The sequence below is a fragment of the Adiantum capillus-veneris genome, chromosome 25, assembly GCF_014529385.1.
Source record: "Adiantum capillus-veneris isolate H3 chromosome 25, ASM1452938v2, whole genome shotgun sequence".
Classification (NCBI taxonomy): Eukaryota; Viridiplantae; Streptophyta; class Polypodiopsida; order Polypodiales; family Pteridaceae; genus Adiantum; species Adiantum capillus-veneris.
The window spans coordinates 53,499,548-53,571,636 of NC_140955.1; the positions used below are offsets into that span (position 1 = coordinate 53,499,548).

Genomic DNA, 72,089 nt, shown 5'->3' on the forward strand with positions numbered 1-72,089 from the left:
TTTCTCTCTCTCTCTCTCTCTCTCACTTGATCTCATTCCCTTTCCTCTTCATCATTACTCCCAAGCATCCATCTCTCTTGGATGAAAACTTTGTTATGGTGGTGTGTTGTTTGCGTCCTAGCCGCTGAAGCTAGGTGGTGCCCCCTGTTTGCTTTACCATGATAGGCTCGAGGCGTGCCATTCGGTCCCCGGTGTTTTAGAGGCCGTCGGGGTTCGGGGTTCGCTTTGCTCCCGTCATTTGGTGCCCCCACTGAGGATCTTTTCATGAAACCCTTCAGTTTACAAGACTGAAACCCCTAAACTATTGTGAATGGATGAATGGCTAGCAGGATTTGCTAATTGGACGACAGAAGAAGAAGAGCTCCAAGCACAACTAGACGAACTCCGCATCTCCATCGAAGCTCGAGTGCCAGGTGTAACGGTAATCGATTTGCAGTGGGAGAGTCAACCAACACGCCAAACCCAGTGGATATACATAGGCCAAGTGCCAAGAAGAAGAAGGAGAAGGTCAAAACCATGTCCGCAACCTACAACCAACCCACAACAACAAAATGGAAGGAGCTCTACACAATAGAGAATCAACACTATTCTACTTTGAGAATCGGGTAACTCAAGTCACCAAGGTAATTATCACAGTCAATTTTCAAGTCGCACCTGATGCTGCAGCACAGATAACGGAATCATTGGCTCACACTCTCACTAGAGAAACTAGGGATCTACTGAGTTTGTTTCAGGAAAGAACACCACCCTCTCCCACAAGCTTGGACAGTGGCTAAGCACCTCTAAGCTTCACATGAATCAGTACAACCTACCTCAAGACAGATCACACATACCAACACGTGTACGCTCAATCAAGGTAATACTGGATTTGAAGGCTCACTACCAGCACGTCATTGACACCATGCTGGGTGGGGAGCAATTTTTTGAGGTTCTGGCATCAGATCAACCATTTGTCCTACCTTTGGTACAAGGCAATGTACCGTTTGAAGTTTTAATCTATGTCCTAGTATAAGAGGGTATACACGCCTCCTTGTAAAGAAGAAAAAAACTTTTGCAAGTTAAGCAGTGTGTCTTTCTAGCTCTCTCAGTAATCATGGCAAGTGTAGCATTTCCAACATTTAAAGGAACGAAGGGGGAGGATTTGGTAACAGACTTCCTAGATGACTTTGAAGTAGCATGTGTAGTGAGCACAAAGATACGGATGAATCCCGGGTTAGAATATTTAAGCATCTCATGAAGCTAGAAGCTAGATCATGGTACAATGCACTTCCACAAGCAACCAAGGATGACTGGGAACCCTTAAAAACCGCTTTTAAGAGGCGCTTTGGGGGAGGTACCACTTCAGAAAAGTTGTGGGACAAGTTGAGAGACTTGAAGCAGGAGGGTCTTTTAGAATATGCCACCTATGAGTCCAAATTTGTGGATTTGTGGGAACGGTGGGTTGAGTCACTGGCAAGGGGGGAAGCTGCACCCAATTTCCTAAAAAAAGATCGGTTCACGCATGGCTTATGGCCGCTTCTCAAGGAGAAGGTGAAAGGTAGATTCCCGGCTACGTACGAGTTAGCCGTTGAGATTGCTCGCCTTAAGGACAAGAAGCTGCGAATGAAAGCCAAAGAAACTGAGTCAACAGAAACAGCAACATCACGTCGACCAGCAACTACGACAACCACCATTCCACCACCACCACCGGCTCTTGGGGTAAGAGATGACCAACAAGATATGTTGGCCCATATTATTGACCAACTGCAAAATTTGTCTGTCCACTTAATACAACAAGGGACGAGTCAAGAAAGAGATCAAGACCCTGGAAGAGCACGATGACAAAATAGGGAGTATCATTGCTACAACTGCGGAGAAGACGGTCACGGTATGTACTATTGTCCCCAACCACGAAAAAACTAGAATAAAGGAGGTAGGAGGAACCAATTGTCACCCCCTAGAGAAAGAACACCCCCACCCCGAGCACCAACCCCACCAACACAAATTCTACGTCCACCCGAGACACCACTACAAGCATCCATTCCACCTCTTCCACCAGCCCCACCACCTGATCGCCCTATAAACATCATAAGGCTAGAAGAGAAAGGAAAAGCCATAGTAGTGGATCCACCCAGAGCAAAGGAGAGAGACAAGGGTAAGGAGAAGGTAACCTTTTTAGAACCACTTGAGGCCATGACTGTGAAAAGAGCTAGGAGGGAGAAGGCTACACAATCAGATGATGAGAGAAGCATGAGAGGAGAAACTAGCAAGAGGCCATCCAGGCCATGACCGAAATTGGGCATCACCGACTTCCATCTAGGGGAAAGTTCTAAGCCCTATGATCTAACATTGGATGTGGCAGAGTAAGGACCGAAGATTACATGGCCACAGCTGCTACATCTTGTACCTAAAGTAAGGCGACAATGGTCTAAAATGGTAAGTACAAGACTCTCCAAAACAAAGGTAGCCGGAGCAATTTGGGGATGCAACATGGATGACATCCTTCCAATTGTCGACGTAAACATAAAAGGAAAGAGGGTTGGAAACACCTACATTGATGGAGGTGCACAAATCTGTGTAATGAGCGAAGCTATGATGCTTCAATTAGGGCTCGAGTTTGACAGGCCTTCTCCATGCAAGGCAAAGATGGCAAACAACGCAAAAGTAAAGTGTGTGGGTGTGGTAAGTGCCGTGAAAATCAAAGCTTTCAACACTGAGGTAGAGGTAGATGTTTTTGTAATGCCTACTAAGGGGGAGGGCTATCCACTAATTTTGGGAAGGCCATGGTTGATGGCCATGAAGGCAAAACAAGACTGGGGTACTGGCCTTCTATGCATGACCGGTAAGAAAGGGGAGACAATCTACTACGACATGAGGATTGGCAAGCAGAAGCAAATGAATCTGGAAACATCGGCAGATGAAACCACTAGCGAATCTTCCAGTTCTGAGGAGGAGACCACATCCACCGACGAAAGTGACAGTTCTAGTGATGTGATGGGTATCATTATGAAGGATCCACAAAGGGTAAGCACAACTGGTGATCCATCACCAAAAGGGCAACCCAATGAAGAGGAGAGCAAATCACCTGGCCTAGGAGGAAGTAGGTTGAAGGGTATGTTGTCTACGGAATTAACACTTGAGGAGAAAGATAGTTTTTTGCAAATGTTGATGGGATTTCCTAACCTGTTCATTGACAACTATGAAAGAATCACAGGCATTACAGTGGTGGAACATCATATTAAGCTGAAGGAAGGGGTAAAACCAGTTGTGCAAAAGCTACGATGACTGGGGGGTCATACAAGAAAAGGCACTCTTGGCCGAGGTAAGGAAACTGCTCGAGGCGGGATTCATCTATCCTGTAGAAAACTCAGAATGGGTGTCACCCGTAGTGGTGACGCCTAAAAATAATGGTAAGTGGAGGGTCTGTGTTGACTACAAACCACTAAATGCAGCTACAAAGAGAGACCACTTTCCTCTCCCATTCTTGGATGAAATTCTGAATGAAGTAGCGGGTTTTGAATGCTATACCGTCTGTGATGGTTATTCTGGATACTTTCAAATACGCATAGCCTTGGAAGATCAACTAAAAACCACTTTTATCACGCCATGGGGTTGTTTTGCATACAGGGTTATGCCATTTGGTCTCACAAATGCACCTGCCACATTCCAAAGATATGTCACATATGTTTTTCAACCGTTCTTTGGAACATCCATAAGAGTGTTCATTGATGATTTTTGTATATATAGCTCCCGTATTTCACATTTAGAAAAGGTAACTGAAGGTTTGGCCAGGTTGCAGAGCCTAGGTGGGCAATTAAATGTGGATAAATGCCACATTGGGGAGAGTAAAGTCATTCTACTAGGCCATGAAATTTCAGCAAAAGGTATCAACGCCGACCCAAGTAAGGTGTCCGCACTCATAGCCCTACCTTCACCAACGACAGCACGTCAACTGGTCTCTTTTCTATAGCAGGTGAGGTACTTAAGTAGATTCATACATCTACTATCACAACTTGTTCTACCACTGCAACAACTCACTCAAAGATCAACTTTCACTTGGGACGAGGAAAGCGAACATCACTATAACAAGGTAAAGGAGGTCTTAGCCACTCTGCCAACTATCTCACCACCTAAGTGGGATGAAAAATTCTATGTCACCTCAAGTGTTTGTGATGACTCATTGGGGGCTGTGCTACTCCAAAAAGATACGACGACATCTTTCATGAGGCCAATCTACTTCTCTAGTCGAATGATGACAGCAGGAGAGAAAGGTTTCACCCATGTGGAACACTTAGTCCTAGCTCTTAGATTTGCAACTACAAAGTTTAGGTCATATTTGCTGCCTAAGCAATTTGTGATTCTAACCACGGATGAAATATTTCCCTATGTTGTACAACACATGGATGTGTCTGCTAGAATTACTAAATGGTTAGTTCGTCTGCAAGATTTTGACTACACGGTACAGGTAGAAAGCACGACAAGGGCAAGTTTGGGGGGACTCATGACCTACCAAGTCTTTGAAAGGAAGGAGAAGCAATCTAAGGAAGGAGAAGTCCGATTACCTCCAGTACCACCGATGGTAGAAGGAGCATACTCTCTCTACTTTGATGGAGCCTACAAGCGAGCGTCCGACAAAGCAGTTGCAGGCATAGTGGTCTTTGATGACAAAGGGACAAAGGTATTTTCGTTGGGCCAATTGTTAGATTCACATTCTAACAATGAAGCTGAGTATGCAGCACTAACCAAGGGTCTACAATGGTGTGTCTCACAAGGTGTACAACGCCTTAATGTATTTGGGGATGCTCTACTTCTGGTAAGGCAAGTAAATGGAGCATGGACATGCAAGAATCCTAGTTTAAGGACTCACTTAAGTGGTGTAAAAACCTTGTTGGGTAAGTTTGAAGAAGTTCAAATACACCATATCCCAAGGGCTCAAAACCAAGAAGCAGATGCCCTAGCAAGTGAAAGACTACAGGAAGTGGTGGTTGGAGCAATAAAACTAAAGCTCCCTCTATTTCAAGGCAGTGATGCCTTGCCTGACATCATGCATTTTTTGGAAACAGGGGAATGCCCATCAGATTTAACAAAGGGACAGAAGCAATGGCTGACGCGGAAGACCACAAGGTATCGACTCATCAATGATGGTTTGTATTGTAAGGGTAAGGACCAAATACTCAGGAAGGTCTCTCTCTCTCACGAAATCACGGGAGTAATTGCTAGCTGTCACGACGGGTTTGTGGTGGTCACTTTGCCCTAGACATAACAAGTAGGAAAATCTTGCAGGCAGGCTTCATATGGCCTAGCCTCAACCGTGATGTACACCATTGGTGCAAAACGTGTAAGTTGTGTCAAAAGGCCGGCACTAGGTCACTTATGCCTGAACCACAGACACCTATTCTCTCATATGGCCCATTTGAAAAATGGGGTATCGATGCCATTGGGCCATTACCTAGGGCCAACTCAGGAAAATTCTACATTATCATGGGGGTCGACTACATGACTAGATGGGCAGAGGCTACAGCCACCACTAGAATCACAGCGGTAGAGGTAGCTAAATTTATCTACGAGCACATATGCTGTAGGTTTGGCACACCTTTAGAGATCATCTCTGATAAAGGGCCAGGTTTCAGAGCAGACTTGGTAGGAGAATTAATGCAAAAACTGGGCATTACAAGAAGGCACTCTTCACCATATTACACTCAATGTAATGGCCTAGTTGAAAAGGTAAATGGAATGGTTTCTAAAATTATTACCAAGCAAGTAAACAATCATCCCGGACACTGGGATAAGTATCTACTACCAGCTTTATGGGCCTACAGAACTTCATTTCGTACATCCTTGGGATTCACACCGTATCATCTAGTATTTGGTAAGGAAGCAATCTTGCCCATTGAAGTGCAACTACAAAGTCTCAGAGTAATGGCAAGCCAACTTCAACAACCGAACATGCATTTGAGAGATCACATCATCAACTTGGAAAGACTGTAGCTGGACAGAGAAGAAGCAATAAATTATTATGCAGCACAAGCAGAGCATAGACGGCTTAGCTTTAACGAGCATCTCCGGAAAAAAGAATTGAAGAAAGGAATGTTGGTGCTCCGCTACGACAATCGCTTCGACACACGCAAGGATAAGAAACTCCTGCTCCGATGGGAAGTCCCTTTCATCATCAGGAAAAAGTATGCCAATGAAAGCTACCAGCTTATGGAGGCTGATGGAAAACTTCATAAAACCAGGGTAAATGGTTGGCGACTTAAACCTTATTTTCTTTGATTTGACCAGGCTCCACCAATTGACATTCCAGATGAGGACACACCATCAGCAGCCACCTCCGACGATAATGATCAAACAGATGAGCTAGAGACATGAATGCCTCTAGCCAAAAGGGGAGGGCTAATGATGGGGGCTTTTCACAAGCCAAGCTCCCATACCCCTCTTCTCTCGTCCCCACCCCATGAAAACCCCCTCTTAGGGAGCGAGTGATAAAAGGCATTGGAAAAAGTAAGAAAAAAATAAAGTATGATTATGTAAATATATAAGAAAGGTAAAATAGGCCACCTCATGCCTGCGGGGTAGCCCATCCCCACCTTGCCTCCTTTTTCTTCACTGTTGCCCCGTCGGGTGTCCCTTTTCCTCTCCTCCACTCAAAAGTTCAACCCCCTCTCTCTTCCCCTTGTCGTTTCTCCTTTCTCTCTCCCCTCAAGCTACCCCACCTCTCACCAATAATGCACCCTAACTCACATGCAAATTACCCTATCTTCCAAAATAGTATACCCCACCACCTCTTTCTCTCTCCTATCATATCCCATGACCCAAATACCCCCCTCTCTCTCTAAAGGGCGCCATGTCTCTTGTCTTGTAGCTAAATAACCTCCCCCACACTCACACACACTCAGTTTCACTGAAAAAGGTGCCCACAGACCCATCCCCACCCGGTGGTTACCTGATTTTTCTTGTGTTCACACACATCTGCACACAGATTCACCTCTGAACACACTCCCCTCTCTCCCCTCTTGTAATTACTTTATTCTCCATGTCACCTCTCACTTTTTTTCATCAACCCATCTCTCTCTCTTAGTCTCTCTCTCATGAGACTACTGTTCTGGCACATATACACACAGCCAGACAAGTGGGGGCCACAGTCACATGGCCTATGTAGATAATGATTTCTTCATTTCTAAATTCTAGAATTTCTCCCCCCTCCCCCCTATATAAAGAGGGGTCACCATCACACTAAGGACACACACCATCACCAAAGAGTACACTATGCACTGTGTGTGCGTAGTGCACACACACACACCCACACCATCACCATCACCGCAATCACCATGCTCGTCTTGAGCATGACCTCTACACCCTTGGGCTATGGAAGATGAAGGGAAACTAAATGAAGGATGATGGCCATAACCCTCGTGCGAGTCTTCGCCATCAACTCCCACCTATCCGCCATGTGCTCTACCACGCTCTCCCTTCTCATTCCCCTACCCTATGCTCCCCATTTCATTGCCTTATTCTCTAAATAAAGCTTGAGGTTTTGTGAGTATGTTTTCTTGCAATGTTTTGCCCATGTGATGTGTGTGGAATCGCCACCTAGTCTTGTGTTTGGAGTGAGCTTGTGTATGTGTGAAGGGTGTGCGGATTCGCCATCCTTTTGTGGTGCCTAAGTACTAAGCCGCTATACCCCCTCCCTCACTCTCTCTCTCTCTCTCTCTCTCTCTCTCACTTGATCTCATTCCCTTTCCTCTTCATCATTACTCCCAAGCATCCATCTCTCTTGGATGAAAACTTTGTTATGGTGGTGTGTTGTTTGCGTCCTAGCCGCTGAAGCTAGGTGGTGCCCTCTGTTTGCTTTACCATGACAGGCTCGAGGCGCGCCATTCGGTCCCCGGTGTTTTAGAGGCCGTCGGGGTTCGGGGTTCGCTTTGCTCCCGTCACTAGATCATTCCAAACGGCAACCTTTGAGCTCAAGAAACTCAAAATCCTCATTATTAGGCTTACCAAGTAAATATAAAATCTGAAAAGGTTGTAACAAAACAGGTGCCTTACCTCTTTTTGCTTGAATAACTTGACACTAAAAACATTATGTGACGTACTTGTGGACCTCTGGCTTGAGATTAAGCCACCAAAATGTCCACTATACTACCAAGATGGCCCATGGAAGGACTATCATGGTAGTCATGCAAAACTTTTTCTCTTAGTTCCCATGCACAAAGAACGTAAATCTTTCCTTTCCTTTCAAGAAATCCATTCTCCACTAAGAAATTTAAAAAAGGACTTGGTTGAGAGCTAGTCACTGAAATAAACAGATGCCACATCATCAAGAGTAAAAGAATTTGGATCGATCCTAGATATTATAGATTGAAAATAATGGTCTTCTTTTTGTGCTTACTTAATTTCTTGAAGCTAAGTATTCTCTAATATAGTAAAAACTCACATAATGCATAATGCGTGAAAGACAACATTATCTTTGCCATTTTTCTACAAAATTTCCACGTTAAAGTTTGCCATCCAATTAGCCCATTTAGCTTGATGGCCTTTCAAATATGGTTGAGTATAAAAGAATCTCAAAGTATGATATTCTAATAACTTGTGTAAACTTTAAATTTTATGCCATAAAGATAATGACGCAAGATCTTGAGTGCATGAATAGTAGCATAAAATTATAATTCATACACAAGCCACTTTAATTGTGCATGAAGAAAGCTTCTTGCTCTTAAAAGCCACTCGCCTTCCCTATTGACTTAGTACACAACAACAATAATACTACTAGCTTCTGTATGTAGATTAAAAGGTTTTTCTATATCTACAACCTTAAACTCTAGGGCTGAAGCTACTACTTATTTCAATTGTTCAAAACTTTCTTGTTGCCTACTAGTCCATTCCAAAGGATTTATCTTGCCACAAATCACTCAAAGGAGCTGCTATGAATGAATAAAATTCAATAAACTTATGATAAAACCTTGAAAGACCAAGAAAATATCTCAAAGTTGTTATGTTTTGTGGCATTGGCCATGCCAAAATCATTGCTACCTCTTGGGATCCACCTTGATTCCTTCGGCGGAAACGATATGGCTTAAATACTCAATCTCAGCCGTACATAGAAAAGTCATATCCACATTAACATGCAAACATGTCTCTCTTAAGATTGAAAGATCACTTTGAAATGTGGTTCATGTTCTTGCAAATTACTATTATAAACAAGGAAATCCTCAATGCAATCAACCACAAAACAACCGACTTTAGAACATCATTCATTAACATCATAATAGTTGTTGGAGCATTGATAAGACCAAATGGGCATTGGTAAGACCAAAAATGCTGGAGCATTGATAAGACCAAAGGGCATCACTAAATACTCATAATGAACATAGAAATTTCATATCCACATTAACATGATATGGCCTAAATACTCAATTTCAGTTGTACATGGAAAAGCCATATCCACATTAACATGCAAACATGTCTCTCTTAGAGATTGAAAGATTGCATTCAAATTTGGTTCATGTTCTTGCAAATTACTGCTATAATGACACCCTCAATCTAATCAACCACAAAACAATCGACCTCAACACATCATAAAAGTTATTGGAGCATTGATAAGACCAAAGGGGCATTGATAAGACAAAGATGTTGGAGCATTGAGAAGACCAAAGGGCATCACTAAATACTCATAATGAACAAACATGGTCATAAAAGTTTTCTTATATACATCCTCTTCTCTTACCCTAATTTGCTGTTAGTCACTTTTCAAATCTATCTTACTAAAGATGGTTCCATCTAAGGCATCTTTTCTTGTGATATTTTGAGAGAGTATTGGTCATATGTGGATCCTTGGCTTCCTTCCCTTGCATCTGACTAGACTAATGTATTGCATACATACTAGGAATTGAATGGGTGTGGAAACTTACTTCATGAGGATCTCTTGTTAGGCTAGACCCTGCTAGACTAGCCCTTTTTTTACACTCTCTAACACAAGAGAAAATTCAATGGTCTCATTCAGTGTACTACATTTTTTTTGCGCACAAGTGGCCTTATAGTCTCCTTCAAACCTAGCACAGATTTGTGCACTTGTAAGAAGTCAAGAACTCATCAAGAATATGCTTTAGCACTTTCAAAAAAACCTCATGATACTTGTTTGTATACTCCTATAGGGTCATGTTCTTATGGAAGAAGAAGAACCATGCATCAAGTGCATGACGATGCTCATCATCAATAGGCACAAAATTTTCATTGAACACCACTTTGACATCCACCCAAGTCTTAGGTACAAGTGGCCTTAAAGTCTCCTTCAAACCTAGCATATAATTTGTGCACTTGTAAGAAGTCAAGAATATGCTTTGGCACTTTCAAAAGACCCTCACGATACTTGTCTGTATACTCCTATAGGGTCATGTTATTATGGAAGAAGAAGAACCATGCATCAAGTGCATGACCATGCTCATCATCAATAGGCACAAAATTTTCAATGAACATCACTTTGACATCCGCCCAAGTCTTAGGCACTAGCTTATCTTGCCCTATCTTACACTATGCAACATCCAAAAAATTATATATAGCATGTTATATCTTGGCCTCGCATTGCTCCATCGCATATGTTGTAAGTTTATGCAGAGACCCATTAAATTTAGGTGGCTTCAAATTCTTAAGCTACCATCTTGGCCCCAAGGCTTGCTCGCCACTAGGACTAGCCTCATGATCATGCGTGCCTGGCTTGGGTGGAAACATTTCTTGACTTTCAATTTGAATGTTCTTGTTTTTCAATTCAAGTAGAGTAGTCATTTGACAAAAGTGCATTTAAAGTGTCATCAGAGGCTGGAGATCCGTTTATTTGGATCATCATTGTCTACATTTTGTGCTCGTTTTGTGGAGCAATGTCCTCATGGATGGTAGCATCATCATTGTATAGCTCATTGGGGTCTTTTTTTTTTATATAATGAATTGCTAGGTATTTACATACCACAACTTCTACATACATCATTCGCCTCACCACAAGCATAAACATAATCACCCGCTGGAGATTATGCATAGTCAAACACTTTCAGAAGCATTACAAGCATAATCACGCATTCCCAATGCAGCTTACAGTGCATAATTTTTTTTCAAGTGCAAAGTACAATCACATGAAAGCATTGAGTAGCATATGTTCCCAAGTATAAAAACAATGCAACTTGCATGCCAAAAGGGTCAAAAAAGAATATCTGGCACACAAAAACGAGCTTGTAAGTTTTACTTAGATTTTCACCCATCGTCGTTAAGTTTGAAACTTTGCTTGATTTGATTCGGCTTGCTAAGAGAAACCCATAAGGACCTATGGCTCATGAATAAGAGGTGTTATGAGCACTTTTTGGTCAAAAACTCGCCCAAAATAGCTCGATTTTGAAACTTTATTTGCTCTCTTTGTATCATCAATGGAAAAATTACGAGCCAATGCATAGACTCGAGTTCATAATCCTCAAGTGGTCTCTTGTAGTTTCTTCTTTCTTGTGTCAGCTCACTATAGCACTCTCAAGTGGCATCGCCATAAGAAAACCCTTTTAACTCTTATGATAAGAAAACTCCCAAGGTGTGATATCTTATCATAAATGATACCATAGATAGCTTATCACCTTCCTTGATAGTTGATCACTACTTACGGTACCTTATCAACTTGTGGATAGCTCATCATCACCTTTATAACCTATCATTGGCTTTATAACCTATCACCTCTTTGATCATGGCTTGATAACCTATCCCTGTTTGATAGCTTATCAAATGGAAACTCCAAACTGTCCATGTAGCCAATGTTGATGGTAAGGTTGTGATAACCTCCCTTACAAGGCCTGCTAGCGCTTGCTACTGACACACATGGCCGCCAAGAAATAGACTCCTTTTCTCTTTCCACCTTCTGTTGCTGACAGAGAGCAACTCAAAACGAGCTCTACCTTCAAGCTTCCTTGGTTCTTGCGCTACCTCCCATGAAAATAATCAACCCTTCCCAAGCTCACACAATTAGTCTTTGAGACCACATGTGAGGCTCCAACTCTGCTTACCTTCCTCAGCTATGGTATGCAGCATTCCACTCCCCTTCTCATGCTCTCGATTCCTCTCCCTCTTTCCACACTCATTTAAAAACACAAAGCATTCAATGGCATGTCTTTTTTTCTCCACCCAACCTCTTTGACCTCCCTATGGGACTGGTCTTAGGCCTACTTCCCACAGGACTTTGGCCTATGCAACTTTCTCCCCTTTGGAAACCAAACCCCAAGCTGGGCCTTGGACCTTGTGCCCCTCTCCCGACATGCCTGATCTAATTCATAGGCTCCTCGACCGTCCCTCATTGTGAACTCTAGCATCATCGTCTAACACGAGCTAGTGCTACAACAACTCCCCCACAAGTCACAGAGGAAGCATAAACATGGTCATCGTATACGAGGTTCCAAAGCCTAAAAGAAAACCCAAGATAAGTAGAATGATACTTGATTTGACACATCACAGACTGGCTCCAAAGAATCCATAGAGTTAGAAACACCTGATACCTTCCACCCTTACTCCATTTCACACAATTTTAAGGGAAAATGACACAAAAATCTAGAGTCCTTCAAGCATCAAAAGGATCTTAAGGGGCTAAGGGGTGTCTGACATAACCAACCAACTCTATGGTGATTGATAAACTAGATGACAATCTTAATGTTGTTAAACTAGCTATGGTGATTACAGCAGATCTTACCAAGGATCCACCAGAGGAATTGCCTTGTGCTCTTGAAGAATTTGAAAGATTTTCCTACAACCAAGGAAACTCAAATGAACACCACTACAACATGCAATACTTGGACAACAGAAAAACAAAGAAGAGTCTAAATTGATTATCTGTATAGCCCAGGATGATCACTGCACCCCAATCCACTAGAGTTCACCTTCAAAACTCACACAATCGACAACAGACCACACCGATATTTGCCTTTTTATGATCGTGCCACATCACACACCACTCTCTCTTCCTCTCTCTCTCTCTGGCAGAGAGGCATGGGGAGGAACACACATCTCAAACACCTGCACCACACAATTGGAGCAGAGTAAAAAGAAGAGGGGGGGAAGGGGAAGAAACGACAAAAATGTGACTATGGTTTGCTTCAATATTGGCAAAAAAAACCATCTACAAATATCCATGAATCCTGCAACTACAACCGGCTTGGCATGACACCATCGAGCACAAAAATTTGGGCAACTTCCGCTTCACCGATGTGCGGCTCTCCTCATTGAGAGCACGGCAAGAAAAAAAACCTTGATGGCACCTCCACTGGCTCCAAAACGGTCCAGATACTTCTCCTTCTCCACCGCCCTGTTTGCAAGCTCCTTGTTGAGCTCTCCCTTGGCCAAAGAACTTCTCCTTCTCCACCGTCAGTGCTCTCACTCTTCTCCTTCAAAAAAGCTTTTGCCTCGCGGGCGCGTGACCAACTACCTCCAAACAAGATGCCATGTCATCATTACATTGTCGCCCACATGTGCTTAACTGTTGTTGTACATTTCCTTCGGCCGTCGCCTTTTGCCAAAACCGCCACCATAGTAGCGCTCAGTGCTCATCCGCCATAGCCTCAGCTATGGCACAAGAGCTCCATTCTCCTCTTGATGCAATAAAGAGCGGTCACGCTCCACTATATGTAGTAGAACCCCCTTGCTCGAGTCCTTGTAAGTGGGATCATACCCGCCTTCCACATGGCATACCGTGAGGCACTGGCCCCTCCAAGCCCTTAGGGCTCACAAAAAAACTCCCTAATTTAATCCAAAACACCCATTTTTTGCCCCCCATTGGATGCCCTACCATTCATTGCATGGTGATCCAATTGCCAAGCCGCAAAATCCAGCCGATAACACACCTTTTTGGCTTTGGTCTCCACCCTCTTGGCCACATTTTGACTTCACAAGATGCTCCAACCGGCCCGACTAAATCTGGAAAAATCTCATGGCACCACACCACCACCACTTGGCATCAACTTCAATTCACAATAACTTGCCGACCAAGGCTTTGTTTGACGTGCAGTCACTTTCTATCAGCTCCATAATGTGTACACTACCTCTGTGAACTTTGTCAGACTTCAAAAAATATCATATGGCACATTTGTCGAAGCGCCCCAACTGGCTCAAAATTGGCCCCCAGTGAAACTTCGACAGGCAATATCTTGGCAATCAAGACTCAGATTGCCGATCTGAAAAGATTGACATGCTCCATAAATCAAGCACTACACAGCCATAGGTCCAAACTGGCTCGGACTACCTGGCATCACCTACCCTGTCCGGCTAGAATCTATAATCATCTCCAACTTCAAACTACCATAACTTGGGCATCGTAGGTCCGTTTGACGAGTTGTCTAGACCTATTTGTAGAGCACTTCAACCTCTTCATATCTAGGCAAAAAGACTACACCTTGAACCTCTTTCATCTTCCACCCACATTGGTCCTTTGTAGAGTCCATCTTGGCCTATAAAACCACATCAAGCATACATCTCCGTTGCCACTTCCCTACCCAGGCTCTTCCCATCTACTGTAGCACTCTATCTTTCATCTGTTAGCATACACACCATTACACAGCCATAGGTCCAAACTGGCTCGGACTACCTAGCATCACCTGCCCTGTCCAGCTAGAATCTGTCATCATCTCCAACTTCAAACTGCCATAACTTGGGCATCGTAGGTCCGTTTGACGAGCTGTCTGGACTTGTTTGTAGAGCACTTCAACCTCTTCATATCTAGGCAAAAAGACTGCACCTTGAACCTCTTTCATCTTCCACCCACATTGGTCCTTTGTAGAGTCCATCTTGGCCTATAAAACCACATAAAGCATACATCTCCGTTGCCACTTCCCTGCCCAGGATCTTCCCATCTGCTGTAGCACCCTATCTTTCATCTGTTAGCATACACACCATTACACAACCATAGGTCCAAACTGGCTCGGACTACCTTGCATCACCTGCCATGTCCAGCTAGAATCTGTAATCATCTCCAACTTCAAACTGCCATAACTTGGGCATCGTAGGTCCAATTGACGAGCTGTCTGGACCTGTTTGTAGAGCACTTCAACCTCTTCATATCTAGGCAAAAAGACTGCACCTTGAACCTCTTTCATCTTCCACCCACATTGGTCCTTTGTAGAGTCCATCTTGGCCTATAAAACCACATAAAGCATACATCTCCGTTGCCACTTCCCTGCCCAGGCTCTTCCCATCTACTGTAGCACTCTATCTTTCATCTGTTATCATACACACCATTGCTTGTGCCCTCTGCACCAACGCTCCCAAGTTGCCACTTCTTCATCTAAGCTAACTAGTACCTATCGGTACACTTTATGATGGGTTTGTCTATCTCAATATCCTAGAATCCTTTCCGGTTCATGCGGTATCTTTGGTGACTTTATCAAGTCAACCAAAATCTTTAGAGAAACTAAGTTCCTTAACTCGTGAACTCATTTTTTTCAGTTAACTAACGTGGAAGAAAGGTGAGCTTGAGAACTCTGTGTTAACTCAAGTTTATATGTTATGTCTTCAATCTTTTTAAGGACTTTAAAGGGACAATATCTAGGAGAAAGTTTGTCATACTTTCATGCTTTCACAATGTCTGACTTCACAGGAACCTCTAGGAATACAATGTCACCTCCTACAAAGGTAACAATTTTTCATCCTTTATTAGCATATATCTTAGCACGATCATATGCACTACAAATGCTTTCCTTTGCTGCCTTGAGCATTTCATTTATATCTTCAAGGAAATCCTTGACAGATTGAATCTTCTCCTTCTCTAGGCCTACAACCATAGGCGATGTCAAATGGAAACCATACATCAACATGAAATGGTGTAAATCCGATTGTTGAATGTTTGGAATTATTGTAAGCAGATTCCAAAATGGGTAAGTACTCTTCCTAGTTAGATTGATTCTTACTTACATAAGAACGCAATATGTCCTCTAGGGTTTGGTTAACTCTTTCAGTTTGACCATCATACTGTAGATGATCTACCATACTCATACTTCAAGTAGTATCTAGCTTTTTGAAGACTTCCCTCCAAAAATTACTATTGAACTTCCTATCTCTATTTGACACTATATTTGCGGCATGTCATATAGCTTATAGAGATATTCAATAAAGAGTTTTACCAATTCTTGCATTTTAACCGTTCTCTTTGTGGTAATAAACTTTGCCATTTTGGTTAACATGTCCATTACCATCCTCACGGGAGTCATTTCCTCGACTAGTCTTGGGTAAACTGGTAATGAATTCCAAGGAAATGCTTTCCCATTTCCCTTGAGGAATCTCCAAAGGATGGAGTAGTCCCCCAACCTTGAGACGCTCATGTGTATTGACCTAACACTTAGTGCATTGCAACACATAATTACGAATGTCCCTAAATAAACTAGACCAATAAAATTATCTTTTAACTAGTGCACAGGTCTTCTAAATCCCGAGATGACTTGGACTATCGTGACTTTCTTTAAGAATGCGTGCTCAAAAGTGCTCATAGTTGGTACGCACACTCTACCCTCTGCAGAGTAAATACCCATCATTAATACAATAGTTAGCATACTTCTCCCCTGGACGAAGTTTATCACCCCCCTTTGAAGTCGTAGCTATCAAAGGTGATGAAGGGTGTATGTTAGATCTCTCCGGCTCCAAACTATACTTGAAAGTCTTGGTTAGTCTCTCCAAATTCTCTCTTGCTTCCATACCCATCGCACCTACGACCAGTCTCTCTCGACGAGTACTATGTGCCGATGAGGGAGGTGGTCGCATATGTGAGGTGGTGTGATCATGTACAACACGCCACACCTCTGTATCATGCTCAGATAAGCCACACACTGACTCCAAGAACTCGTTCTTGAAGACTATGAAGCTTTATTCATTAATTTATGGCATGTGATTAATTGCATCCACCACTATGTTATATTTACCTCTATGGTAATGTATTTGAAGGTCAAACTCCTATAGGATCTCCATCACCTAAGCTTTTCTTCCCTTCAATTCATTCTGACTTGAAACTCGTTTCAGGATTTCATGGTCTGTCGAACCTCAAAAGTGGCACTGTATAAATAGTGTATGCACTTTTTAAGTGCATGTACTATCGCTAGTAACTCTTTCTCATAGGCCAAGTAGTTACGCTAGACACGATCTAACATTTACTTTCAAATGCAATCGAGCGCCCCCTTTGCATGACTATGGGTCGAATGGCCTCATTACTTTCATCTGTCTCCAAGACAAACGACTTATTTTGGATCAACTATAGTCAATATTGGTGCAGCTTCTATAACCACCTTAAGCTTTTCAAAGCTTTTCTGATGGGCTTTCCCCCAACTTATACTTTTACTTTTTGACCTCAACTAGTGTACAATCTTCACGTAGTTCTTCACATATCAAGTTCTTCACATATCAAGAAAGATCTACAATTCCTCAAGATTTTTGGGCATTGGCCACCGATAATAGATTCCACTTTCTTAGGTTCCATTCGCATTCCCTCTGCGGAATTAATGTGACCAAGATAATGAATCTCGGTCTCAACAAAATCACATTTGCTTTCCTTCACAACAAATAGTTTATGTTTTCTCAATAATTCAAACACTAAACATAAATGTTAAAATGCTCTTGGAGATTTATTATAGAATAGTATATCATCTAGGAAAACTGCTATGAATTTTCTTAAGTATGGATGCAAAATACTAACCATAAGCGTCATAAATATCGATGGTGCATTGGTTAGCCGAAATGACTCAAAATGCCCAAAACGGGTCCAAAATACTATCTTCGCAACATCTTCTAGTCTAATTCTAACCTGATAATAACCAGGTCTCAGGTCTATCTTTGGAAATATTTTGACCCAAAGAGTTGTTTAAACAACTCATCCATATGTGGCATCATATACTTGTTCTTGATCATTATCTAATTAAGAGCCCTATATTCTACGCACATCCGCATAGATTCGTCTTTCTTCTTTACCAGAAGAATAGGCGATGCCCATAGACTAGAACTATGCCTAATAAAGCATTTGTTCAATTATTCCGTTAACTATTTTTCCACTTTTCGTGCCTCAAAGTGGCTCAATCTATAAGTAGGTTTACTTATAGGTTTTGAACCTGGCACAACATCGATGCCATGGTCTACTTCCCGAAATGGCGGCAAGCCATCTTGTAAATCACTAGGAAATACATCCTGAAACTCCTCTGATAAATTCATGAAAGCATCTCTGTACTTTTTCTTAAGGGTCTCTTTTGCCTTGGACTTTTTCGTTTTAAAATCATATGCATGCCAAATAGGGTTCTCAAATAGTGGGTCTCGTCCAAGGTCATCCACAATTTCAATAAAACCCATTGAGCCAAAGAAGGAAGGTGAAGCTACACCTACCTCGTCATCAATCAAAGAGAAGGCTATGCTGGTAAAGAAACAATAGGCAAAGGAAGAAGACAAAATTTAAGTGGTCAAAGTTTAGGTTGTAGATAATTCAAGTATTGTAATAGTGGCAAGTAGGGCCATAAAGACCAGATGGATAGAAGATAATGGAAGAGAAAATCATGCACAAGGAAAGATAGTTCAAGTGGAACTAATTCTTATGACCCCCCTCCCCCCCCCTTCCCCTCCAAAAAGAACAAATAGAAAAAATTGCTTATCGACAGCTACCACTTCGTCAAGCCAGTGCCGATTTCCTTTATCTTTTCCTTTTTTTTTCTTCTATGTAGGTTCTTCTCTTCTCATTTTTGTTCTTCTTGAATGTTTGTTTGATTGTTTGGTTGTGGATTATTTTCTTTGTGTGTCTACTTGGCATATTGCTTTTGTGTGCTTGATGTTGCACGGTTGTCTGCACTTGGATGGGTCTGTTTTGTGATTGCATGCTTAATGCTTGTGTATGTTTACGGTGTCTCCTACTTGTGGAGCTATTGATAGATTTCATGGGGAGAGTTGATTGGCGGGTTGGTGGTTTTGGTTGGGTGGAGTTCATAGCCTCATCTCCAACTCTTTACTTGGACATCCCGTATATATCTCACAGGTTGCAGTTGCCATAGCTCTTGGATTGTTGCCAAAGACGACGAAGGCTTTTCGCTCTTCCTTTCCTTCGGATCTTTTGATATAGGGTTGATTTGTGGTGAACTTGCACTCATTTTTGGGGCACGCTTGTTGGCTTTAGAGATTTGGAGTCTGATGTTGAAGATCCTATGGTGGAGTTTTTGGCTGCTTTTGTGAGTGCCAACACTGTTCGTGGCTTGTTTTTGATACCACTCTCTTCTATAGCCTTCCTCTGCTCCTGCGTTTTCTATCTCCCTGGCTTTATCCCCTATGCCATTGGTGGTTTTATCCACTTCTGTATTTCAGTCCCTATTACAGATAGGGGTTTTTTCATTACCAGTCTGGTTATCCATGATGCTTGTAGGCTTTTGAAATGCCTTCAGGCTCTTTGTAATTTTACAAGAAATACCAAGGGCCCAAGCCTTACTTTGAGAGAGAGAGAGAGAGAGAGAGAGAGAGAGAGAGAGAGAGAGAGAGAGAGAGAGAGAGAGAGAGAGAGGATCCTTGGTATTGCAATGAGTTATGACCTCATTATTTAGCATTCTCAAAAAATGGGGGTGCTGGTTACTTTGATTCATCAAACAATTTCTTACGACCCCCCCCCCCCCCCCCCCTTCCCCTTCTCTCTCTCTCTCTCTCTCTCTCTCTCTCTCTCTCTCTCTCTCTCTCTCTCTCTCTCTCTCTCTCTCTCTCTCTCTCTCTCTCTCTCTCTCTCTCTCTCTCTCTCTCTCTCTCTCTCCAATGTCTGTATCATTCTTCCTCTTGGACCACTCTTCTCTTCTTTTTCTTATAATAAAAATGCATGTGTGTGTGTTTCTCTTGCTCTTAGTGCCTCTTAGTTTTGGGATGCTAAACCATGCCTTACAAGAGTAGGGAGAACGGCGTACGAATCTTCTTAGGGTGTTTTGTTAGTACTAGTATATGACCCGCGCGTTGCTGCGGCTAGAAGGAGAATGGCCATTATTTTTGAATTGTATCTCCCCTTGAAGGCACAAAAATATCAATGCTTTTGTTCAGGATGCTCATAGTACATCATCACCTAGTCTAGAGTAGTCACTCAAGAGGATGTCCCCCCCTTGATCTACCTAGTGTTGTTGGGAAAATGGCTACCAAGTCTAGTGGTACAAATTGGACAAGTGGGCAAGGTGTTAAAACATGAGAACCTATAATTGCTAGCGAGACTCGAGTTGGTTCCAATGTAATTGCATTGTTTTCAAGGCCCAAGAATGGAGCTGATTGTGACATGGCTTCCACATTGGGAATGCAATCGGCCCCAATACCTCTACATATGGCTCTACCTTGTTTGCTCCCAATTAGATACAATGCAGTGGATATGAAGTAAAAGAGGTCATTATCCCCTTGGTCTCTACCTTTGGCTCATTGTGATACGAATCTTGGAGATACAACTGAACTATGTCAGCATGTCATAGAGAAAACATGAGGACTCACTGTTGTTGCCGATGTAACAATATAGCTTCATGCTCCCAAGGGTTCAGTTGGCTTTAATGCAATTGACCTCACCATGTAGGGTGATGTCCAGATTCCCCACTTCCTAGGTATGGGTTGGCCTCACCATGTAGGGTATTGTCTAGATTCCCCACTTCCTAGGTATGGTAACATGGGGACACCAAACATCTAGTCACAACAATGCAAATGCAGATTAGTTTAAAAGGGGGCATGTAGTTTATTGGTGTATATATATTGCTCATATATTGCAAGCCCAAAACCTCACAATAATAGAACAAAAGAAGTTTTCTTAGTTATTTAACTTTAAGAGTGTTTGGGTATCATGCTAAATTGAAGGGTGCATTACAAAATGGATTATGTCGCCCCTAAGCATTCTCTCTCTCTCTCTCTCTCTCTCTCTCTCTCTCTCTCTCTCTCTCTCTCTCTCTCTCTCTCTCTCTCTCTCTCTCTCTCTCCCCCCAAAATTGCAAAAGAAGGGACCGTCCTCAATCGTACACATCCTTGTTTAGTTCCCACTCATTATGTTGTTAGATGGGTCATTAAAACACATGGGAAGAGTCTCTTTGTGTATGAACATAGCCCTTGCAAGTTTTAGAGTCTAAGCACCATAACCTACCTATGTGCTTAGCTTCTGATCGCATTTAAGCTTACTTCCCTCCCCCCCGTCCCCTGTCGCCCTCTTTATAGCATAAACCATTCCCTACATACATGTCTTTCCTATCACTTCCTAGAGTCTGTAAGCATTGTGAGTCATTGATCAGTTTAACATCCAGCATGAAACGTGTTCCATTTGGTTGCATAGGTCATATTTGGCATAGAGCATATAACACATTCTATTTGGTCTTGTAAGTCATATTTGATCTTCAAGGAGGATAATACACACACACTCTCTTTCTCTCTCTCTGCCACCTCCCCCCATCCCAAAAGCAATTGATCTCAAGTAGAGGTCTCTTGTACTACTATTCCTTCTCTCTCTCTCTCTCTCTCTCTCTCTCTCTCTCTCTCTCTCTCTCACACACACACACACACACACACACACACACACACACACACACACACACACACACATTTGCAGTAACAAAACAACTTAATTAAAGAAATAAATGGACAATGCAAGTCTGCAAAATACGATAAAAAATGATGTGCATGCTGAGCTTGATTTTTTTGTCGTTTAGGTGCAGATAGACAAAATTGAGATTGGTTGGTATACACAATCTTTCCATCTAGGTTGATGCAGCATGAGTGTGAGCTAAAGCATTTGCTTATCCTAGGTAATGATCAAATAATAACAGTTGGCAATAACATTATGGACACCTAAGTTGCATACCAAGTTGTCCTTTTCGTTGCTTCATCGAGATTCAACATCGACATGCCGAATACCATTGCATGAGTTTAAAACGCCAAAGTCAATAGCCTATACCTTGACCAAATGATTGATGGTAATGGCTGAAAGGTATAGCCAGATCTCTTACCTAATTGTACCACGATGCTACACAAACCAAGCAAAGCATCTACCAATTCTATTAAGTTAGCTGTACACAAAATCGTCACCACATACATACTCGGTCTACTCTCCTCCTATTAGAGAGAATCTTTGTAGATTCTTCCACATCGATCATACTTTGGGATGCTCATATTAAAATCCCATCATAGGACTCGAACACGTATGCATCAACCACAAACTCTCTACTCATTGAGCTACCAACATGCCCAGGAGTTGCAATTGCGTTAGGTGTGAGCTTTAGGTGTGCGCTTTGCTACTTTTACAAAAACAACACTCGACCTCAGCTCTCATGACACTCCTGTGCCCCTGCATGGCTGCCACGTCCCTTGAGCACGCAACATCATCCCCAACGTATGCTTTCTCCGTTCTTTCATCTAGACACTTGCTTGTACACTGCCCACCACCCGTGTCTCGTGACCTTGTTCTGTCCTCTTGCCATTCACAATAGGTGGCAGCTCCCTACTCACCTCCTATTTCTTTACATTCCAAAGCATGGGGATCTCCCTATGATTCCCCATAAAGAAATGCAAGAAGGAGAGAAGATCTTTGCTTGGAAAATATCTGAATTTCTTGGGAATCAAGTTAAACTCCAAAAACTTCATTTATTTCAACCTGTAAAGGAGCCCCGAAATAGCTTCATGGACAAAGAGGAGCTCTTACTTGGACTCTGGAGTCCAAAAAGCTATAGGGAATAAATGCACTATGACGCATGGAAGTGGTCCTCACCTCTAGTTCCTACATGGACCATTGCTTTCTATACACCCCTTGGGGTCCTCCTTTAGCCTCCTCTCTACTTGTACTATCATATGGGCTCCTACATCTCACAGGCCCCACCTAGGATGGTTGCCAAAAGAATTTTTGTGCCAAAGATGGATGCTCCACACCAATTATAGAGTTTAGAAGTCATCAAAGGGATCCCAATAGTAATCAATAATTTGATAAAAATGATGACGACCAGCACTTTGAAGGTCTTACCCAACATCTTTCGAATGTCTGCTCTGTGTGTGTGTGTGTGTGTGTGAGAGAGAGAGAGAGAGAGAGAGAGAGAGAGAGAGAGAGAGAGAGAGAGACAGAGAGAGAGAGAGAGAGAGAGAGAGAGAGAGAGAGAGAGAGAGAGAGAGAGAGAGAGAGAGGTATGCATACTCCTGACATGGCTCTATATTATCTTGCTCATAAGCACACTTCTCTCAACCAGACACATGAGTAATCTCTCATGCGCGCACACACACACACACACACACACACACACACACACACGCAATTTCCAACTACTATGCTCACATTCTGGACTACAACAATGTCATGCGCCTTGTCCCGATTTGGGCCGCCAGTATTTCAGGAAAACGTGTTGTCGTCCCATGCCAATGCGAGGCATAGTTTTGCTCTTCAAAGCCGACACCAAAGCTGCACTTCACGTTGTCCCATGCCAATGCAAGGCATAATATGTTTACCCTTCAAAGACCACGCCGAAGAAGCTACATCTGGGCAATTTGACTTCACAACCTGCTTGTTTGTTGGGGCTTAGATCATGCGACTCCTAGCTTCTCCTTTCTGCGGGCATGCAAAAGGACCCAGCCACTTGAAGCATCTCTTGTTTGGACCCAAGGGACAACACCTCAAGCATCTCTTGGTCATAGGAGCTGCGAGAAAATCCAGAGAGCCTAGATGGAGGAGGAGACTTGGCGACTTGGCGAGGCAAGCAAAGATAGATAGGGAGCGCAAAGAGAGACGAGGGCCTGGCGTCATGGTCACACTACTGTTCACCTGAAGTTTGGAAACATGATTGGACACGCACCGTGCAAGGGGGGCGAAGAGAGAGAGAGGGAGGAATTGTGGCCAAACTTGTCACTTATTGCCACGTGACAATCTGAATCTCTCTCTAAGTACTGAGTCAATAGTAAGATAGTAAGATAAATACTAATAGTAAGTCAGTTTTTTGAATTTAGATTGTCAGAAATCTTGAGTCTTTTTATTTTCTACCAAACTTTCTTTAAGTTCTCTTTGAAATGAACCAAAATGTGACACGTGGATGCCTTCTCTTTCCTCCAAAATTTTAAGCTGCATTATTGAAGTATAGATCACTTATTGCCACGTGACAGTCTGAATCTCTCTCTAAGTACTGAGTCAATAGTAAGATAGTAAGATAATTACTAATAGAGAGTCATTTTTTTGAATTTAGATTGTCAGAAATCTTGAGTCTTTTTATTTTCTACCAAACTTTCTTTAAGTTCTCTTTGAAATGAACCAAAATGTGACACGTGGATGCCTTCTCTTTCCTCCAAAATTTTAAGCTGCATTATTGAAGTATAGATGTGAAGGGAGCAAATGCCTTCTCTGCCCTATTTTAGTTTTACAATGTTGGCATGAAGCTTCCCCTTGCTTTGCTCCTACAAATATGGATTTGTGTTTATATTAGTAAAAAATGTAGATTTGTGTGTTTTTTTAAAAGGTCTCTTGGGATTGTTCCTACGACGTGAACATCTCTTCTTCTCACCTTTCTCACCATTTCCCTCAAAAGCGCATTGAAGTCGACGGCTCTCTTGTTCCCAAAGAGTTGGTCTAATGGTAAGGCTTTGCCTCTCAACCTAGGGGTTGTGGGTTCAAATCCCCCGTTGGGTCACACTCTGGAGGGACACCTTGTGCTCACCTGGTGTTCACGTTCTTAGGGCTCTTGTGCTCGGACAATCAAATGCATCCTCCTAACGGGGGTGGGTCACCCGAGGAGGAGGTTCCTAGCTGGTTGCTACAAGTTCTCTCCATCGTTCCCAGCATGTGGTGCATCAATTAGGTGGCCATGGTGATGCCTACGTGTGGCTCTTGCCTGATGGTACGTGGCCCTTGCCCCCCCCCCCCCCCCCCTTTGGTGTGTGGAAAAAAAAAAGTCGAGAGCTCTCTCCTCGCATTTGTTGCACAAGAGATTATTAAGATTGAAGATTGAAGTAGATGGTTGAACGTTGTGTTGAACTCATGTTTCCAAAACAATTAAGTTGGCGACAACGTGCAAAGTCTTACAGAAATTTCTTTGTGTCCAAGTCTATATGGCTCATCCCTTAGTTTTAAAGGTTACTTTTATGTAAAGTGTCAATAAATTGAAATAGCCGGTGTCAAACTTGATCGGACGGTGAATAGGAGAGCCAGATCTAGATCGACGGCGGTGAGCGAGCCGGGTTGAAAGGAAAGATGCTTTGAGCGGGGTCACCGACAGATGGCGGGGGCCAGTGTGTGTACGTCGTCGCCAGCCGGTGAGTATTAAAATTCTTCGAAAGCATACATAAATTTTCTTGATTTTTTCTGCAAAATGGGTGTAGAAAAGACCCTTGTGTAGGTGTATGTGCATTTCTACCTACTCTCTCTCTCTCCTCCTGCTAGCGCATTTACACACTCTCTTCGCTATCCCTCCGCTTTATCCTCTCTCTCTCTCTCTCTCTCTCTCTCCGCACGCAGAGACGAGTCTTCTTCTTTGTTGAAAACCCTTTATTCCGACTTGGGTCCCCTCCCTCTTGTCATTGGGTCCTCCATTTCACGTTCAAATCACACTGTGGATTGTTGGGACGGGAGTGCAAACGCGTCATTACGAGAGAGATTAGAGCGCCCATCTGCGAATAATGGGCTCTTGATATCACTATTGTGTCTTGTGCATCTGTTGGAGAAAGAAAGAGAGATGCAAGGATGCCCAACGTGCACAAGGAGGCATTGCTGTTGTATGCAGAGGTGAAGGCGATGAAGATGACCTTGATGCTTGTCCGTGGCTTCCACGTTACATCCATCTGAAGCTAGCTGCTGAGTAGAGAGCTCTTATGCGGGCCTCTCAAATCGACACGCTTTCTGTGATTTCCAAGTGAAGGGGCTTTCTGTCGGAGTTCTGAAGAAGCAAGGATGAGTATCAAAGGGGCCTTTGCTTTGAAGGGCCAATGGACTGCAAATGCAGCGAAAACAGCCAATGCAGAAGAGGGCGCCTCTAAGGAGTGGGAGCTCCGTCCTTGTGGAATGCTCGTCCAGAAGAGGGATCCAGAGGCAGAGGCTGTCCATGCCGGACCTGTAATCAGGATCAAGGTCTCTTTTGGTCGTTCCTCTCATCGCGTTTCTGTCAACGCCCACTCCACCTTTGGTATGCGTTTCTTTTCAAACAGTATTGAGACATTTCATGATGCCCCCCCCCCCCCCCCCCCCCCCCCCCCCCCCCCCCCCCCCCCACAAAAAAAAACAAAAAAACACAGACACGCCCCAAGTCACAAAGTGCCACTGCCACCTGAAGTTTTATATTCCTCTCTCTTCAGAGTGCCTGCCCTTCTTTCAATTGTGGCTTTGGACCAACTTGTTGTGATCACATTGTCATTGGTCGATTTCCATTTAGGCAATGTGGTAATTTATTTAAAATTCTTGTCTTGGGATAATGTAGGACTGCTTCGACCATACCCCAGGTTTATGGGCTGAGAGCATTAGTTACTGTTTCTTATGAGTTTGTGTATGGTCCATCAAATTTGGGAAGGGATATCTGAAAAGCGAACCATAAGTGGTTCAGGAAATTAAATTCTCGGAATTTATGATTGTAGCTATTTACTTGGCTAGAACAACTTTTTCTCTGCTGCCTGTGTTTTTTCATAATTGTTTAGTTTTGGTCTAAGCAATTTGGATCTTTTGAGTACATTTTTGCAGCCAATTTTCAGGTTCAGGCACATTTTGGCCTCCGTTCTAGAGTTATAGTGTGTTCCTGTGCAAAAACACAAATGTCTGGGTATCTGCAAATTTCCCATTTTGGTGTAGTAGGAAGCTTGGTTGGTGCTGCAGTTTTCACAGCTACTGTATAGTATTGTGAAGTTTTGCATTTCGTGTATGTACGCATACTGTGGTCACCTGTTACCGAGGATTATTTGAGATTAAAGGTTTTAAACCTCTCTGAGAGTGCCAAGCTCACCTATTGTGGGTGACAGATACATGCTATTTTTGTCCGCAACATTTTGTGTGCAGATTTCTGATTTCTGCAAACATGTTTAATTCTACTCCTAGAAACTTTTAGTCACTATTATTGCAGATAACTGTCTTGAGGGGTCTGGCCCTTGTTGTCGCCATTTTTGTTGTTGTTTGGGTTTTTGATGCTGCTCTCAAGGTGCTAGGTAGACAGCTGTTAGGTTTTTGTCTGAGCTGCATCTTGTAAGGAGGGTTAGACACTGTTGACCTCGTTGCACATGCAGTCGCTCAAGCTTTTTATCCATATCCATGACACACTTTTGTAATCTTTCTGATGGTGTGCAGGTGACTTAAAAAAGCTTTTGGTTCAGCTCACTGGCCTGCAACCAAAACAGCAAAGACTTATGTACAAGGGAAAGGAGAAAGTAGACCGTGATTATCTTTCTGACGCTGGTGTAAAAGACAAGTCAAAAATTGTCTTGGTTGAGGACACAAAAGGCTGGGAGAAGACTCTCGTTGAATTGAGAAAGTCTGATGCTGATGCCAAAGCATATAAAGCAGTTGCTGAGGTCCAGCAACTAGTAGATCAAATTTCGGGACAGGTTGGTGACCTTCTCTTCTCCTTGCTGCTGTTAAGTGACTAGAGCTTGTTGATTGTGAAGCCTGTAGGGTAGCATAGGCTACAGCATCTTGCATGCCAAGCAGCTGCTGTAGTTTTACATGTACATGTTTTTGTCCTTGTGGTTGTTCCGTATATAAGAGCGCATGTAGATGCTTGTGTCATTCAGTTTTTCCAATGGGCAAGTGCTTTAAAACATGTACTTGCTACCTTCCTTCTCTTTTTGTGATTTTGATGTCCATTTGTGATTGGAGCTTTTTTCGTCTGGCAGATTGCTGGCCTTGAAGCAGCCGTTTCAAACGGGAAAAAGCTTTCTGACAATGAACTTATGGGCCCAAGTGATCTGCTGATGTGCCAACTAATCAAATTAGAAGATAGCAGTGTTGATGGAGATGCAAAAGTTCAGAAGAGAATTCTGGTTTGTTAATTGTCCCCTTTGATTTTCTTTAACTTGCTTTTTTATCCTGTGGAGAGGCAGTAGGACTGACCAGTGATGGCTAAAGGTGATTGCCTTCTCTTCTGTTTGTGGTTTTCATCTCCATTGGAGAGATATGCACTATTGTGTTTGAACTTCGAAACTACAACATGCTCTCAGCATTTCCTTACAGGGGCAGTTTGAAGCTTGTAATGCGGAGAACAGAACCTGGTATAATATGGTTTTCCATTTCTTGAAGCTCCAAGAGGTTTCAAAAGCATTTGGAGCCTTGTTTTGAGCTGAGCATATGGTCTACTTGCATCTACAAGAAAGGCTGGCGGCTGGCCCCTTCTATGGTCACCTTTAGCCAACTCGAGAGCTATCAGTAACAGATTTCATGGTACTCTAGATTATATGGTGGAAGATTCTGTTGGATGCTCTCGACTTGTGAAGAGTATATGAGCGTGGGCCAGGTGTTGAGTTTTATTTACGAGAACCTTGTTGTGGGCAATGATGTAGTTCATTGTTTTTCTTAGGCAATTTTGCAAAATATAGTGTAAGCGATTTCCAACATCTGTGAGGCAAAAGCTTGCAATTACAAAGCTAGGCCAGTATTGCTAAAATCTCACGCATTATCGAGCCATCATTGCTGTTGCCTATGACCAAAGGTTTTCTGACAGTGCAAGCTTTTTCATAGCTTTCAACCAAGAACCTCCAGCTCATGCAGTTATACACTCCTAGCACCATGAGATTGCACCAATATGCACTCATGCATGCAAACTGGTGCAATCTCATAGTGGTAGAATGCCTGCTTTTGTCAGTGTTGTAGAATGTGGTTGATATATGGGTGCAGTTTTAAGTAAATAATGTTCACTGGAAGTCATTTTGTGACGGTAAATGATCAAAAGTGCTCTTTGCAGATTAGAAGGGTGCAAAAGTATGTAGAGACTCTGGATGCATTGAAGCTGCGTAATGATTCCTTGAGATCGCAAAATGGATCGATGAAAACGCGGGATGCATTTGCTAATGGTCGAATTGATACCTCAAGTCCACGAGCGAATGGACGAATTGATGCCTCAAGTCTGCGAACCAATGTTGCAACGGCAAGGACAGATTCTTTGAAACTACATGCCAAGTCACTGAGCTTCCATAATACTACGGTGGGTGCCTCAAGTCCGAGAACTAATGTCCCAACACCAAGAACGGATTCTCTGAAACTACATGCTAATACACCAAGCCCCGGTAACACTACAGTGGTTACAACTACTTGGGAGACCTTTGGTAGCAGCGCAGGTGGTGTCAATGTCAAACAGGCACCGCCTCTTGCAAGTGAGCCTCTGTTGATTCAATGGGACTAGTTGGAAACAATGATGTATGTGCTTTGAGTCTTTGGTAAGCATTATGGCAGAATGTGGTAGTTCATTATGCGCATCTACCCAGTCGACTCTCATACTAGTGCCTCTCCTACACAATAATGGCAGCCTAAGGGCTTGTGGTTTAGCCTGTGTACAAAACTTGCAGATTTTTTGGGCAGAAGTATCAGCTAAGCGTATTGCTGATCATTGCCCCATGGGGTTTCTCCCTATGAAGCATTTGTTGATGAAAGCCAATGCAGATGCTTCTGTCAGTGTGTTATTCTTGCATGCTGGAAAATAAGCTGTTGGACATAGATGACGAGCATTTCTCGACCAACGTCTTCCACTGCTAATCAGGCAGTTTTCGTACATGTGCACCCACAATGGTCTGTTCTAGGGGGTAGCAACTTGGACTTCCATCTCTGCAAAGCTACTGCATTGCTCGCAGAGGAAATCGTCAACTTCCTCACTTCCTTTAGTGGTTCCGCATTGGGATTATTTGTGGAGGCTCATATGAGATTTTGAAGACCTTGTAAGATTTGTAACTGTTAAGACAAAAGTTGCACATTTGCATCTTACCTCATGTTCTTTTTTGACTCTTGGGCCCTGCTGGTTTTGTAGTTGGCATCCATGGGTGGTGGTGATGATTATTCATTTTATTGCTGATGGTGCTCCCTTAAGGTGACTTTTATTATGCATCAACTTTTTTAGTGTAGAAAATATCATGGCTCCTCACAGTCTGTTTGCGTACATTGAAATGTTGTCTTTTGAGTGCAACTGGCATGGTTGTAATGGTGAACTTGTCTTCCATTTGTTTATTTGGAGTGTGCATGGGTGCATGTGCCCGTGATTATAGAGTTTTCCATTGTAAAGTTTGGCTATTTTGCCATCTTTGCATGCTTTCACAAAATGCTGCGAGTTACACATCTAGTATTCCTCTGACCTTGTGTCAGAGGGGATTGCAGCGTGACCATGGACAACATAATTCAGGTTATCTGACAATGGTAGTCACTTGGACACTGTTTGGGTGTTTGAGCACAAGTATGAACATTCTATAATGTTAAAATCCAAATAGCCTCAAGAGTAAATTCAATACAGGGGTAAGAGTGCCTGCACATGGACCAGACTGGCATTTTTATTGGGCCCTCCTAGTTGGGAGGGCGAAGCACCTCTAATATAGAGGGCTCTTGAACCACCCTCTACACTTTGGAAGGCTTTTTAAATTGGGATGACCGGCCACAAGAAGCCAAGAATGCCTCTCTACCTCCTGTCAGAAGTTACATGTTGGTCTTCCAATGTGAACCCCCCCCCCCCCCTCAAGAATGTCAGCAGGTGGCTGTTTTATCTTGAGCTTGTAGCTTGTGGAAGATTTCAAGTGGTGTTTCTTGAAGGGTATGTAGAGTTCTCTGTTGTAAACATGATCGGACTCGATTGATTTCTGCATCGAATTTTGTAATGATTAGTCTCTTACTTATTGTCAATCCAAACACATCATTCATGTTCTTGGAATTCGACTCAGTTGTCTAACAAGATTGTAACCTAGTGCTTAAGGTGGATGTGTGGGTGTGTAAAACCTTGTAACCTAGTGCTCAAGGCGGATGTATGTGAGTGTAAGGACTTAGGTTCAATAGCTTTCAAATTTCAATTTACCTCTCAACCAAATAAAAAGAACTGGGTCTCACTTTTTGCTTCAGTGAGATGTAGCATGTGAATCTATTATTTATGTCCAACATAGCAATGGGAGCATGTTCGGAGTTTTATCAAACATCGAGCAAGTATTTCCGAGTGGAGCAAAAGCTAATGAAGAAAATATCTGCTATCTTAAACGGCATCAAATTTTCCCTCACACCATTGTTTTGTTCCTAGGGTATGAAAGTAAGGCGTCACATTTTCAACCAAAAGGGCAAAGGTAGTTCAAGCCTTCATTGCAGTGGCTGTAGGACCTCTTCAACCACCTTGCAATCGGCCTCTACAAAAGGCGCTGTTACAATGTCAATGCCTTCACAAAGCTTGAACAGATTAACATGTGTGGATAGTCCCGTTCTCTCATAGAAGTCCAACACCATATCAATACCACCCATTGCTGAAATTTGAGGTCTTCACAAGTAATCTGGTTATGTAGAAAGTCTTTAAAATGTTTTGGTTAGCAAGAAAAAATCCACCTGCATTTTTGGTCCTCCACATTGGAAGACCCCAGCTCAGGCCTAAGCCTTCTTGGACTAGGAATATTTTACCCACAACTTGCCTTTGATATAAGGTTGCACCTACAAGCCACTAAGTTTCACACTGACCATGGGCAACCTATAGTGTGAAATGGACAATGGGTAATAGGAATTAGGCCTCCCAAAGGTTAAAACTGTTCTGGGGAGTTATGTGAAAACAAACCATCACCTAGAGGTTTCACACCAGAAGACCAACTTCCATTTTGGTTTTCCAAAGGGAATACCACGGGTGGTCTTCAATCTTTAGCCCTGCACAACCTCAATATTGGCTTGCCAAAGAAAAGAATATGTTGAAACGGTGACAAATTTTTTGGTTAAATTTCAAATGATGATAAATTTTTTATTTCAGGTGTTGGCTTACCTCACGATAATGATCTTTGGATATAAGGTTAAGTGTTTTCTCCTTTTCTCTAAAAATCAGTTGAGATCTTTTCAGGTTTTGCTCTTGGCTCAAATTAATGATTAGGTTTATACTGTTGTAGAATAGATTATTGTTTGTAAAGAAAGCTAGTGACATTTTTTTAAAGATCTTACTCAATTCTATTGGAATTAAGTTTTTGGCCTTTGAGTGGCAAAGGCTTTTAGTGTTTGTTTTTTCTAAAGCATTGATAGTTGAAAATGGATATCTTTGAAATCATTGTTTGTTGTTTAATGCTAAATTTTGAAATGATAAAAACCAAAACAATTTGCCTCCTTATTGCCTATCTGTTGGCCCTCTCAGTCGAATGAACCTCCTCTTGTTAATGCTGCTTGATATTGTGGCACTGAGAGAGAAAATGAAATGAAATGTTATATTAACGTCTTCAAAAGGCCAAAATGACCTATGAGACCAGAGCGTTACGATGTGGTGAATCTGATACAAAGTCAGAGTAACAAAATGAGAGAGAGAGAGAGAGAGAGAGAGAGAGAGAGAGAGAGAGAGAGACTAATGGAAACAAGCATGCAAATGACAGTGACTACCTCACTATTACTGTCTTAAACAAAGAGAGTGACACAAAGAGAATCTCCTTAGATTCCTCTCCTCCCATATTTTTCCAAAATCCTTACTACATATTACATATCATTTTGGGCACCTACTTGCTCTACTTTCAATTTTCAATACACAGTATCTTTCCAAGATGCTTCAGCATCTCGAATTCGAATTAGCTTCAAAAGCACCCTTAATCCCTAGGATTTGACCTCAGCACGTAGACACTAAAAAGACAAGCTTAGCCACTAGGCTATTCGCCTTGGCTGCCCTTAGGTCTCCCTTAAGCACTAAAAAAAACAAATTACACCCCCCCCCTTTCTCCTTTCGCTTTTTTTTCCCCAGCCTTCCCTTTTCCTTTCTTTACACCCCCCCCCCCCCCCCCGCAAAACTAATTAATTAATGGTTTGCAAAAAACTCGTTTTGGGCACCTACTACATGCGGGGAACATGATTCAAAAAGAAAAGAGGACCTTTGCAAATTCTAAACATGTGTATCTATAAATTGGCTTGGAATCTTTAAACTCACAAAGTACACATAGTAGAAGTTTTTCCCCTTATAAAAATTGTGTTTTTTGGTGACCATGTAAAGAAAATGTAGATTTCTCATGCACATTCTCACACACAGGAGCACCAAGTGTTGTGTGTGTGTGTGTGTGAGAGAGAGAGAGAGAGAGAGAGAGAGAGAGAGAGAGAGGATAAATGATTGCCATGTTTGCTAGGTAATGTATGATTGAGATGTTTTAGAATTAATGGATAGCTAAACATCGTCCTATAAAGTACATGCTCCAAATATGAGAGGATAGTGGATAGAGGATTGCCATGCTTGCTAGGCAAGGTATCATTGAGATGTTTTAGAATTAAAGGCGTAGTGGCCTTTAAGAAGAATATATGAAAGAACACACCAAATATCAAAAGCACATACCTTGAGGGTCAAATTTCACACAACATCCATGGTGACCCAACATCCATGTCTGATGCAAGCAAGGAAGCCATATGGTTAACTCGTCTAGTGGGAGGTTTGGGCATTCACGAGGTTCTAGTACTGCATTATGATAGTCAGTGTGCCATTGCTAAGAATCCGGTGTTTCACTCAAAGTCAAAACACATAGAGGTTAGATACCATATCATATGGGATACATTGGCTGGCAAGCGCATCGAGCTTGTCAAAGTTCACACTGACGACAACCCCGCAGATGCTCTCACCAGAGCCTAGCCTTGGAGCGATTTACACATTGATAGAACTTATTGGGGTAGGATGAAGCCTAAGCGATGCTTCATCAACTTTGTATAGGCTAACTATACTGATGCCACTATTGACCACCATGACCTTCAAGTGGGAGGTTGTTGGGATGTAGGCTAGGTGGCCGTGGGAAACTACCCTTACACTATTTTCTTCCTATTCAATAAAATGAGAGAGTTGATCACTCTCTCACTTTCCTCTCCACGAATCCAATTCCCTGTGTATCATCTTCTTCTTCCCCAATTCTCTTCCCCCTTCTCTTGCATGCTTCCCTCTCTTGCACACTCCACACAAGTACTATAGTAGACACATGCACCTCTGTAGTTGAAGTGTTGTGCATACTTGCGAGAGAGATAGAGAGATAGAGGAGAGATAAGGAGAAAAGCTACATGAGCATTGAGGACAATCTCCCTCGGTGTAGAAGTGAGCTTCTTCCTTTTGCACGTATTTATTTATAGATGAAAAGCCCAATTCAAAATATATATATGGGTCATATTGCATATGATAGACCATGAAAGGTGTCATTAATATGGTACGAAAGTAATGGGTTGGAGAGAAATGAGGTTGACATTTTTGGTATAGATCATGAATAAGGAATCTTGTAAAGGGATGGTGTGGTTCTTTATGTTGGCATGTGCATGGAATTCACCTTACACTTTGCGTGAGGTGGATGGGATACGCATGAAGATTCCCATTGCAGGAAGAAGGATCCGGCTAAAAAAGTCAAAAGAAGGGGGGATTTGGACCCATTTGATGTACAAGCAAGGCAAGAAGGGGCTGGACCTAATGCAAAGTGAGGATGTCGTGCTTGACATCAAGTATTGATACTTCACAAAGACTATGGTGGCACATGCCAAAGGATGTGTAGGTTCAGAGGGGGTGGATGTCGTGCCATGGCATGTGCATATTGTGAAATTAATAAAAACACCTCACTTCTTATCCATTTTGAGCAGATACTTTTACAATTTAGAAAGCACAAATTCTAGAGAATAGTATAAATAAACGGAACTTGTGTATTATTATTGAACAATTTATTCTGCAAAATAAAAAATTCCATCAAATGGAGGCATCCACTAACTCTATCAAAAACAAATGTGCTAGGAGGCGACAAAACACTATCTAAAGCCGACACAAAGCTTGCAAATACTATAATTAAAATACTCATGCATTTTTATGAACATATGAGGTATATTGAGTTGTGTACTATGCGCTATTGAAGGCTTTAAAGGCAATCACAAATTCTCAAAATAGAAAAAGGGAAGAAGAAAATAGGCATGGGTTAAGCTACCTTCCTAGGGAGGCAACAATACAGAAAACAAAAGAAGAAATTAGGCATGGGTTATTTCTAAATCTACCTTCCTAGAGAGCCAAAAACTACACAACCATCTTTGCCTAAGGTTTTGCATGACTTTACTTAGGGTTTATGGGCCACTTAACCAACCCATCAAACATCAACTATTCTTGTTTTATGTTTCTTTTTAGGTTAGCAACTAGACCAAAATGTGGCCTCTAAACATGTTGTCATGTAGCTTGTAATGATTGTAGATGCTTGACTAGTTCCGAGATCACCGTTTTAGTGAACCGAAAGGGGTTTAGGAGTAAAGATGCCCAAAGAAAAGTTTGTGGATAGTTGGGTGTAGCAAAGAAAATATGTAGTATGCAATGCTTCCAATATGGTGTTTACTCCCTAGGTGCAATACGCACAAAGTCTCACTAAACACGGAATTGAAATTGGTACAACACCAATAGACTCACAGACCAAAGAACCACAAACCAATCCACTCACTTTAATATCAACTAGAAGTGTCAATCTAGGAGCACATGTAGCTCTAGACCAAGGAATTGTGGTGGATGCAAGGGGTGTCGAGGCTAGGAGTGCACAAGTATTACAATCAGTGATGATAGAATCAAGACTAGACCAACTCAAAGAAGACCATGAAATAACAAAGGATCATGAAATATCCAACTAAGACCGTTGTATCTGCTATCTTAGCAGGACAAGTGGAATGTGTTGAGATGTCAAGTTCAACGTGTACGATTCTTGGATGATCACCACCGATAGTCATCATCACTGACGTGCCTTGGTGGATACACATATTTTCACCAGTGATATTACAAATGTACTACACCGAGCTGGTCTACCTACCGGAGTGATGGCATACTTATCTACTCACCTCACTCACTAGCGGTTTGTACTATACTATATACTAGTTCCCCTTTTATGTTGTATTTTCCCTTATGTTTTTGTAGACCTCTTATCTTGAGTTAGTGAAGAAGAAGAAGTACAATATTTTGCCTCCATTTGTGTGTGTGTGTGTGTGTGTGTGTATGCGCGCGCGCTTGCAAGAGCTCAAGCTCTTCCTTCTCTATCTCTTGACAGAATGTGGATTGAGGTGATCCACATGACCAACTATCTCATCCTATATTTGGTCTGGTCTACTATCTCACCGAGTTTGGAAAGATTAGGCCCACTATCATACCAAGCCTAGTGTTTGGAGATTTCCACAGTGTAGTGCAATGAGAGATTCTCACCATAATATGTCTATGGAGGACATATTATGGAGATTCTCACCATAATATGTCTATGGAGGACATAGTGGCTTGACTAGTGCATAGAGGCAACTATGATAGTGTCAGTAGATAAGAATAGGTTGACACAAGTACTCAAGCATCCAAATCTACAGTCATCCTATAGAAACATGGACACATAAATGTAAGGAAAACTAGAGGTGTGAAGCCTACTACACACCTATCTAGACAAGAGGATTAGGGTCAAATGGGAACTACTTGATTGGTCAAATCACAATCGGATGCGTTCAAAATCACAAGCAAATGCTTTAGATTTGCGGATACATGGAATGTAATGGTGCAAAGGAGTCTATCCATGTATATCACCCTCTAGACTACCCCTCTTGATTCTCAAGTGTGGTGCACAACAAACAATTCGAGCGCTTCAAATCTAAAGAAAACACATGCAAACGCAACGTGTACAAATGGATGCTTCATTTAACCAAATGTAGTAAAAACATGAATCAAAACATAAATCTCAATCAAATTGGAATTGAATACAACATTTGTACACGAGTGTAGCAAGTCCCAAAATAAATGTGTATGGTTGCATATCTCTCCTTCGCTCTCACACAAGACTTACATAATAATAAGTGGAATTTTGCTTACATACCTCGCAATGTGGATTTGACCCAGACATGACGAACCCCTAAATTTGAAGCACTTGTTGCAAATTGGAAGCTAGATAGCCCCAAATATGCCTACAGAGGCTTTGGGAAAAAGATAGTGTCCATTTGCACCACCAATGGTCGGATACCAAAAACTCAAAGTTTTATGTCAAGATTGTGATGCATCTACCCTTCTTAAGGTATTTTTTGCATCATATGAAGGTCAAAATTTTAATGAGTATGTCATTAGAAGGGCCTGTTTAAAAATTTCCCTTCTTGGGATGTCCCCCTGGTGGCAACATAGATGTCTTTCATGGCATGAGTGGGCTATCTATAGCAGGGGCCACGCTCCCCATCAAAGCCTATTTCTTTCCTACTGTGGTGGGGTGGAGCTGGTGGTGGTGCGGCGGTCTGCTCTTCCTTAGGTGATGGGTTTCCCCTTTTTGGTTTTGTCGGATCCGGTGTACTGTTGCTTGCGCGGGTTACCAAGACATGTTCGTTGCCTGTGGTGGCAGGGGTGGTGGTTTGGTGGCAGCTTCCTTCGATGATGATTGGGACTAAGGGTCCCGCTCCTGGCCTATATCTCACACGGGCATGGGAGGAGATGGGATCTACAGTGGGATGATTGAGCACTGTAGATCTCGGGCTTCCGTGGACAATGTAAACTCGGGAAAAATGTAAACTCGGGTACAATGTAAACTCGGGTACCCGAGTTTACTTCGCTCCTCCCCCCCGCCCCCAAGGATTGAACCCACAACCTAGGGTTTGAGGGCCATGTGGCCTATCCACCACGCCCGCGCATGTCACTGTGGAATGTACACGTTTCCATGGAGTTTTGACGTGCAAAAGTATCGGGACGGGCAAAAGTAAACTCGGGTATTTTTGTAAACTCGGGTACCCGAGTTTACAAAAATACCCGAGTTTACTTTTGCGACAAGATCTATGGCGCGCGCCTAATGTCGGGGCCTAAAAGTGATGGGAGCCTTTGATCCCATCTCCCATGCCCGTGTTAGATATAGCTGAGGGGTCCCGCTCGTGATGCAGTTGCAATGTCTATATCATTATATGTTGTTGTATGTTAAAGCTCTCATTTTTCCTATATGGGAGGTGCTTGGTCTTTGTGGTAGAGGACCCACCGATGTTTACACGAGAAATTTGTTTTGTTTGTTATCAAGAGCTGGCCTCCCTTGTTCAGGCTGAAGTCGTGGTGATGATGATGTGTTGTTCAGAAGATTGTGGTGTTGATTCCGGTTTGTTCTTATGGCACGATCTGTGCATGAGATTGTAATGTAATTTTTTGGTTTCTGCAATATATTTTTCACCAAAAAAAACCCTTCTCTAAGGAAAGGTATGGAAGTAAAGCGCCCATCTTATTTAGAAAACAAGGACATGCTTAGCATAAAAGAATCGGCAAATATTATGTAAAATAGTCTCTTCTAATCTTCCTGTGTTCCAAAACTCTAAGGGAGAATGTTTGACCTACACAAAGGCTTGTAAATAGAAACGCTCCTAATATAGTTCACCAAACACGCTGCCTTCTTATATTTTCTTTAAAAGTTTTTTTTTGCAAAATTCAATTCGTGAGTAAATTGTATCGATTAGGACGACAAAATTACAAAACAACCTCAAGCTCAGGCTAAGCCTTGAGGCGCTGAAGATTACAAATTGAATGTCTACAGCCTCTTAGAGGCTAAACATAACCGGCTCTACAAAGTAGGTGAACGCTTTTACTCATTGCAAGTAGACAAAATGGCATGGGTAGCCCTAGACCAATCTCCCGACTCTTGCTTGCTTTCGAGAGTATGGATCATCACTTTGCTGTCTTGTATAATCTCTGAGAAGCTTGCCACTTTAAGAACTCCTTCAGACACACGGCTTTTCCTTGCTCACCCTATATGGTGAACAAAGAAGTACCTGATAGTTTGAGTGCTGATAAGAAGAGCAGGACTTTCCATCTTTTTGCCACCAAGGAATAGATCAGTCTTGGAGAACCTGATCTGCCATGTCCTTTGGACCCACTTGCGGATTTTCCCAGCTAGGCCTCAGACTCCCTAGAATTCCATGAATAGGTGGGCTAGATTCTCATTAGCATCAATTAGACCCAATTCTCTTTCATGTATCTTTATGCCTGTGGTGGGTAGAGAACCCCACATCACCTTCCACAAAAAATATTCATAAATTGCGGCCACTTTGGATTCCAGATGTTCTCCATGACTTCCTTCCACCGTTCTTCTAGCCATTGTCTCTTCCATAATTTGTTGAGGGGGCTAGACCACTTATTCTCATGCATCAATGCATGATATATGTCTTTAGAATGGGGTTTTTAGAAGAGACTACTTTTGGGCCATCTCCATGCATTCCACTCAATCCTTGATCCATAGATTGGAAATATCACCTTGTCAAGCTCTTTCATCACTCTATTGACTAGCAATAACTCATAGCCATTTAGTTGGTACTGGGTTGCCAAAAAGTCATTGGTTTTCCAGCTCTTACTATCACCATCCCATAAGTTAACATGCCGATTCAGACCCTTAGTATTCAATTCCTGGCAATTTCTATCTAAAAGGGGCTTTGTGGTGTTCCTAAAACTTTAGATAGCCAGGGGGACCAGTGCAAGATAGAGTTCTTGAAGTACTTGGTTTCTTCCCCCCCCACTTCAATACCCCGGTTGCTCTTTTGCACTTCCTCACCAGTTACCTAAGATGCCACTCAGGCTTAGGCTAGACCACCATGGGGCCAAGAGTTTGTCGTGAAACTATATCCCTTACCACCTTTCAAATCAAGTTTAGCTACATCTAACATATCCTTGATCATGATAGCCAAGCTTGGTCCTGTTTAGACATTGAGACCATAAATTTGGCGCACATGGCCTCAACATGGGCAGTTGGGTTGAGAATTCCGAGACCTCCTTAGTCCACTGGTTGAGTGACTAACTCCCATTTGCCCACTGCCATGGCCTATACGTTTTTGTGTTGTTTTTCCATAAAAATATTTTTACTAGTTTTAAGAACTCTTCCAGTGACACTTAGCCATCCTGAGAAGTGGGTTGGTGAAGGCAATATAAGAGAGCATAAATGAATTTATCACTTTAATCCGGCTTAGGAATGGGAGAAGAGCATACTCCCACCTTCTCATTTTTGTTCTGACTTTTTTGAGAACCCAATGAAATCTTTGTTTGTGAGTTACATCCACCCCCAATGGGGCTCCAAGGTGCCTGCCTATATTCCCTTTGAGACAATCTCCCTCGTCCAATCATAAGGGTTAAAGGAGTCATTTTTAGATAGGGAGATCACCCTTGAATTCTCTATAATACACTTGGAACCCGAGGCTATGGAAAACGTTTGCACAATCTGTAGAGCTCTCCTCACTACGTAGGGGAATGCCTTCAAGAAGAGGAGCGAGTCATCTGCAAACACTTTTGCCAGGAGCTGGTCATTACCTGGTAAAGTCAAGCGTTGTAGCTCCCCTCACGCAGCACTGGCTTCAAGAATCATGATGAGAGGATGCAATCCGATGCCGAAAAGCAAGGGAGCCAGGGGGCATCCCTGCCTAATAGACCTTTTGACCTCAAAGGAGCCCTCTATCATTAAACATGAGTTCTGAGTGGTTGCCTGCGCCCAGTGTGTGAATGAGGCAACACCTGCAAGGCCCAAAGCCCAAAGGTTCCGTGACAACTTCTTTCATAAGCCTTGTCAAGGTCAAGCTGTAGTAGAATGCACTCCTGCTTGGTGAAGGTTGCATATTTGATGCCCACCGTTACTGCCAAGATATTGTCATAAATGGATCTTCTTTAGTGAATCCATGTTGATGGGAAGAGATGATCCTGTTGAGTGGGGGGGCTAGTGTGAGGGCAATTGCCTTGGCAATAATTTTGTAAGCTACTAACATCATAGTAATAGGGCACCAATTCTTTAGTTGAGAGCAGCATACCTGTTTGGGGATGGGTTTGATGAGCCCTTCTTCACACTTGTATCCAACGGCCCTTTAGTAATGGCTTGAAAAAATTATTACATTCTTCACCAAACATGTCACCAAATTATATAAATTGACTTGCAGTTTTTGTGATATTTCACCACTAGAAGGGAAAATTGTAATTTAGACCTTCCATAGCGCATAGAGAAGGGTACTAGGGTAGAGGAGCCATATATTAGAGACACCCAAAACTTTTATCCTGAATCTTTATAGTCACACATTACATTTTGAAGTGCTTGATAGCTCATGTGAGCCTCCTTGTCAAAGAGATCCAGAAGACGTAATGTGTTAATACTGTCAAAATTTGCACAAAAAATGATTGTTTGATGAGTGCAACCATGTGTAACAAAAGACAACTTTAAAGAGAAAACCTCCAAGGGCCAAAATGGAAAGGTGGAAGCCACGAAGGCTTGATCCCACAATTCAACCAATGTGTTGACCAAAGGCATGTTGTTTCTATATTGGGATATATAAATCCAAAGGCATGTTGTTTCTATATTGGGAGATATAAAGTGTTACTAGAGGGGCGGTCTTTTTATTGGCCCCTCTACCCTACTTCGAGGTGTTTGTCCACTTCAAAGAATAGGGTGCCCTTCAAATCCTAACTGTGGTCCAACTCACACATGGTGAAAATACCTTTTTTTTCCCCGTAAAACATAGGAAATTTGTATGAAGGAAACAAGGTGATAAATCACTTAGGCCTATACTTATTGAAACGAAGATAGGATCTCGGAGGTAATAGAGATAATTTTATATATATATGCAATATATATGTGTGCTATATTTGAATACACATGTGTGTGTGTGTGTGTGTGTGTGTGTGTGTGTGTGTGTATATATATATATATATATATATATATATATATAATGTGTGCTCGTTATTCTTGTATGTACTTACTTAATATCCGTGCATATACTATTCATGCATGATAAAAATGGAAGTAGCTAACTATATAGCACTCAAGCCTCACAAGAATGACTTTAAAGGTAGTCATATTGGAAAATTATGAAACAACTCCATAAACAACACATGTTTTTTTTGGCATAATTTAAGTTGAAGATCATTTGGAAGCACAAGGTTAATGATAAAATCCATATGCTAAAAAAAAAGCCAAGTTTTTTTAAGCTCATGACACAAATTTGTGTCATGAGCTGAAAACAATGTTTATCATATGTTGAAATTTGTTTATAGTTGCTTGGTCAACGACAGATTAAAGTGCCTTAGGACATAAAAGTGTCATGTTATCAATCTAGTGTTAATTAAATTAAGCGATCAAGCATTGAGTTGTTTACAATGGTTATGTCATTGATGATTGGGATAAAGGTTTTTGCATGGAGTGAATTGCATGATATCTTATAACTTGGTTGAGATAAATAAGAATGCACATTGAAGTCATTGAGAATAATGCTCTACGCCACAAGGTTGTCTTCTTCTATCAAGTATTGCAAATACTCAATGAGAGGCTGGGGACCGAAGCTTTTGGAGATTTTTAGATGCTGATTAATTGCAATTTTTTGTGGCTTGTTGTGGAAAATATGCTCTCAATTTTCAAGGGCAGAAAATGTTCTTGTGATGTGAAGTTGGAAGCTTTCTTGTAGTATATGGAGACACCACAAGCATTGCGATGATAAATGTGGGAAAACTCTGGTGCTAGCAAGTTCAAGTTGTTGAGTTGTCTTGTCTCTTGGAAGCACAAGAAGTCAGATAAAGTCAATATGTCGTCATTTTGAACGTGTCTAATGTATTTTTAAATGGATACAACATTTACTGATTGAATTCTATGATGTGTGTTTGACCTCAATGGCATTGAGGTACAAAAGGGTGCCAAATTGCAGCTATTTGAGGTTGGTAAATCTTCTTGAGCTGCAATGTCATCAACTTTGATTTTGTTGCGATGAATGGATTTGAGAATGTGGAGATTTATAGGGTCTTTTACTCTAAACAAAGCTTTGTAGATCAAGCCATGAGTTTTGATTTGAGTAGTATCAGATGCTACAACCACCATCATGAGGCCTTGCAATCTATGTAGTGTGTGCCTTTGTAACTTGGATAGGGAGTTGTGTTCTAGAGACAACGTTTTGTGGGTTCTTTCAATCTGGAAGTCTTTGTTGATTTGGAATATTCAGGTCCATGTTGGTATAATGCCATTGTGATACAATGGTTGTTTTGTGGAGCGTTGTGTTTTTCCTATTGTTGTGTCAAAGAATTCTATCCATGCTATGTGATAGTTCCCCTTTGTTTCTATCATTTTGAGAATGCCATCTGATCCATTCACTAGGCCATTGATAATTTGCATACATATGTCAACTAATATGCTTGATTTGAGTGAAGGGTGGATGTCGATAACAAGAATTTTAAACATGATTTGTGCCGTTTATTGTGTGCACGGAGAGTATATGGTTGCCTATCCAAACTAATGAAGGTGTGGTGATTATGTTGATTCTTCAATTTGTTTGTAAAGAAAAGGTATTTTGTATGAAATATATCAAAGGGTTTATCTTGAAAGGTAGAGTTCATGGTTAGTAGATCGTCTTCTATTTGGTTTCCCATTCTCACTCGATTGAGAAAGCTAATGAAGCGTGTTTTAGATTGACACATTTTTTGCTTGTGCTCATAGAATTTTATACATGCATGCAAGAAAGAGGTTGCCAAATCATCATAATGATGTTGTGGTGGACTAAACATCCAATGATCTCAAAATGGCATTGCTTGGCAAAGGTTGCCACCAAAGATAACATCAAAAAACTGCCAAAAGGTTGGACATGATTATGTTTGATAGCACATACTCTTAAGTCAATGACATCAAGATTTATGCTCTATTGGGAGATTGGGAGAATGGGTGCTAGAAATCTTCAAGCTTTCCCCACACACACACACACACACACACACACACACACACACACACACACAAAAACACAAACACACACTTCTTTATTGTAAATGTGCTTTGATTAATTTACAAGTGGGAAACCTCAAAACGAGGAGAGCCCACTAGAAATATCAAATACAAAGGGAGGAACACATAAGTATTTTGTGATGTGAAAACGCTAAAAACAAACATAGAAGAGCTGTAAGATCTCAAGAGATATGTCCCCAATATCGAAGGCAAAATGTAAATATTGCCTAAGCAAAATCTTGAACAAGGGAAAAGGATAAACCTCATGATGATGGAACATGCAAAAATTTTGTTTGGTATCACAAAGACCATGACGACCAAAATCTAACCCATGTGAAGAAGATTGCAAATTGTTGAAGGGAAGTCAGGAGGATGCCAAAAACCTAGAACCATTTTTGGAAAATTGATGAGGGAAATCAAAGGTGCATACAAGTAGAAAAATGATCAAGGAAAGCCCTGGTGGAGTGACAATCCCAAAGAAGATGTCTAGCAGTCTCATCATCAGTGGAGCCATGACACAATAAGGGGGGCTAATGTGACGCGCTGCAAGGAGAGTTCCAACATGGATAAATCCCACCAAACAATGCCAAAGAAATAGACGCTCCTTAAGAGGCAAGTGGCACTTCCAGATTGCAGTAAGAGCCTTTCTCCACCATTGATCATATTTGTGTGAAGACCAAAGTGCGTTATAGTGATCAACCAACCAAGAATCCTGTTGAAGAGAAGCATAAATGTTGCGAGAAGAAATTGCATCAATAGGAGTGTCCCATAAAGTCCAATCCTGCATACGACATCCACTGGGCCTAGGGGCATAATGGGAAGGAAAGCAGCCAGCATATGCTCAAGCACACTCCAGATATGATGATAATGCATGCCCAACCCAAAGCGTGCTATTGCATGAGAAAAAGGAAGCAAATTCCCATATGAATCCACCACATTTTCCACTGTTTGTATGCCTCAACAAGAGAGGAAGTAAGCTTGGCGCCCGGGGCGGTCACTTTTTAGAATGTGTATGCTATCACGTGAGTTAACCGGAGAGGATTATTAAAAGATCAAAATGTATACATATAGAGGGGGGTGGGGTTTTTTTAAATAGGCACGTAGTGTAAATATAGTATGTATATTGAGGTATTATTAATAACCTCTTGAACGCATGTGATATAGGAAGCTTTTGATAAGTGACCGCCCCGGGGCTTGGCGAGGCAACCGGTCAACAAGAGAAAGAGAGAATGCCCAACTCCAGTGAATGCTTTCCAAACACAATGAATTTCCATCTGTTTGCTGTCTGTCATTCCAAGAGAGAGAATCCGTAACAACTTTCCAAGAAGAAAGCAAACTAGAGGTGATTAAGCAACCAGAAATATGACCGACCATCTTGCCGAACACAATCTCCCAAAGGGAAGTCTACCAATGACCAAAGGCGAGAGTGGTGGCATGTTGACATAGTGCAACAATCATAACCATCCATGGCTATGCAAGAGCAGGCAATAACATGGCCTTCCTCGCCAATGCATGGAGGCGAAGGTCTAAAAAATTCAGCCCCCCAAAATGCTTTGGAGTGCAAAGTTTGTCCGTTGATAACAAGCAAAGGCCTTTCTTATGAGAACTAGTGCACCATAAGTGAGAAACAGTATTAGACATAAGCAATGAGAGGCAAGAACGAGGTCAATGCAACAATGGCAAGTAGACTTGAACATATGCCACCATGATACTCTGGACAATACGAAGTCAAACATGTTGTAGACAATTTTTGATAATGCGATTTTACATTCAATCATTGCATGACCCAATCCACTTGCTGGGTACTAGTTACCCGCTAGCCAATAGGATATCCCGAATTTCTGACCACCAAATGCGGATTAAGAACTTTGCTTGGCCACAAAAAAAGATGCCAATCACAAACACCAAGAGGCAAAAGTTTGGATTTTTGAAAATTAACCTTAGGGCATGTTGCCAAAACAAATATATCCAATGCTTGCATAATGTAAGACTAAGGGGACACAGACTTGCAACACCCAATTGTCCTATATATAGGCCCGTGGCCCTCTCGCTCTTAGCTATATATAGACCCCTATACTGCAAGTGTGTCCGACACTTTTCTAGGGCCGTGCCCTCCAAGTCCTACCCTTGGCATGACATTATTCCACCCTTGGAGAAGCATTTTCATCCGCTAAAACAAAAGTGGTAAGATCTTCTACGTAGTTCACTAGGAGGTCCAATGTAACCAAGAGAGACATCTTGATTTTCCACATCGTTGTCCCTGTGCAGCTGTTGGTGTAACCGTCTTAAATCCAACATAGTGTGTAGACTCTATTTATAACTCACTTGAGTATTGTAAAAAAGCTACCACAACTAAGAGGTGTTTAAGTGAATGACCAAAAGTCAAACTTTCTAAAGATATTGGAACATTTAGAAATACCTCTTCTAAATTTTCCATACAAGTGATTTGCTAACATAACTCATCAGCCTCTATTAAGTCCTTGACTTGGTGTCATTTCTATTAGTAGACAACCCCATTATAACCGGTGTTCAAGGTTGAGAACCTGATTTAAACATGAAGAAGCTAAACTTAAACTCCCAACATGCTTTTGCCTCATGGTAAGCAAACTCCAACTAGAGAGATAAACTTTCCAATTGAATTGCTTGGTGCTCACATACGTGCTTAACATATCCTTTAGCACAAGATTAAGACTTGTAAAGTGCATATCCTCTCTAGATAACTGATAGGACTGACGCGTGTTTCCCCACCGTTAACAGAAAGTCCTCCAAAATTAATGGTAACAAGGAGCACAATTTCTTGCATTATTGCCGATTAATCAATAATTTTAGGATTAACCATCTTGGTTAACTCTAGTGAGTTGATCTACAAGAACCCAAACCGAGACATGACCTCTATTGGTGATTGATAGATCTATAATTAATCTCATAGAGGTATTGCACATAGAGTGTGAAATGCTTTAGAAGCTACTAATGTCATGAATGTGCATGCCACTCCAAATCAGCCTTTGTTAAACACTAGGTCCCGTAACACCTAGTGTGCCTGCATTCAACAAAAATAGATCCAAACCTTCATATCCATAATTGTACTTACCAATGCTTATGGCTAATGTTATGCTCATGGCACACGAGGAAAGAAGGAAATAATTTCCACATGAAAACCATGCTAAAATATTTGGACCATAATAGAATGTGAAAATACATCACATCTAGGTACCAAATGAGCTAGTTCAATAACAGAATGTAACTTTCCTATGTGTATAAACAACCATCCGTTGAAGTTGTTTAACAATACTTGTAACCTTAACAAGTCTTACTAAGTATCCAACAATTTTTGGCCACTGAAATTGCTCTTAATACAATGTGCTCAAAATGGTCTAGTAAACGGATTTGACCAACACCTAGAGACTTAGTTGCGACACATAATTCAAATGACAGGTGCCAATGTCAGTCCTAGAGAATCATATTCTCGACTGTGAGCTATAGTGGTTGCGTGAGAGTGCGGTGCAAGAGTGCATGTGCAGGAGAGTGTATGCTCTGTGTGGGTGGAGTATTAAAGAATAAGGTTAGAGTTAGAGATGGGCGGTGGCCGACGCTCGCCAGCTAGTATGGCTTGCGCCCTTACAATCTCCCACTTGGCCCAAGTGATCTATGTTAGTACAAACCTGTACAAATGTGAAGCATCATGAGGCTTCACCATATGCCCATCATCTCAATGCAATGTGCAAACCTCTTTGTGGCTAAGCTCTTTGTAAGAGCATTTGCAGGGTTGTTATCCGCTTGAACTTTGGCTAACTCAATGCGTTTGCTAGCCAAAATCCCGTATCACATGATACCTGACCTCGATATATTTCAACTTGGAATGAAACATGGGTTTCTTTGCTAACGAAATCGCACTCTGGCTGTCACAATGTAGCACAAGAGTCTGATGTATACCAAGGTCTCACACTAGATGAGATAACCATACAGATTCCTTGCTAGAACTAGAAACTGCAACATACTTAGCCTCAATTGGTGAAAGACGAAGTGCAATTTTGGAGACATGATCTCCAAGAGACTACCGCTTGAGAAAACAAGAAAATGTAGCCAGATGTGGATCTCCTAGTGTCCACACAACCCGCATAATTTGAATTAGTGTATCCAACTATAGATGTATCATTGTTCCCAAAGCGTAAGCACTTGCTGGTTGAACCCTTGATGTATCTCAAGATATCCTTCACTGCTTCCCAATGATTTCTTCTTGGATTTTCCATATACTTGCTAACCACTCCCACTGTAAATGCAATATTTGGTCATGTGCTAACCATGGCAAACATGAGACTGTCAACTGTGAAGAATATGGCACCTTTTCCATCTCTGCCTTTTTAATATCCAATTTGGGTAAATCATTCTTGCTAAGTTTTATGTATGCAACCATTGGGATACTTAGTGTTTAATATGTCTTAGATAAGGATGTCCAAAAAAGAACTTGCTACAAGTACAAGATGTACTTGCGGGTGGAGGTAACTATAAACACTCTGCGACATGAGTGAGAGGAACCCTCATTATCCTTACTCCACACTGGCTAAAGTGAACTCCTTGAGTTCATAGACCATGTTGTATCCCATGTGACAACATGTGCCAAACCAAATCCTACATGTAGCTTTAAAACTGCATAATGCAAAAATGTATTTTGGACACTACGACCCATAATACTTTGCTTATACACATGTCATGTCTCTGAAGAGCAAAATGGATGAAATAATAGAAGCATATACATCCTACTTGGAAAATTTTAATCAAAACATATTTGACAATAAAACTAAATCAGATGCGTACCTGGAGGTTTAACATGGTGTTCACTTACCTGTAATCAAATGCATGACCAAATCTCCCACTTAAGAAGGCCTAGCAACACTACTTGAAAGATTAGTGAAAATCAAGTAGTATTGCAATGGTACTCCTGGTGTTGCCTTTGCAATCCAAACCCCTTCATTGAAATTGAGAATGTCACCCCTGGTTAGACTCTGTATGAAAACTGCTCAACCTAGCATCCAATAGTGACCAACACATTCTACCGTCTCTAATAATGATTAAAATCAACTTTCGTAGTTGAGCTTGTCCACTACCCCTTGGCAAATCGCTATCTTCTTTCTCTTTCCTTGAAAGAACAACTATGATAACTTCAAACTATGACTTTCAACAACGATGAAGTGATTGTATATTAGCGGGCTCGTACCCTGAAAATACCACTCCTAGAGACATAATCAGTGCTAGAACTAAGCAACAAGTCTTCTCAAGTTGGAATCTTATTCACAAATGGATCTACACAAGACTTGAAAGTTTGCGACCTTAAATCCTACTTAGAAGGCTATCATTAGTCCTTGAGAGAAAGAGGAAAGATAAAGAGAACGTTGGGATTAGGAACATTCCTTAAGTAACTATAGTGTGTACCCTTTGCGTATGTTGTTGTGCATCCTATGCCTGGTTGGTAGCTTATCCTATAAGCATACTACAATCTTCTTGTATGATGCTCTTGTAAAGAGAGGTAACATAAGTCACTTGACCCACCTACCTTGTATGTGATCGTGATTGTATGAGGGTGACTTAAGTATGGCACTTTGTCTATGAATGAAGTCCTTGATTTAGGTTCCTTTTAGGGTTGTTGTGCATTGAAATCAACAAAAGAAACATAAATAAAAAATGTTTCAAGCCATCAATAGCTTACCTCGTCCTTGACAGAGTAGCTAGTGTTATTTGCAGAAGCATAAACAATGATGAGGTGAAATTTATTCTACCTGACTAGCATGTCGTACATGTAGAGGTGGAAGCCCTTGGCTATAATGATGGCCTCAAGCGTGTGAGCTGATACCATAAGAGCCTTTGCACAGTCTGTACTAGTAGGGATGCATCACATTTTGATGTTGCCATGCGTAAAATGTGACCTTTTATCCCTACATTAGAAAATTCCCACAGCTATGTACCAATTCCCTTGATGCCAAGTCAATGGGCAGTACTTTGGCATCGGTTAGAAACCGTGCTTCCCATGAAATCTATCAAAGCACTTTGCTTTTTAGATTAGACAATATTTGCCAACTTAATGGTGAAAACATAGAAAAACAAGAGAAACTTGAAATTATCTAACGTTGTCGTCCTGGTCTTGCCAGTTATCCCGATTTTTTTGTTTTTGCTGGAATCTGGCTCACAGCCATGTATGCTTGATAAAGCAAGAGCTATCATATGTATGCTATACACCCTCTTGGCACATAAGGAACAACCCATAGGCACATTGCCAAGTCCCCCCCAAGGTCATATGCTCATAGCATATGCCAAACGTGGGTAGTCGCAATGAAAAATGCCTAAATTGAAGCCTTGCTTCACGTAAGTACTTTTCTACTTGTAGCCAACAATACTAAAATTGGCTAATAGTGTTGTGTGACAAGTATTTGCCACCGACTTCTAGGAGTGGTGACAAGTAGTCGGACATGCCGAGAAACTTTGCACCCTTCATCAAGTCCAGCAACAGAATGTGCCAATCTCCTTGAGATTCTAGAACATCACCAATTTGCCATGCTTTTGCATCAAAATTTAACCTCTGATGAGTGTGTGCAAGAGAAGCTATATTCCTGATCGACACTATTTGCACTAATCATTGGTCCTTTGCCAACAATGTATGCAAAAAAAATTAATACTTATGTTAATTGTAACAAGCCATGTGTGTGCTTGGAGTGCTTAAAGTGCACTCACCTCTGTTGTATGCCATAGCTATGCATCATGTTATGAAAATTTGTTAAAAAAACCAAAAATCTATGCACACCTTAGTAATCACTCGACTCGACTTCCTGTGTTATCGATCTCTTGCATGTTTCTCAAAGACTCTTGCCCTTATTTACCCTTCATCTCCCTGCTAGCAAGACGTCCGTTGGAACGCTTTTCTAAAAAATCCTTGCCTTATGTACAACCCATGTTGAAGCTTGAAGCTACTTCAAAAATCTCATTTCAATAATTTGGTCTGCATGCAACCATTGCCGATTGTCCCTAACTGGCATGGCTTATAGCCAAAACCGTGACATGGCATCTCCATGGGCATGCAAATTATTTGGGAGATTGTAGTGCATCTTTGTGATCAACTCAACTACATTGTGAAGCACATATATAGTATTTGGCGATAGCAACAATTTTTGAATGCCTCTATAATTTCCTGCATGTGATCTTCTAGAAAAAAAAACAAAAAACTTGCATGCGGGGGCCATGTCGGGGCATGACTAACGTGTGCTTGCCGTCCACTAGGTAGCGGTTGCCCCTCACATGGTGGGAGGGGCCCCTTGGGCACCCTTAGGTGCCCAAACTTACAAATAGTGTGAACAAAAACATAAGCAATGGCGAGCAACAATCGATAGCAACAAAGGAGATCAAAGCTGCTTGCACCATGAGCTACAGTCTCCGAATGAAGATGCCAAGGAATCAAAAAATGCTCCTTGCAACAAGGCGATGATTCTTGGTGTTGTTCCTTGCACTTTATTTCTAGATCTGATTGCTCCTTCCTTCCTCATAAGAGAGATTTCCCATGCCAAGAGAATTCCCGATGAGCCTTTACCTCCATACAAGCGGCTCATCTCACGTGATTCACCGAATCCTCCCTCTGCACTTCCACCACGCCTTGCATGTCCAATCCATGACCCTTTGAGAGAGGGAGGCCATGCCTCCATAAATGAGAGAGAGAGAGAGAGAGAGAGAGAGAGAGAGAGAGAGAGAGAGAGAGAGAGAGAGAGAGAGAGAGAAGATAGAACATGCACATCCCATCCATGCAGTGCTTTCCCCTCTGTTAACTGAGCCGACGTAAGTTAATAGGAGCTGGTAAAGATCGAAGCCTTATGAATGCACATCAATGATGAATATAAAGAAGCAATGAAGATTGGAGTTACATATTTTTCCCATTTTCCCAAAATGATCATGTATTGTAAATTCCTGATTTATTTCAAGTCATTGTGATAATTGTAACGTGTTACGGGCTCAATAAGAGTTCCAAGATGTAAAGAACAAGTGAGTTAGTGTACCTAGGTTGCAAATAAAGTAAGTTGTGGAGCCTCAAAGGTCTTGGGCGCCAAACATTACACATTATAGACCTTGGATAAGGTATAAAATCCATCTTTGTAAAGGTTTGATTAAGTTTTGGATAATAGAAACACAACCTGAGCTAACATCGCTCACTTCTTTCCTTCTTGCGCTTCCTACTCCCTTCCTGGTTTTCACATTGCAGTGCCGTCTGATACGTTGCAACCGCAGGTAAGAGCTCTACGCATCGATGTAAACATATCATCGTAATCCATAGCTTTTGGTGTCGCCGATCCGCGGCCTAATGTGCGCTCCTTGCCGCACTGTCGATGCAAGGGACTTGCCTAACACTGTGTGCGAGCCACCGACGGCTCCAAGCATACAACTAGCTTAACTAGTAAGCTCAAAAGAGGGCAATGGTGTGTCACTCACCGCTCTATGCTCCTGCCGTGGAGGATTCCTCGCCACGAAGAAGAAGGAGACGCCGCTATGTCGCGCTTCACCGCTTCACCGCCGTCGTGCCGCCGCAATGCTCTATCGCACTCTCTCTCTCTCTCTCTCACACACACACACACACACACACACACACACACACACACACACACACACACACACACACACACACACACACACACACACAAGGAGGTGAAGAAGAAGAAGATGGAGATGGAGATGGAGCAAGAGCACTCTTCTATTGCACAAATGAGAGAATAAGTGAATTTTAGGTTTAGTTGGCTTTTATATGAGCTCACCCCATTCACACTTGGGCGCCCATGCTTAGCCAACTAATCCCTTGAATTTCCAAGTTAGAGTGCGCCTCTCATCGGCGATCACTCTTACCCTTTTCCTATTGGACCGACAAGCCCGATACCTGACTCTACCAAATAAATAATACAATGTCCATCGTAGGTTACAACGTCCGTGAGCGGTGAGGGTTAACATGCCCCCCTTCCTGATGTAGATTCTGTCCTCGGAAGCTATTGAGTTGAAGCTCGTTGGTCGAGGTGGAAGAGCATTTGAAATGAATGTCCTTAGTCTTCATTAGTCACTGCAAAATCAAACAACATTGCACAGTAATTGCATTCTCATAAGCGATTAAAAAGCATATACAATTTTAGGCAGAGAATTGATTGGTAACAGAATTTTAAACAATTTGTCAGCAATAAGCATTAAATTGCAATGTAATCAAATGCATAAACAGATGTAAAGGTAAAAAATTAAACAAGTATGGGGTCGCTAATTTAACGGTCGAAAAGCACTAGAGATCGATTATTAATACCATGGGTAAGCTTGTTAATTTTCTCTGGTTAATTAAGTTGTTTAATCGCGAGAGCCAAGTATTTCATGTTCGAGGGCTGACTAGAGGCTATACCTAGAGGACCTTGTAGTTAAGCTACGATAAAAGGAATTTCTCATGAAATCATCGCCTGACTGATTACCTTTTCTTTGACCCCCCAAAGTCTTTTCACAGTGATTCAATTTGATGTGTGTGCTTATTTTGTATGCCTTGGGTTTTTTGCTTTTCAAGGAAAAGCGCCCACACTGGGAACCTCTAGGGCTCTAGTACCATAGGCAATACATGTGAGTGAAGTACCAAATCAAGTTGAGATTTCTCTTCCAGCTTAAGATTTTACATTGTGGCACTTTGATTTTTTGTTTGTTCATTTTCAGCATTTTAATTTTGTAACTTTGGGGGGTCATATGACACTGATACACCTCCCCATGCTCATTACACTAGTAAACTCCCTTTATAATACTTAAGCTAAAGGTCAATAGGGTCAAGCCCACTAGAAAGCCCTAGTACATTTCACACAATGCTACCTAAATCGAATTAAGAACCTAAGTAACCATTGATTATTAGAAAGGCATTCCCCATGGTATTAAGAGAAGATCTCTAACACCTAACTTGGTCAAACTAGCTTAGTCGGACTGCTTGATTTTTAAACCTAGACAAGTGATTATGACAAAAAATTACATTGAATTAAATGTTTGATACTAAGCAAATGCGGTGAATATTAGGCTACCAATCACAATTAAAGCAGACAATCATAGATGCAAAAAAGATAAGGGGTAATGCTAATGGACAAGAAACACCTGTTTGTGTCGATGGTCGAGCTGAATTTGAAGAGTGAGTCGAGATAAAGATTCCATGAAGGTCCAAATCCTATCAATAGCAACACGCTTCTGTACACACTAGGAAACAAAAGGAATACCTCCAGGAGGCACATTAGTGGGAAAAGGTACCAACACTCATTGAACACAACAAAAAACATAAGGAACCCTAACCTAATTATTTGCACTCTCCCTAGAGAGTCAAGGGAATAGGATATTGTAGAGGTTGGGGGGAAACCCTAAGGCTAAACCCCTATCCTCGTCATCGAGATAAACAAATTCATCATCCATGAGACCATATGTGCCATCCGTGTAGTCCTGTAAATTTTCTTCTTCATCATAGGTGCCCATGTTTACTAAGAAGGTCACTAGACGCCTATAGTCATCTTGGTCAAAAGGGTAGGCTTGTGCAATGGGAGAAACGCTCTCTACTAAGTATGGATCAGACGTGGTCAAGAGACGTATCAGCCATTCTAACTCCTCAAAATTCCTCTCACATGCTAGCGTACCTATCAAATCCCATTCACATGCAAGCACTGGAAAGACCATGTGAAATATTTGTGAAAAGGAACGAGGGTACCTCTCACCCAAGGCAGGAGTGGATGACTCTAGCGTACTAGCCATATCTGTACACGCAAATAGATGATGGTTAGAGTGCAAATATTACAAGGGTCGTGTTCTTGTGCATAATTTGTTTTTATGATTTTGTGTTATGGATCTTGCTCTTTTACTTTTTTATCTTGTTTTTGTGAGTATAAGACTTTATATATACATTCCCTAAGATTGGAGATTAAGAGGTCAGGGAGAAAGGTTGAGAGGGAAGCAAGTGAATAATGGATGTCCACAAACACTCCCCCCTTCCTTGGGTAGATCATACCGTTTGAAATGATGTCGTCACCCTTTGAAACCAGTTGTTCCAAGTTGTTATAGGTGAAGATTTTTGCCAGTAGTTTTCTATTACCTTAGGTGCCTCGTCGAGTTGCAAGGGTGGTAAGGTACTCTCCCAGGATCGAACTTGAAGTGGTTCATCAGGTGATTCTTGAACACTGGAAGGTGTGGATTCCTTTGTAGCTTCATGGAGGTCCACTATTGTAGGTGGAGGCTGTGTAGAAGCTTTTACCTCTATGGATGTATTACATGAGGAGCTAGAAGCTTCATGGAACTCTCCCCTTCCTGAGCTAGGTGGAATAAATTGGTTTTTCCTTGGAGCCCAAACTAGCTCTGGACTAGGTGTGTAGCATTCTGTGATCTTTCCCTTCCCACGGTCTGCCATTGGCTTTAGCGTTACACTGTTTGACTCATATGGGTTTGTTGTCGATAGGGAAGGACACATTTTACGTTTAGATACCCAAATTTGCTCATTTCCATCATAGTAGCCTTGGGCTTCTAATAGTCGTTTTGGAATCCATCGTGATTTGGTCTTGACTCTCCTATAGTGCGCTCTTGGTTTTCCAGGGGAATTTTTTCTTGGAATGGATGGGAGGGTTGAGGTAGTTGGAAGTAAGGCCTTGGGGACCCATTGATATGTACTCTTAGGTCGTGCAGGTTGAGTACTTGCAATATTACTGCTTGCTACAACTACAAGTGTTGAAGTGCTAGGTTCATGGGTAGCCGACAAAGACGTGTTAACCACCTTGGCTTGTGAATGTTGGCTATCCTTCAACTTTGCTAGAGTTTGCAACGTAGGTGACTTTGCTTGAATGATAAGGGTAAGAGTCGGTGGTCGCGTCGTGACACTACCAGTATCCCAATCAATAGTGCATTTGGTTGCCAACATCCACGTGCGTCCCAGGTTTACGTTGCCTTCCATAGCTCCTGCGGGCATGATTAGAAACCTCTGCACTATGCTTCCATTGTCATAGACAACAGGGGTCTGAAGGACTCCAAGAATAGCATTTTTCTTTTTATTAATGACCTTGACTTGCATCGTACTCTGGGATAGGGTCGGTTTCCCTAATTGACACCAAACTCCATAGGATAACAAATTGTGTTTAGCTCCCGTATCTAATAAGGCATTGTATAGTACTTTCCCATAGGGGCTATTTAGCTCAATTGGGTATCGTAGGGGTGGCTCAGATTCTAATGAGTCGTCATCTGTGTCCTCGAAAAATGCTTGCGTGATTCCCAGATTAGCCTCTCGTTGGCGTTTAAGACGTTGTTGTCGTTCTCGAGCCTCAACTCTTGCTTGGATTTTTCTAAGCTCTGCTTGTTCCTTGGCAGCCTTCTTTTGATGGATGGCTTGCAACTCTTCCTGGCTTAGAGGATCATAATATCTTTTGAATTTACTCCCATTAAGGAATCCAATGGTTTCAACTCCATCTAGAGTCTCCACACGAATGGTACCTTGCGGGGTAATTTCACACACTCGATATGGTCCCTTACCAGCGTATTTCAATTTCTTCTTTTCATTACGTACCCCATACATAAGAACTTTATCACCAACCTTGATGTCTTTATCCTTTAAATGCTATCAAACCACTTCTTTCTCCTATCCTTCTCCACTAGAGCATTTCGCACAGCTAATTGCCTCTCTTCATCTAGCCTTTCCAGGATATATAATTGCTCCACTAAGGGGTTACCATCCCAACCTTTTTGAGAAGCTACTCAAAGACTAGGAATGACAAACTCCCATGGCATAACTGCTTCTTGGCCATACACCATCTTAAACGGTCTGCAATTAATAGCAACTTTATACGCAGCACGATAAGCCCATAAAGTTGATGTAAGCTTTAGGTCCCAATCAGTGCGATGAGCCTCAACTGTCTTTGTCAAAATGGAGATGAGAGTTTTGTTGGTACTCTCAGCTTGGCCATTTTCTTGGGGATAATAGGGTGTAGACTTGTGGTGAGATATTATGAAGTTTGATGTGAGTTCTTTTATTAATTCATTTATAAAATGAGTTCCATTGTCACTCACAAGTTCAAAGGGGCATCCAAAACGTGTGATAATGTTCTCAAAGAGGAACTTAGCTGTTGTTTTTGCATCCGCCTTTCGTGTTGCTTTTGCTTCAGCCCATTTGGTTACATAGTCAGTAGCCACAATGATATATCGTGATTGCGTGTTACGTGCAGCCGGACTAATCGGTCCTACAAAGTCTAAGCCCCACTTTTCAAATGGTTGGGTTACCTTGATGGGATGTAGAGGCATCCTATCCCTCTTTGTGGCTTCTTGAAGCGTTGGCATTCATCACATCCCTTTGCAAAAAGTGATGCATCCTTAAACAGAGTGGGCCACCAATAGCCTGACTGTAAGATCTTTCGGGCAGTCAACTTTCCTGAAAAGTGACCACCAGCTACGCCCATGTGTGCCTCTTGTAGAATATATAAATACTCATCCTCGCGGGCACAGCGTCTAAGAACATCATCTTTTCCTCTCTTATAGAGAGTTCCAGCCAGTAAGCAATAGGGTTCGCATTCCTTGATTAATTTTCGAGCTATATCTTTTCGCAGCTCTTTGGGTGGAAAACCATTAACTAAGAAGTTAACAATCTTTTCACTCCATTCAGGCATTGTCTCAACAATGAACAAAGGAGTATCAGGCAATTCATCATCAACCCCCGTAGGAGCTTCGCCATTAGGGATACGAGATAAATGATCCACCATGACATGTTTCCTCCCAGGCCTCACAACAACGGTGAAGTCAAACTCAAGAAGAATTAACAACCATCGTGTAATTCGACCTGTGGAACACGGCTTGTTTACCAAATATAGCAATGCTTGATGATCAACATAAAACACAAACTTGGTAGCAAGAAGGTAATAGCGAAATTTCTTTACTGCATAAATCATAGCTAGACCTTCGCGCTCTGTAGTAGTGTAGTTCATCTCGGCATCATTTAATTGGCGACTTGCAAAGCTAATAGGGTAGTCCAATTTATGTTCTCCTGGTTGGGTTAGAACACACCCAATAGAAAAATTTGATGCATCAATATGCACATGAAAAGGTACATTCCAATCAGGTGTTCGCATGATTGGAGCACTTGTTAGGGCCTTCTTGAATAACTCATAAGATTGATGACATTCTTCCGTCCAGTGAAACTCGATAAGAAGCTTGTACAATGGACGCGCTATCTCGGCAATGTTTAAAATAAACCTTCGATAATAACCAACATGGCCCATAAATCTTTGAACTCCTTTATAGTTCGTAGGTGGTGGAAAATCGGCAATGGCTTTAATCTTACTCTCATCTGTGGATATCCCGTTCTTGGACACTATGCCCTAGAATGACTCCATGCTTAACCCAAAATTGGCATTTGAAAGGGTTCAATGAGATGCGATAAAATCTGCACCTTTCAAATATTTTTCGTAGATATAACAAATGCTTCTCCCAAGAAGAATAAACACAAAGGTCGTCTAGGAAAGCTTCACAAAACTCCCTTAGAAATTCTTTAAACGCAGTGTTTATTAATCGTTGGAATGTAGCAAGGGCATTTGTTAAGCCAAAAGCCATAACACGAAATGCAAACACTCCAAACTCTGTGATAAAAGCAATTTTAGCTTGGTCCTCTAATGAAATTGTGATTTGATTGTAACCAGAGTACCCATCTAAAAAGCTATAAGCTTCCTTGCCCGCAACTCTTTCAAGCACATGTTCTGAATATGGCAAGGGATAATGATCTCTCCTAGTGGCTGCATTAACTTTCTTGAGGTCCACGCACACTCTTAGTTTCCCATTCTTTTTTGGCACAATGACTATTGGAGAAACCCATTCTGAGTGCTCAATAGGGTATATGAATCCACATTGGATAAGTTTTTCAATCTCCTCTTGTACAATTTTGGCGTACTTAGGATTCATTGGATAGGGTCGTTGCTGGACGGGTTTAGCAATGTTGATCATGGGAATTGTATGTTGCACCACAGAAGGTGGAACGCCCTTCATGTCATGATATGTCCAAGCAAAGATATCCTTGTATTCCTTGAGGAGCTCCTTAAGTACAACCTCTTCAGTTTCTGTAAGGTCTTGAGCAATAAAGACTGGTTTAAACTCCTCACCTGGTTTTGCTAATTCTATTTCTCTAACTACCGCTGGACCATCATAGACTCCACTGCTTCCATTGGTAGGTATTCGTTGGGCTTTGGCATACACAACCTTTCGCTCCCCCGTGGTATAAGATTTAAAATGTTCAGGAGCCGTATGTAAGTCAGCAGGCTCTTGTCCTAACGGAGACCTTTCTTTTAGTTCTGCCTCCTTTTGTTGTTGTGCTAACTCTCGGTTTTGACGTCTTCTTATAGTTCGACTCAATTTCGGCTCTGTAACCTTCAATTGAGCGAGGTCAATGGGTCGCGGGCTGCACCACATGACACTCTGGAGATGTTCACCCCAATTGTCTACTAGCTTTCGATGAGCATCACATGCCCCTAGATAGCTAAGCCATTCTGCAGTAGATCTTTCCTTGTTTATCCTTGCTCTCACATTTTCTCGATATCGTCGTCTCTTATATGACCTTTGTTTCTTGTTAAGGTTTTGATTTTGGTAAATGTTTGAACTCGACTCGCCTGATAGGGCTTCGCTTGTATCTTCTTCACGCTCATATAAATTACCATAGATGGTCGTACTAGGCCTTGAGTGTTTAGTTTCTATACTTGGTTCACTCGATGTTTCCTCAGGTTCTGAATCCATTTCTTCCTGAGATTCTGTTTCTGATGTGTATTGGCCTGAAGCCTTTGAGGAATCATCAGTTTCACTCTCAGGTAGGTGTGCCTCTTTTTTATCATCGGATGTTACATGCGCTACACCTAACATGTTTATTGGTGCAATGTGTGGTATCTCTTCCCCATCTGGTGTTACCCAAGTTGTTCCTCTAGCTCCCCATGTATCTATAGTTTCCGCTAGGTGCACCCAATCGACATTGTCTGACTCAGCCATTCCGGGTAGGATATCCATATAAGGAGAGTTCTCCCCAATATCTGTGTCTTCGTTACATGTGTAAGATTACTGTAATGGAGCTGAGTGAATTGTTGTGTCTGATCGATTATCAATGATGAATTTATTTCCTAGAGGATGCGTTCGACCACTTAAAAGATGAACTCGAATGACAGAGTCTTGGAACTGTAAGTAGACGTGGTTTTTGGACCAGTCATGCACCATTTTTGCTTCCCTCATGAATGGACGCCCTAAGATCATCTCAAATGACATAGGATTCTTGGAAAAATCCATAACAATGAAAGTCTGCCTTACCTTGTGTCCCAAGACCTTGATCCTGAGATCCTTTAGCATTCCAATAGGCGTAACAATAGATCCATTAGCCATTTTTACCACTACGCTTGTGGCTTCAAGGTGAGGTCTCCCCATAGACTCCCAACAACTCTTTGTCACCATGCTGACTCCCGCACCACCTTCAAGGACCCCCTTTACAATTAATCCTTTAGTAGTGATTGGTAGAGTAGCATTAGATTCATCACCTTCAAAGTATTGCCCCAACTTGTTAACGGGTATTTCAATTACAGATTCATGTCCCGCTAGGTCAGATGGTGGTGCTAAATGTTCCTCATCATTCATCACCGAGTCAGGTTTGTTCATATGTGCAAACTGTGGTAATCCGGCCTGTAATTCTCCATTGAGAAGGCTCGAAGAGCTAGGACTAATTCTGGATCTCCGTATAACTTAGACATGATAGTCGTACGTTTTCTGAAGACATGAAATCCATCAGCTTGGCAACATTTAATGGCATCTTGTGGGACGTAGGACCCTGACAAGAGAATGGTGAAGATGGAATCTCCACTTCCTCAAGGGGGTCGGGCATTCCCTCGTTGAACATTCTCTCTAGTAGGAAAGGTGTGTGTCCACTTTCAGATGTCCTACCCTCACTCTCTTCCCGAATGATAGTGGGTATAGCTAACGGCCTGTAGTTCTTGTGAGGTTGAACTTGTGTGGGAAACACTGTGTCCGACATCTGGATATGTTTGGGTTCAGGTTCTAATTTTCGTTGAGTTTCTTCCACCAAACCCCTCAGTTGTTGGACTCGTTCAATTTCCACTGTTGGGTTTGGATAGGTTCCAATCTTTCTCTTGCAATCCTCATTTTTTGTCTCTCGTGGCTTATCTTGGGAGTTCGCAACTGGGTGGTTTAACTTTGAATACTCTTTTGGTGTTCGTCGTAATTCCCTCTCATGATCCTCCTCACTGGCTTTTTCCTTTGTAGTAACAGTTTTGGTCTCCGTGGTCTCTATCGAATCTGAGTCATCCTCAGGGTCATTCATATACACGGGATCCTCTCCTGTCCCTATGTTAGTCTTTGAACTAGGTTTTGAGCTAGAAGCATTAAGGGATTTCTTTCTTCGTGTTTTCTTCTTTCTCGCTCGGCCAATGGATGCAGCATCTCTCTCTTCGAGGATGTAATTTTGCTTTTGGAGCATCGACCGTGTGAGTGCATTCACTGGTGCTATGTTTATAGTTGGTGGTGTCCCATCAAAAATCTCTATTATGGTGTGATTTTCGGTGTGTTTGGATTGTTAGGACACTGTGCGATCAAATGATCTATGCCACAATGATTACAAGTGAGTATTGGCATTGCCAATGCACTCCCTTGAATTGTTTGCATTAGTGCGGCATTCTTTTGCATTCTAATGGGGCACTCAGCTACTTGATGTGGTCCACCACATTCGTAGCACTGAAGAGGTGGTCTCCTGGCAAAACTATTAATGTTTTGGCCTCTTGCTGCTAGAGCAGTAGCTTGATATACTGGTTTGATTTGTCCCCAATGGTCTTCCATATAGTACATGGGACACTCCTCAAGCATGTCGACTCCATAGGTGATACTAGAGTCTATGTCCTCTTCGCAATCTACATAAGTACTAGATGAATCGCAACCTATTTGGTTCATAGGTGTAACTCTTGGATGAGGGGGTTGCGGTCCTAGCACTGGAGGTGGCAACGGTGTGGTTTGGACCACATTTTGGGTTCTAGGGACCATGTGCTGTAATGGCAACTGTTTCTCCATGGGTGGGTTAGGCATCAATGCAGGAACTCGAGGTGATTCTGCCCAAGCCATAGGCGGTCTATTTTCCATGATGCGTTTAAGCATTAGGCAATCCTTCGCTTGATGGCCATACCTACCACACGCGTTACAAGTTCCGTTAAACTTTACTCTGAAAGTAGGGCATTCACTCGTAGTATGTGGGCCCAAGCAAATTGAGCACCATTGTTGGTTCCTTCTTGGATACATATGAGTGTTTTGTGGAGCACGATTACCCCTAAGGCTTTCTTGGATGGCCTTGGTGTGATCTGCCAGAGTCATCTCAGATATCGTTTTCTCTTTCGCGATTGGCTTTATCTTCATTGGCTCATGCCCTGATGCTTGCGAGCTACTAGACTTCGGCTCGGCAGACACTCTTTCTCCTGCAATCATTAAATTATCCTCCAATTGGATTGCATTCATGGTGACTGCTTCCCAAGTAGTGATACCTCTAATGACTAGGCCATTATAGATACTTTCATGTCGTAGTCCCCTAATGAATCTATCGAGCAATTGGTTGTTGTTGAATCGCTCGTTTGGATTGCATCAAGAATTCAAATTCTTTAGGCGACTAATGAAGTCTCTCACGGATTCACCTTCTTCTCGTTGGGCTTTCTGGAGCTGAGAGGCTACACCCCAAAGTACTCCCTCTCGTATGTATTCTTTTAAGAACAGTCTCCTAAGAGTAGAGTAGATCGTTTTCTCTTCTACTCTTAAGGTTCTATACCAATCTCCAGCCTTTCCGCTTAGGGTCAAACTCAAAGCCTTACACTTATGTAGCTCATCGTGCTCTTCCAAGGAATCGCACACATGTTCAAAGACTTCCATATGCTTTCTAGCATCTCCGTCTCCACTGAATTTTTGTGTGAGCTTAGCTACTTGAACTGCCTTGCTCCTAGGCTCTCTATCAGGTGCACTACGCATGTTTTCCGCAATAGAGCGACCGATAGTTTGAGAAAATGCTGCCAAATCTCCTATTTGAGCAGGTATAATGGGTGTATGTGCTCCTGGAACCACATGTGAGATGGGAGTTGGCCTTGGCCTTGGCATACGTGCGGCTCTTGGGTCCCATATTTCGTATGGTGGTGTACCAGAAGGTGGTCCAAAGTTTACAGGCGTGGCCCTAGGCATAGGGGGTGCCTGATATGGCATGTTATTATTAAATGGCATGGCGAAAGAGCTTGGATAATGCCATTGTGGATTGTATGCTCTTGGAATAATCGGAGGTGTAGGAGCTACATAAGGCTGAGGTACGACAGGTGCACATGATTGATACATACATGTAGATATAGTTGGGGGCACTGTACTACTAGGCATCGGCGTAGTATTAACAAATGAACTCCATGGTGTACTTCTTGTCATGCTCACCACTGGGATATGCATGGTAGCCGTAGTGTCATTAAGAGAAAGATGAGCTAGATCTGGGAAGGTAAAGCTGCCACTTGTGGGCTCATATTGTACTGAGGCTCCTGGCGAAACAACATATGGAGGATCAATGGGGCTCACTGAGGGAGTCTCCATTTGTGATAGGGTTGGTTGGTTGGCCTTTCCCGTATCCAAGAATCTCATTAGGCCTGTTGAAGGCATGTTGATCCCTGTGTTCTGTCTTTCTAACTCGACAATCCTATGGAGGACATCACAGACTTTCTGTTGTTGCTCATCTATGCTAGTAGCACCCGATGTGGATTGTAGAACATCTAACCAACCCACATGATAGGTGTGTCCTGTGTACCGATCAGTTAAAGCTTCCGCTTGTAAGTCACACTCCCAATTTTCATTTAGGAATATCCCATCTAGGCATGGCGTGCTGGAGGTTTCCCTCAAGGTGGAAGCATTATTGCTCCCCATCGCTTGCCCCTCCGTGACTGCTACCTTGGGAGCACTCGGTTGCTCGGCTGGCATGATTGTTGTCATAGGAGCCTTTGCTTTCAGGGCTCGACTTTGTTCTAGCCTTCGTAGGTTCTCAATTTCCTTCTCCCTTGTTGCTTGCATATAGCGTTCGATCTCTTGTACTTCGGCAAGACTCCTACCATCGGGTAGTAAAACCTCAGAGGGAGATAGTCCTAAAGGATCAGGAGGTGCAGTGGATGGAACATTCACATGCACACTCTCAAGAAGCATAGGGTCTATTTTAGGCATGAATGACGAATTTACTTCCCCACTCCCTTCATTTATTTCATTAACCGCATGTTCGGAGCGAGTAGCTCTACTAAGGGTCTCTTTTAAGCGGCTAAACACGCTGGACCCGGGCCGTGGGCCCATGGCATGCATGTCTTGACTTGAACTATCAGGGTTTGGTGTAAGATACCCCTCCATGACTTCGTAGTCAGAGGAAGAATCACTAGACGCGATATGAGGATCTTGGGTCGCGCTACCTTGAGTCCCGGCCGAAGGGGTGGAGGAATAATGGGTGCCCGCGTAATGGAGGCACTACCAATATGCTCGTGCTCTAACACTCGTCCAGAGCGTAGGTTCATATGACTTGGATCCCCTAGAAGTGTCAGTGAGTGCCCGTGAAGGCTGCTCACCTAGTAATTTTGGGTGTTTTGCAACCCAAGTCTTTTCTTAAATTTTTTTATTTTTTTTGATTTTTTGGTCCTTTTTTTTCTGACCCAGCTATAGTATAGAACGTATGATAGCTCAAAACAAGCATCTCGGTCAGAGGACATGCCGTGCTTTACAGCCCTCTGTTTGGTCACTTTATGCCCTCGGAATCCCTAAAACCGTCAATTTCTAGTAGGGAACTAGGCCCAAATTAGAAAGTCTAAGGGTGCAAGTGGGAAGAGAAGGGAGGAGAGTGGAGGACTTGCCCCACATGCTCTCATTCCCTCTTGAGGGGGTAGGGTATATATATAAGAGTGAGTCTAGTATATATCATAAGACTGAGGACTGAGGCTCGGGCTTGGGGAAATGATCCCGATCCCGATCAAAATTTTAGTGTAGCCCCCCAGTCACTCATGCTTAAATATTTTCCCCAAGCTTGGGCTTGGGCTTGGGCTTGGGCTTGGGGAAATGATCCCGATCCCGATCAAAATTTTAGTGTAGCCCCCCAATCACTCACGCTTAAATATTTTCCCCAAGCTTGGGCTTGGGCTTGGGCTTGGGGAAATGATCCCGATCCCGATCCCGATCAAAATTTTAGTGTAGCCCCCCAGTCACTCACGCTTAAATATTTTCGGGTTTTTTTTTAATTTATTTTTTTTAAAAATTTATTTTTTTTAAAAATTTATTTTTTGTTTTTTGTTTTTTTTAAGGCGACGACCGCGTGCGGTTTAGGTGACCCTTTCTTGGCCACACACACTGTCAACACCTACCTAACCTCTCTGTCAACAGATCACAGCTCAAAGACATCTCACTACCTTATTTACTTAATAACAGTGCTGCTAACCACTAACTAATCTACTAACTAATCTGTTAACCACTCTGCTAACTGCTTACTGACAGTGGGTTAACTGTCCACCTACTTCCTCTCTCACTACCTTACTGTGCAAAGACTGTGTGCAGGCAAACCTTGACAGAAAACTGTGTACAGACTGTGTGCAAACAGAAATTGCTAACTGTCTACCTACTTATTCATTCACTGCGAACAAGCTAACGGCTACTAATTGCGCAAAGACTGTGTGCAAACAGAAAACACAACATTATGCAGAAATCACAGAACTTGCAAACAATACAAAAATTAACAACTTGCAGAAAAATAACTCATTCCTCTTCCTCTTCCTCTTCCTCTTCTTTTCCTACTACAAACAACTCATAGGAGAAGCACAAAGTGCCTCTTGGGCTTAGTGCAGGGCGATTCCCCGGCAACGGCGCCAAAAATGTGCGCTCCTTGCCGCACTGTCGATGCAAGGGACTTGCCTAACACTGTGTGCGAGCCACCGACGGCTCCAAGCACACAACTAGCTTAACTAGTAAGCTCAAAAGAGGGCAATGGTGTGTCACTCACCGCTCTATGCTCCTGCCGTGGAGGATTCCTCGCCGCGAAAAAGAAGGAGACGCCGCTACGTCGCGCTCAACCGCTTCACCGCCGTCGTGCCGCCGCAATGCTCGATCGCACTCTCTCTCTCTCTCTCTCTCTCTCTCACACACACACACACACACACACACACACACATACACACACACACAAGGAGGTGAAGAAGAAGAAGATGGAGATGGAGCAAGAGCACTCTTCTATTGCACAAATGAGAGAATAAGTGAATTTTAGGTTTAGTTGGCTTTTATATGAGCTCACCCCATTCACACTTGGGTGCCCATGCTTAGCCAACTAATCCCTTGAATTTCCCAGTTAGAGTGCGCCTCTCATCAGTTAAATAATACAATGTCCATCGTAGGTTACAACGTCCGTGAGCCGTGAGGGTTAACACCTAATTTCATCATAAATAGGAATTTAAGCTAGGAAATCACAAAGTAAGCATAGGCGGGGTATTGGGGAACCATTGCTAAGCATTTAGATGCATTCAAGGTAAAAAAACGACTAGGTCAAAGACTCACTGTTGTTAATAATAGTGATTTTTGCACTTGACCTAAAGTGAGATTTGAGACCATAAGCATGTGTGCTTAGGTGCTATATACATGTCCTAGACGTTTCGTAATATTTGGATGTCGTTTGATGTTGTAACGGTTATGATTTGTTTGTCGATTAACGATTAGCTTTTGATGACTTAGGTCATTTGAGTGTAGCTTGTGTTAGATGCGAGTTGTCTATTGTTTTCCAAGAGATTGACACCCTCTTGTAACCTCTATGCACTACTCGACTCAGCTTCATCCCATGGATTGACAATTATGTTCGTGATTCTCGCTATGTCTGCAATAAAATAGGAGTGAGGTTAGAAACCCATACCCATCCCACATTTGGCCCGCTACCGGGGACGAGTAGACCTAAAGTAGAAAAAACGAGAGCGCCGTGTGTAGTTGTCCATAACTTCCTTTAGGTTCACCTAGAGTTAAACTTTCTTTTAAAAATCACATAGCTTAAGAGTGTTGTCTTTTGCTGTGTAGAGGTAGCTTGGGAGTTGACTGTACTTGCTAAGTACCTTGTAGGATTAGGTTAGGATTTTGAGAATGACCGATGGACAAGACAAGTCTAAAGATCAATGCTCAAGAAACCATAAACAACAAGAAAACAAGTGTTTGTGGACACTTTCCGTAACCCAATTGCAGAAGAACCTAGGAGTAGGGTAAGTAGAATCCGAGGTGTGATCTCTGAACATTGCTCACTCCAAAAGAATCAATTGTGGGTTATTTATGTGAAGTTGCAAAATTTCAGGTCTACGACTTGAAATAGCACCAAAAGACTCTCAGTCACTGAATCCGGCTGGAGATTATGTTCTAAAAGCTGTATGAACCAGTGGGTAAGCTTAAGGATGCAATTGAGGTAATTTTTCAAGAGTTTGTAAAAACTCAGATTATTTACTTTTTCTTGAGATTTTTGACCAAATTAAGTTTTGACTTGACTCAAAGGCTTAAAACAGGTCATAAAAAGACTGTCTAGTGAAAAAGAAGTGTTCATTTTAGGTCAAAAGTAAATAATCACATTTTTTGCATTTGGCTCAAAATTGACCAAGGTTGATACCAAAGACTCTATGCATGATTACAAACATCTTTTGTGAAGGCAGAGTTTGGATCACAAAACATACCAAAAAGTTGACAAAAGTTGAAATCCATGTTGATTGTTGAGAAATTGTGCATGAACTTGATGAATCTTGTTCAAATTTTGTGAGACTTGACTCAAAGGCTTAAAATATGTCAAAAAAAGACTGAGCATTGAAAAATTTACAAAAAAGTGTCCATTTTAGGTCAAAAGTAAATAATCGTATTTTTTGCATTTGCCTCAAATTGATCAAGGTTGATACCAAAGACTCTATGCATGATTACAAACATCTTTTGTGAAGGCTCATAGAGTTTGGATCACAAAACATACCAAAAACTTGACAAAAGCTGAAATTCGTACTGATTGTCGATAAATTGTGTCTGACTTGACAAATCTTGTTCAAATTTTGTGAGACTTGACTTAGAGGCTTAAAACATGTCAAAAAAAAACTGACCTTTGGAAAATTTGCAAAAAGTGTTCATTTTAGATCAAAAGTAAATAATAAATTGTTTTGCATTTGGCTCAAAATTGATCAAGGTTGATACCAAAGACTCTATGCATGATTACAAACATCTTTTGTGAAGACTCATAGAGTTTTGAATCACAAAACATGCCAAAAACTTACCAAAACTAAAATTCATACAGATTGTCGAGAAATTGAGTTTGACTTGACGAATCTTGTTCAAATTTTGTGAGACTTCACTTAGAGGCTTAAAACATGTCACAAAAAGATCGAGGATTGAAAAAAGTGCAAAAATTGTTCAGTTTAGGTCAAAAGTAAATAATCGCATTTTTTTGCATTTGGCTCAAAATGGATCAAGGTTGATACCAAAGACTCTATGCATAATTACAAACATCTTTGGAGTTTGGATCAGAAAGCTGATCAAAAACTTGATAAACACTGAAATTTGTATTGATTGTCGAGAAATTGAGTTTGACTTGATGAATCTTATTCAAATCCTTTGGCTCTTTGCAAGGGTAGAATTTGGAAATCTTATTTCTGAATTACTTAGCTCAGATTGAAGTGATATACACAGACCAATCACAATAATTAGCAAAAAATTGAGCAGTTGGAGCGAACGATAAAAAACCTGTCAAAATGGGATCAAGCATATAAAAGTGCAATTCAAAACGATTTTTAGTAAAGTCAGGCCATTGGGGCAGTTTCATGGATGGAACTTGCGAATCGGGACACAAATCACATTAGATTGTAGGTTAGGTTATTTAAGGCCTATATTATCATCATTTCAAAGGTTGCAATCAATTCTGACAATTTCGAGCTAGAGTTAATCAACTCTTGTGAGTCTAAGAGAAATCAACTGCCAAAAGTACTTTGGCAAAAGCAGTCTTATCAAACTCTAGCAGGAGTAATTCTGCTAATCAACACCAGGATCTGCTAAGAGATAGTTCTTAAAGACCAAGACGACATGGAATCAAGTCGAGCCGAGAGTTCAAATGCACAAGGACCAAATCTAACCAGTCACACAAGAGCAACACATGCACAATTGCAACAGAGCGAATATTACAACTATATGGCTACATTGGAGATAAGGTTTTATATACAGATTTGGAAGGCCAAAGGTATCTTATGAGTGGCAAAAGTAGCACAGGAGCCACGATCCTATTGATCATAGGAAAGCCAGATTCAGAGAACTCTCAAATGTTCACAGACTTCAATGGAGCTAGGTATTGCAAGCTCAAAGATGAGGTGCAGATAGAAGTGCAAAAGATGGATCCAAGTCGTTATCTAGAAACCTGCACAAGCCCACAAAGCATTCATTTAGTGCATATGCAATCAGGATCGTTGTACATGGATTACATTGGTCAAATTTACAGTCGAGAGCCAGTAGTGGAAGATCCAACAGATCAGTCAATTGAATGAAGCCAATCTAATTGGAGAACCTAGTCAAAGACAATATAAAGGTGAGGATGAAGCAGTCTATATCTTGATGCTCAGTGTTTTAAAAGAAGATGCCGACAACTTGGCGAGTACAGAAGCTGAAACTTTTCAGCTAGAGCTTGACATGACAAAACCAAATGAAATACCACCAGTCATGGCGTATTGCTCAGATTGTGAAAGAAAAAGTGGACATTTTCATGAAGATTGTCCAAGAAATCCAAACAGCAGGGACACATCAACTACCAAGCAAAGCATGGAGAAAACTGCAAACGTGAATCCCGATTTATCATCGAAGGTCAAAAAGAGTGTAAGGTTTGCAAATGATTATGCATCCACTGCTACAAGTGTGCAATCATTCACGAGTCTAAGGGACACATCAAATAGAATGATATTAGCATTCTATGGTACACATAATTCATATGCATACTATGTGGACCAAACAAGGAAATTGTACAGAAAGGATCAACCAGTGTTTGAACGGCCCACATCCCAGTTCATAGAAGTGTGTTCAGTGCTAGATCAGAAAGGATGGTTCATTTCAAAGGATAGAATCTATTATAGCCCATCCTCTCTAGAGTTGAAGGATATTACCCAAGTGAATCCAAAAATCTGTTTAGAGCCAAACTCTCCTCCATCGGAAATCAAGCTTTGACGTTGTGATCAAACGAGCATATACTTTGACCAAAACAATTTTAGATATAGACGAGAGTCTAAGATCTATGGTGACTTGGGTCTTGAAACCACATAAGCTCATATCATAGGAGACCCATGGGATAGACAACATCAGGGAAAAGATAATGCTATCTACAGCTTGACTTGGGAAATAATTTGTCATGTTTCACGGAGATACATAGGAAAATATGCAAAAGGTTTACAGATGCCAAACATCAACAATTCTACCCAAAGTGTGCCTTCATAATCCCAAATGGTGAGACTAAACCATAGCCAAACAGTTTCTCATAATGGAGCAGGCTATAGTGAACACCCTAGGAAGGGGAAGCTGTAAATCCATCAAGCTAAGCTCTAGTACTAGGAACCACAATGTCAATTAGAAGCCCTAGAACTTCTAGCCAATAGACCCCTTCAAAGCAAAAACCATTGAAAGATCATATGGTTGTTGGAAGTTTCCAATTGACCCAGATTCCATCATCAGAGTCTACAAATAAATGCCTCTATGAAGATCATCAAGGATAAAAGTTTCAGCTGATCTCCACAAGTCAAAGCCAAAAGCCGACAAATCCCACAGTGTTCAAACAATTTCATGTGACCAAACTCACATATGCATATTGAGATGCATATGCCAATGAATACCAGCAAGTTCATGACCTTGTACAAACCCAATAAAGCAGATCAGACATCAAGAAGTGCAGATCAAACAGAGCAAAGAGCAACCACAAAAGCTATCGAGCAGAGAATACCACAAAGACAAGAAGTAAAGAAGATCAAAATTACAAACACCCAAGAAACAATAGGAAGTCTAAAGATCTAGACATCGCCAGTTGAATCAATCGATGTAAGTCAGAGTGGAACACAAAGTCTCAAACCACCCTCCATAGAGACACATTTAGATCAAGATGAGACCTTGACAAAAGCAGGACAAAAATCTTTAATAGAACCTCCAATGAGAATAGATGTAGTTCTCAGCAGTACAAAAGGAGCAAGTTCAGATGCAAAACTCTAGTGGATAAAGAACCAAAGTGAAATATGGTTGTAGATAGCATCCAAAGAATAGTCGGGATCACTCCAAGAAAACAAAACAGTAAGGCAATACTAGGTAAGGCTGCGAGCGAAGAAGAAATGGTTGCTACACTTAGCATCTAGAAGCATGAAGAGCAGGTAAAGTTTCAAGTAAAGTCTTCAAAACACATGCATGCATATGTCATCCTTGGACATCAGTGGTTAGACCAACACAAGGCCTACAAAGAAGATACAATACTACTACTCTACTTTCCAAGAGATAGCAAGCAGCAGATACAGGTACCGTTAATGCTAGATTTAGAGTTGCAAAAGTCACAAGAATCAAAGACAAATCTTGTATATAGAGGTAAAGGTAAAGTGGACCTTCCACCGATCAGCATCCACTGATCAGCATGAAAGGTGTGACAACATATGCCTCTACATCAAAGAACCCTCGTGGATCAGCTTCTTCAAGCAAGTCAAGCTTTCAAAACTTTTAGTCAATTGCTGACCCAGCTGAAACCTCTAAGAAGCCACCCAAAAAATCAAAGATATAACAGCCAAAGTACTCAAGAAAGAAAAGGAAAGTCAAGAAAGTGTTTGTTTTGAGCAGTTTAGTCAAAGTCAATGATATGGTGTGGATTAAAGATGGGATATCAACACAGAAAGACAAACACATGGGATGGATAGCATCACAAAGGAGCTTAAAAGCACAAGAGTACTATAGAGGTAACAGATAGATATGGGTACCAAAATCGCAGATTAGAGCATATGAAGTAACATCAAGTCCCTCCCAAGAAAGAAGGCCCACAAGGTATCAACCTCGACAATATCCTAGGACACCTAAGAAGCAGGTATACAACAAAACAACATTGAAAGATGCTTTAGTCTATCACAACTCTCAAGAGGATACAGAACAGAGACAGAGCTCAAAAATTCTTCCTCTTAGACAAGGATTCTACACAGGTTATACAAATATTTAGCTGCCAGTCAACCACAAGACAACTGCAACTAGACCAGACATGCATAAAGATCTCAAGAACTCAACAAAACCTAGAGCGAAGAAAAGTCAACAAAGGAGAT

The 72,089-nt window shown here is 41.8% G+C and overlaps 2 protein-coding genes across 6 annotated transcripts; both read left to right on the forward strand.

The window, feature by feature from the left end:
- The first annotated feature begins 25,428 nt into the window (after positions 1 to 25,428).
- Positions 25,429 to 29,355, forward strand: LOC147424898 (BAG family molecular chaperone regulator 2-like). The gene is made up of 4 exons (XM_086499523.1): positions 25,429 to 26,075; positions 27,221 to 27,477; positions 27,766 to 27,912; positions 28,830 to 29,355. The coding sequence occupies exons 1-4, from the start codon at positions 25,844 to 25,846 to the stop codon at positions 29,265 to 29,267; spliced, it is 1,074 nt and encodes a 357-aa protein (XP_086355649.1). The 5' UTR covers positions 25,429 to 25,843; the 3' UTR covers positions 29,268 to 29,355.
- On the forward strand, positions 29,284 to 32,762 carry LOC147424899 (uncharacterized). Of its 5 annotated transcripts, XM_086499524.1 has the most exons (4): positions 29,284 to 29,532; positions 29,744 to 29,796; positions 29,886 to 29,945; positions 30,363 to 31,081. In XM_086499524.1, the coding sequence occupies exons 1-4, from the start codon at positions 29,284 to 29,286 to the stop codon at positions 30,442 to 30,444; spliced, it is 444 nt and encodes a 147-aa protein (XP_086355650.1). In that variant the 3' UTR covers positions 30,445 to 31,081. The 5 variants fall into 5 exon arrangements, 1 of the variants encoding a protein (XP_086355650.1); XR_015186347.1 differs by lacking the exons at positions 29,284 to 29,532; positions 30,363 to 31,081 and adding an exon at positions 31,836 to 32,762 and having other exon boundaries at positions 29,562 to 29,796; XR_015186346.1 differs by lacking the exons at positions 29,284 to 29,532; positions 30,363 to 31,081 and adding an exon at positions 31,131 to 31,828 and having other exon boundaries at positions 29,562 to 29,796.
- The last annotated feature ends 39,327 nt before the right edge of the window (positions 32,763 to 72,089 follow it).

What these genes read in the sequence shown, in the direction of transcription:
- LOC147424898 (XM_086499523.1), top strand. Translation starts at nt 25,844, where the DNA reads ATGAGTATCAAAGGGGCCTTTGCTTTGAAGGGCCAATGGACTGCAAAT. An exon ending in CAACGCCCACTCCACCTTTG is followed by an intron (nt 26,076 to 27,220) that starts GTATGCGTTTCT and finishes GATGGTGTGCAG; the next exon opens with GTGACTTAAAAAAGCTTTTG. An exon ending in AAGTTCAGAAGAGAATTCTG is followed by an intron (nt 27,913 to 28,829) that starts GTTTGTTAATTG and finishes TGCTCTTTGCAG; the next exon opens with ATTAGAAGGGTGCAAAAGTA.
- LOC147424899 (XM_086499524.1), top strand. Translation starts at nt 29,284, where the DNA reads ATGTGCTTTGAGTCTTTGGTAAGCATTATGGCAGAATGTGGTAGTTCA. An exon ending in AAGCCAATGCAGATGCTTCT is followed by an intron (nt 29,533 to 29,743) that starts GTCAGTGTGTTA and finishes CACTTCCTTTAG; the next exon opens with TGGTTCCGCATTGGGATTAT. An exon ending in TATGAGATTTTGAAGACCTT is followed by an intron (nt 29,797 to 29,885) that starts GTAAGATTTGTA and finishes CTGGTTTTGTAG; the next exon opens with TTGGCATCCATGGGTGGTGG.